Genomic DNA, 72,089 nt, shown 5'->3' with positions numbered 1-72,089 from the left:
AATAAAAAGATGTGGAGAAAAAGGTTGCAATTTTAAAGCATTTGTGCTCCTGTTTTCGCAGTTCTAACATTGAACATTACACATTTCTAGTTTGCATACTTTACTTGGATTTCCTTTATTTTGGGAGACGTTTCTTTATATTACACTCAGAAAATACTAAAGATTATTAACTTTTCCCAATGCAATAAATATATGTAATTATAGATAAGCCTAAAACATTGATTTTTCATATGTGTGTTTCATGCTTATGACTGATATTCTGATGGTTTTGATTTGGTTAATAATGGGCCGATAAATATCGGTGACAGATACATCGGTGCATCCCTAATGTCTGTTGACCGGGCAACAGATATTGAAGTAATTTAGCATTTTAGTTTTAAACACGTAACTCTATTTTTGCATAAAACATATATGCTGGCAAGCCTCTCGTTCATCGGGAAAGGAGGAAACAGGGATTAACAATCAACACAAAACACTCTGTATAACAGTTAAAGGATGGGCAAGGAGGAGGCGAGAACCAGCTTGACGATATAAATCATATTTTAATGAGAAACTTAAAAGAAGACATAAACACACATGACGGACATGTCCGCTAACGATCTCTCTCTCCCGCACGGCCCTCTGCAGTCAGCCTTTAAACCTCACGGAGGCATAATTAGCCTTATACGGGACCGGTGCGCAGGATCACGACCCGGCCCAAAATATTGTCATGCTCTCTGTCACATGAATGGTTGTGCAAACGTTACCTGAAATGTAATGAGTGCCTTTTGGGAAAAAAAAATCATAAAATGTGCTTTTAATTTCACCGTGTAGTCATTAATGACCCAGATGTTTCATTTGGGCTTTTAACACTTTTTCAATCATATATTGACTTGTCATACACAGATGATGCACTACAATAAAATGGGTGAACTATCTCATAGACTTACACTGGAGGAGGGATCCAAGCCAGAATATCATAGAGACTTTTGACTTGGGGCAGTAAGCAACCACCTAGCAACCATGTAGAACACCCTAGCAACCAATGGTTGCACAACATGTGCATGGTAAAATTAATGCACTGTGTGGAGTGGAGGGGGGCGAGGCCGGACTAGAATGTCGCACGCCCGGTCCCCAATCGGCCTGATGGGGCGCGCGAGGGATAAAGGCGGCCGGTGACGACGGTTAGAGAGAGAGAGAATTACATGCATGTCCGTCATGTGTGTGTTTATGTTTGTGTGTTTTGGTTTAAGTTTTCATTAAATTATGATTTATATTGACAAGCCGGTTCTCGCCGCCTCCTTGCCCATCTTAACCCCCTTACATTGGTGCCTAAACCCGGGAGGGAGGAGGGATGCCCGTCGCAGAGTCCTCGACACTGCCGTCCACCCAGGGGAGCGCCGCTGCCATCTGCCGGACCGACCGTTGCCGTCCGCGGGGCGAGTGGGGACTGGATTCCCCGACCTCCTGAAGCGATGGAGCCGCTGCCAGGGGCGGAGGAGTGGCCTGCCGTCCCCTAGAACGTCAGAGGGGTCGAGGGAAGACCGCCGTCTGCGAGGGGAGGAGGGAAGTAACTCCCCGATCGCCTGGAGAGGTAGGGCCACTGCCAGGGGCGGAGGAATGTCCCCAGGTGCCGCCAGAAAAGCGGAGGGGCATTCTGTCCGCTGGGGGTCGGAGGTTTGCGCCCCATCAGGCCGATTGGGGACCGGGCGTGCGACATTACAGCCTGGCCCCGCCCCCCTCCGCTCCACACTGTTATAATCAAGATGAAGCAAACCTGTGAACCAATAGCATTATGTGTGAAGACATAAGTGTGAGAGGCAGGACATTAGCCTCTTTTTAAGGAGCGCTGATTTTATTTTGAGACGACCGTGCGAACAAATCTTGTGATGTCTGACTCCCTCTTGCTGAGTCGGCTGTGTTTCAATCAATTACAGATGGATTCATAATTCGATTGCTCACTTAATACAGAGCCGAGGTCAAATACTTCTGTTAGTGTGCTTCAGAAGACTCTTATCTGCTCTATCATGGACAAATGAGTCTTGTCTGCAGAACTGGAGAGCAGCTGTCAGCTGTTTAAATGAAACCAGATGGTGGATATCTCCAAGGTTGAAGTAAACTCCACTTTGTAGCTGATGGAAGGTGGTTGATTGGTCATATGGGTTGAGTTCCAATTGGCTCATTTACAGTGCATGTCCTCAGTAAGTGTGGTCAGGTTGTTCAATATGGTGCCGTTGAACCGTAACATCAGATTGGAATCTGTTACAGTGCTCATGATTATAGATTTGTGGGTTTATTGCACTTAGAGGGCAAATGCAATGAAAACGGTTCTATGCAGGTGGTATATATTATATATATATATATATATATATATATATATATATATATATATATATATATATATATATAAATTATTTTAACAGTTTTGTACTCAACAATTTTAATAGAAACACAAAATTAAATTAGTTTAATGTATTTTTATTAAGTTAATCTATTCTTGTAACCGTAATGTCATGTGGTGCGTCCGAATTTTCAAATTTAAGAGTGGTAATGCCTTGAACCTGTATCCAGATGTCCTTTGCATGTTGCTGTATGATGTCACTTCTGGTCCTTAAACACTTTTCTTCAAATGGCATTCTCTTGTCGGTTGCACCACATAAAACGACCATTATCAGGCAATGCACATTTATGTATTCTGATGTAAATAATACAAATCCTTTGGAGTTTTGTGTCGTAATACAGAACAGTTATAGAATCATGCAAATTATGTTAACATAACACAAGTTATGGCTGGACGGTCACACCACATGATATTTTAACACTTTAAATGTGCCAAAAATTAAGGTCCCACTTTACATTAAGTGTCTTTAACTACTATGTACTAATATTAAAATACATACAATACAATGCTTTTATTGTGTAACTACATGCTGTTCTGCAAATGCTCACTAGATTCACATTTGCTGCTATTGAGGTTGAGGTACGGGTAGGTTTAAGGTAAGGGTTTGAATTAGGGTTAGTTTAGATTAGGGTTATAGGAGGCGAGCACGCCATCGTCTATAACTTTAACAATCTCTCTTTAGCTGGTCAGGTCTACCCCAAAAACTCTTCCAATTGTCTACAAATCCAATGCTATTCTCTAGACACCACTCAGACATCCAGCCATTCAGTGACACTAATCTACTATAAACCTCGTCACCACGACGAGCAGGGAGCGGGCCTACAGTGTTTGACATCGTTTTTGCAAATTTACACAACTCTTTAACATTATCTTTAGTGATGTCTGACTGGCGAAGCCGGACATCATTAGTACCGATATGAATAACAATTTTAGAAAATCTACATTTAGCATTAGCTAGCACTTCTAAATTTGATTTGATGTCAGACACTCTGGCACCTGAAATGCCTTTAACAATAGTGGCTGGAGTCTCTATTTCCATGTTCCTTACAATAGAATCACCAATAAAAAGGGCTCTTTCAACATCACTGAGTGGGGAGAATCGATTGGAAACCCTAACAGGAATGGGAGAGTGGTATTGCTATGCCGAGCGAGTATGCCACCGAGACGTCACCCAAACGCCCTGCTGCAGGGGCTCTACAGCCGGAACCAGAGTGTGTGTGTTGCTCTCTGTTCTACCTGGATTCGAAACAGTATCTACCAGCTTCTCTTTCTCACTGACCTCCACTAGCGTTCGGATGCATGTCTCTAACTCATTAACCTTCTCAGTCAGCCTGACTAATTCCTTACATTTATCACATGTGAATCCCTCACTGCTGACAGAGGAGGCTATTGTAAACATGTGACATGCAGTGCAGTAAGAAATAACATGAGTGTATGCCATGTCTTACCGCAATTGTTGTTGTTGCTTGTTCCTCAGCGGTGAGGATTTGAGATCAATGTGAATCCCTCATGCAATTGTTGTTATTCTTGATAAGAGGTGCTTTGAGATTGATGTAATAATTTGTGTAACACAGGAGTAAATACGGGTGTGGCCTGTAAAATGCATGCAGTGTAATCGCGATAAGAGAATGAAGTGGAGGAAAACACGATGCGTGCTGAAAAATGGCAGATGTTAAGGATTAAAGGATGAAAACAGATAGATAAGCAATGCTAACAAATCTAGCAGGCTACAAACACGGACTAGAGCAAGGTGCCAGCAGCAACAGGTAAAATACACACTGTGGATCTCTCTGGATCCACTCTCTCTCTCCCACTCGGCACTTGGCTTCCCTTTTAAATGTCTCTCTCCGTATCACTACAGCAAGACACAGGTGTTAGAGATAATTACAAACCAGGTGACAAGCCTTACCGCTCTCTCTCTCTCCCGCAGACCGACACACGACCACGCCCCCCCATGCACATATGATGTAACATATGAAATTAAGAATGTATGAGAATAAAAATAAGCAAAGCTGACGTAACCCGCGCCGTGAAACGAGTGCAAACCTCTCTCGCACCCTACGACCAATGGAAATGAGAACAAGGAGGATGCACAAATTTCAGATATGAACCAGATATCAGAAGACTAAACTCGCTCAAGAGACAGGCTCAACAACAAGGGGGGAAGGAAATGACAACAACACTGGCTGTAGTACAAAAAAAATTAAGATGTGTTTAAAAAACAAAACTATGGAATGATATTCCAGACATTATTCAAAAGGAATTGCAAATTGTATTTGCAATTGCGTTTTCAATTTGTGGACGCATAAAATGTGACATAATCCAAACGCAATTGCAAATCGCGCATTACCGTTTGCATTTTCGTTTAAGCGAACGCACAGTGACTGCCAAATTTCAAATGGAAAAGCAAAGTCCGTTTGCAACTGTGTTTCCCATATCTTACGAGTTTTGGCCCTGTCATATTTAAATAGCAATTTCAATTACCACGTCTGCTTTTTCACTTTCTCAGCGTCGCGTATGTAGCCAGCCAAAACTCAAATGGAATACTAATTCCCTTAGTATTTCCATTTCCGATGCCTTACACGGAAACCTGTCAATCAGGGTCAAGGGTGGGATTATGCTATGGGGCGTGTTTGTCTTGGGAAGTGACATCACTCACAGTCTATCACGATCAATAATTAGCACTGCACTTTATTCATCTATAATCTCACACTGAAATGTCAACATATTCTCCTCAATATACTACTTCATATATATATATATATATATATATATATATATATATATATTTCATATACACCTACTTATTGTATTGTATATTGTGTGTATTGTATACTGTGCATTGTATATAATTATTGTGTTGTGTAAGTATGTGTACATTTGATATGTAAATTGTGTAGTGTAAGTATGTTGTTTATTGTAATTGGTATATGTCTCGTCACTGTCATGACTGTTATGTTGCTCGGAACTGCACACAAGAATTTCACCTACTGTTGCACTTGTGTACATGGTAGTGTGACAATAAAGTGATTTGATTTTATTTGATTTGATAAACCGGCGTCTGTTCAGGGCATCACCTCTTGACCGTCGACTGTGAGTGACGTCACTTCCCAAGACAAACACGCCCCATAGCATAATCCCACCCTTGACCCTGATTGACAGGTTTCCGTGTAAGGCATCGGAAATGGAAATACTAAGGGAATTAGTATTCCATTTGAGTTTTGGCTGGCTACATACGCGACGCTGAGAAAGTGAAAAAGCAGACATGGATTGCTATTTAAATATGACAGGGCCAAAACTCGTAAGATATGGGAAACACAGTTGCAAATGCTTTTCCATTTGAAATTTGGCAGTCACTGTGTGTTCGCTTAAACGAAAATGCAAACGGTAATGCGCGATTTGCAATTGCGTTTGGATTGTCACATTTTATGCGTCCACAAATTGAAAACGCAATTGCAAATACAATTTGCAATTCCTTTTGAATAATGTCCGGAATATCATTCCATACAGAACAGTTAAAACATCACAATACACAAGACAAAAAAATGACTTCTCCCAATTTACACTCTGAAATGTATTCTTACTTGCAATTTATTAATTAGTTCCCCATTTGAATTACTATTGGCTATTTTTTAATTTCTTTTGGCCTATTTATTAATAAATACTAATACATTTATTTATATTCTATCTAGTCATTTAGAAATTAGCTCAGTCCCAATTATAAAAATTACAAAAATAAATCACATTAAATCAAATTGGCATTCAATACCAGTCTCAATATAAATTGAGATAATTCAGTTCAGTGTTAGTGTAATGACACAGCTTCCCCGGAATTCCTTTTCACATACATCAGTTCTTGAACAACACAGTTCATGCGAAAATGCAGAACATTTTCAGATCCTGATCCAAGGTTCAGTCTTTATATGGTTATGGCTCGCCAGTCCCTGCAACGCATTTTGACACCTTTTAGCGTGAGGCAGGGACAATTTGAGTTCAGAATCCTCATTAGAATTCATCAAATACTGAGCAAAATATGATCAGCATCCAACTCCGGTGAAGATAGATTGGGAAGGAAAAAATTTAAAAAAGGGGAAAAAATGGAAAAAAGAAAAAACGACCTTGCAAAAGACAAGGCCAAAAACACAATTAGATACTCAATGCATTATATACATTACAACAATCAACTTGCAAATAAAGTAACATTACACATATTTTACTTCCTTTTTTTCATCTAACATTAACATGCTAAAATCACATTAATATAAAACGACATATATTCAAATGATATATATAGGGCCTCATCACCGCAGCACATTTACATTTACATTTATTCATTTGGCAGACGCTTTTATCCAAAGCGACTTACAAAAGAGGAAGAACATCAGCGAATCATCTTAGGGAGACAGTGGTACAAAAAGTGCCATATTACAAAGTTTCACTATCATCATAATAATATACAAAACAGATTTAAGTGCAACAAGAAATGTAAATATATATATATATATAGTTTTTTTTTTTTTTTTTTTTATTGACCGGTTAAGTGCTTTTGGAAAAGATGTGTTTTTAGCCGCTTTTTGAAGATAGAGAGTGAGTTAGCTTCCCGGATTGAGTTGGGAAGGTCATTCCACCACCGTGGTATGATGAAACTGAAAGTCCGGGAAAGTGTTTTGGTGCCTCTTTGTTTTGGTACGACAAGGCGACGTTCCTTAGCCGACCGCGAGGCTTCTGGTGGGAACGTAGCTCTGCATAAATGTTTTTAGGTATGCTGGAGCAGACCCAGTGACTGTTTTGTATGCCAGCATCAGGGCCTTGAATTTAATACGTGCATGAACCGGCAGCCAGTGGAGAGAGACAAAGAGTGGTGTAACATGTGCTCTCTTAGGTTCATTAAAGACCAGACGTGCTGCTGCATTCTGGATCATTTGGAGAGGTCTAATAGCACATGCAGGAAGGTCTGCAATGAGAGCGTTACAGTAGTCCAGTCTAGTTATGACAAGGGACTGAACGAGCAGTTGTGTGGCATGTACAGAGAGGAAGGGTCTTATCTTCCTGATATTGTAGAGTGTAAATCTACAAGATCTTGCAGTTTTTGAAATGTGGTCTGTGAAATTTAGCTCATCATCAATGGTTACCCCTAGATTTCTGACCGTTTTGGAAGGCGAAACTGTAGTTGGACCCAGCTGCACAGTGATGTTGTGTTCAACAGCAGGGTTGGCTGGAAAGACAAGGAGTTCTGTCTTGGCAGGGTTGAGTTGAAGGTGGTGTTCCTTCATCCAGGCTGAGATGTCTGCCAGACAGGCAGCGATTCGAACGGTCACTGTGGTGTCGTTGGGCTGGAAAGACAAGTAGAGTTAGCGTGTCATCAGCGTAGCAGTGGTAAGAGAAACCATGTGACTGGATGATGGGTCCCAGTGATGTTGTGTATATGGAGAAGAGAAGTGGCCCAAGCACTGATCCCTGAGGTACCCCAGTAAGTAACTGGTGTGGCTTGGATACTTCCCTCTCCATGCTACCTCAAAGGACCTTTCTGAGAGATAAGAGTTGAACCAGTCAAGCACAGTTCCAGTGATACCCAGTTTAGAGAGGGTGGAGAGTAGGATCTGATGGTTGACTGTGTCAAAGGCAGCAGAAAGGTCCAGCAAAATCAGAACGGATGATCTCGATTCAGCTCTCGCCAGTCTCAGCGACTCGATGACAGACAGCAGGGCAGTCTCAGTGGAGTGTCCACTTCTGAAGCCTGACTGATTGTCATCCAGCAGCTTGTTCTGTGAGAGATAGGTGGAGATCTGATTGAAAACTGCCCTTTCAAGTGTTTTTGCCATGAATGGGATGAGAGAGACTGGTCTGTAGTGTTCTATCTGTGTGGGGTTAAGTGCAGGTTTTTTCAGCAGTGGGGTAACTCGAGCCTGCTTAAATGTAGTGGGAAAAGTGCCTGCAAGAAGGGATGTGTTAATTATGTGTGTAAGTGCCGGTAGGATGGACGGAGAGATGGCCTGGAGAAGGTGTGATGGAATGGGGTCAAGGGAACAGGTTGTGGGGTGGTTGGAGAGGAGGAGTTTAGAGACCTCAGTGTCAGTTAAAGGAGAGAACATAGTGAAAGAAGGGTTGCATACAGGAGCCAGGTGTTTGACAGGGTGTGGTGCAGTGAATGTATTGCTGATGGCTGTAACCTTATCAGTAAAAAATGTGGCGAATATATCTGCTGTCAGTGATGTGTCAGGTGGTGGAGGGGGAGGGCAGAGAAGTGTGTTAAATGTTCTAAACAAGCTACGAGTGTCTGTGGTGCTGTTGATTTTGGTCTGGTAATATGAAGTTTTTGCAGTTTTAACGTTATTTTAAAAAGTTGCCAGCAGAAGCTGATATTTACCTAGATCAGCTGGATCTTTAGATTTCCGCAGCACGTGTGCACTGCATGTCGTAACTCAAATACACGTGCAAATACTTGTAATAACACTTATAAACTATTCAAAGTACCTTTCAACTTTTAAATATTACTTTCCTTTCATTATGAAACATTCACATATTATCTTCTCTTTCTTTGAACCCAAAATTGGCTTTTACATATAATTAATTAATTCCTTACATTTATATAGCACTGACTGGTGACCTGTCCAGGGTGTCCCCTGCCTTTCGCCCAATGTTAGCTGGGATAGGCTCCAGCCCCCCGCGACCCTGTACACAGGATAAGCGGTTGACGATGGATAAAAAGCGCTGTTCTAGGAACTCAAAGCGCTTTACATAGCATATGGATGATGATGCAACGGCAGCCATAGTGTGCCAGAACACCCACCAGACATTGGTGGAGAGGAGGGAGTAGAGTGATGCAGCCAATTCAGGGATGGAGATTAATACAAGGCCATGGCAGATAGGGGCCAATTTTTCATGACCACAGAGAGTCAGGACCTCAGTTTAACATCTCATCCAAAGGACAGTGCCTTTTTACAGGGGGGCATTAGGACCCACACAGTCCATAGGGTGAGCACCCCCTGCTGGCCTCCCTAATACCACTTCCAGCAGCAACCTTGGTTTTCCCCAGGAGGTCTCCCATCCAGGTACTGGCCAGGCTCAACCCTGCTTAGCTTTAGTGGGCAACCAGTTAAGAGCTGCAGGGTGATATGACTGCTGCCAAATAACTACAAATAACACAGCAGCATTTAAAATTTAAACAACAATTAACAAGTATTAACTAAGATCTCAATAGATGAGAGAGTTTTAGTTTCACTTACCAAGAGAACTTGATTTAATTGTTAATTAAAGTGTTGTTGAATCCGAGTGAGCCATCACTCACGATCGTTTGACTCAACACTTCTATTTTCAAATCTCTCTCTCTTATTTCTGAAATCCAACTTTTAGTTATGTCATTTCTAATATTTTTTTCTGTTTTAAGGCTTTTTAGGTGGCACAACAGAAGCAGCTTCATCAACCGTGCTGTCACCAGAGGAGCTTCCTCAATATCTCCCGCTGTCTGCAATGACACCGCAGAAACAGGGCGGAGCTAAATTATCATTATTCCAAATTAAACTTATTTCTTAACTTCTTACTTTTTCTTAAACTCTCTTCAGAACAACACTCTCAAACTCAACAGATATTAATAAAATACAATTCAATATACATATTTATGCATACTATAACACTTTCTTTTTATAACTTGGACTTGGACTACTAGTAACCTGGGTTACACCAACAGGCTACAAACACTCGTGCAGGGAGTTTTTTTGTTTTTTTTTGTTTCGTTTTTTGTTGTTGTTGTTGTGGTTAATGAATGCATTTCACAAGAACACATTTTGTTTTTGTTCCCTGCGCATTTTAGCAGCGCGTAGTCAAGCAGCATATTAGCTTTGGGCAACAATAATAACGTTTAAGTTGATTTGTAAACAAAACTTTTGCGATTTTAAATGAAACAGATCAGAACAGCTGAAATCAGTTTCGTACCAATATCACTCCTAAATGTTTGTAGGAATTGTTGGGTGGGATAAACTCAATCAATTATTATTATTTAATGTCATTTATTTGACCATGCTTGTGAGGAGTTTATTTTGTTGCGGAGACCAGACTTGAGTCCAGTTATTATTAAAGAAATTGTTCCAAAAATAAATCCTTACAAAAATAACCGAAGGACTTGAAAAGCTTTAAGAATAGAAACATCATCCAATCTTGACATAATAATGAGATGAAATACATGTCAGAGGTGTTTTGCACTTTGAAATGAAATCTGCACTCATTGATTACAACAATAATCCAAAAATGTAAGATTTTCCTACACATGACTTGACATTGCAACTCTCAATGTGTCCACTAGAAGAAGACAGATAGTCGTTGCAATTTAGAAATGAGTTCACAAGTAATGATGAATGTTATTACAAGAGAAGCTTTAAAAACCATATAATAAGTAAGGAATAATTGACGACGGGCCGTTGAATTATTAGAAAAATAATGCACACCCGGGGTGGTAATGCGGTCACGACGCGAAGCGGAGTTTATACTACAGTTACCACACCTCGAAACATTGTTCAGATGATGTGATTCTAGACGTTTGTCAAGTTTTTGTCATTAAAACGCTCTTGTATGTAGGACTAATTTCTTACGCATCTAATCCCATGCCTCCGTTGCTAATTCCAAAACGTCATTTTAGAGTTAGTAACGGAGGTTTGAGCCACTGACAGCAGACTAATGCAGTTATTAGTGTAGTTATTAGAGAGACAGAGGTTGCAATAATGAGACAGAAAATCATGTGCATCATATTATTTAATTTATTTATTAATTCATACGTTATAATTCATTCGTTAATTCGAACGAATTTATTTATTAAAATTAAACTGCACGTTAAACACATTGACAGCCCAAGCTGTTGTTTTTTGGTGTTTTCTTCATGTTTTTCAGCCTCGAGTCGGTCTAGCTGTTCTTCGCTGATTGTTTTATGTCTTTTGTTGTTGCCGGCTGCCTTTGATGTCCTCTTCCGTTTATTTGTTTTTTCATCTGAGCTATCCAATACTGCGGTCGCCCAGTTGTTAAAATGTTTATGTTCACCATAAATATTAAAATTTACTTCCGGAAAAACAAAATAGTCTGTCATTTTTTTTCCTCTTGAAGTTGAAGTGGATTTGTCGCTGTCACTTCTTCTTATGAATTGTATCCTATTTTCCGTTATTACAGTTGACTACGCGAAGTGATATGGAACTGTAATGCGGTCAAGACCTGCCTGGAACTACTTTAGCCGTGCGTTTCCCTGAAAATAATTGCACACCTTAGAACGTTCTCAACCAATCAGAATCAAGCATTCAACAGCCCTGTAGTATAAAAATAAATAACAATAAATGAGATGGTTGAGTTCTCCCCGGATTGAAGTGCCTTGCTCAAGGACACAATGGTGGTGACTGTGGGGATTGAACCAGCAACCTCCTGATTACCAGTTTAACAAATCTTTTAACAAATAAAAACTTTTAAACAAATTTTTTGTGCATCCACAACTCCATTGATAGATGCTGTGACTGTCTGATATTTAAAGAAGTTGCAAGTCGTGCTTACTGCAGCTCAGTCTGCCAAAAATGAACTTGTGAACAAAGATAAGGAAGCAGACGAATGTTGAGTAATAACCCACAGCTTTCCTTAGAACTACTGATCCACAGCCAAGAAAACATGACCAATGGAAGTGAAGGAGCAGCTCATTATAATAACCACAGCCGATTATGTCTGATGTAAACAAGTGGTAGAATTTGAAAGTGTGCAATTTTACAATTCTGGGGAAAGGGGCGGAACTTCCTCATACCCTTATGAATATATATAACGACTACTTGAACTCCAAAGCCATTGTAGAAGTTGCAGCAGAGGAATTCTTGTCCTGTAAATTGATCACCGTTACAGTCTTCAGTGTTCAAACTTTAAACTAAGGTATGTTTTTCCTATACTATACAAGCACAGTGAAAACTATGATAATGTAAGACTTTATTTTCAGTTGGTCATCCTACATGGACGTACAAGTTGATAGGATTTGGTTTAGTACTGTATATTTGCCTTAAGTTTTTTGATTCTTTCTAGGCCATGAAGTTTGGAGACCTCATTTCATTCTCTCGTCCTTTGGGTACAAACACTGGGGAGTGTACAATGGGAAAGAAAATGGAAAAGATACAGTTGTGGAGTTTTCTGGTACAGTGATTCTCTGTGGAAACTTCAAATCATGGTTTCCTATCTCTGACTAGCCTCTGTCTTATTAAAAATGCTTCTTAATTACTTTTTAAAAACTTTACAAGAACACTGATACACTCATTCTGCACATCTGTTAACGTCTATGATTCAGCTACTTTTTTATGCAGTAAAGGATGAAAAAACACTTTAATAGTCAATATTTGACAGACCCAGAATGATTGGGGGTCATTTATCTTATTTTCAGCCACTATAGAGGTCTCAAAAGCTTTGTTAAAAATGTGAATTGCAATAGTACAACAGTACCTAGCAACATATTTTGAACATGAGTACATATGGCAGTAACATGCATTTTATTAAGGATTTAAAATGCATTTAAACAAGACATGATTCATTGCATGTTGTGTAATAGTTCTTCAACATTCTCTGATCTAGATTACAGTAAACTGTGCAGGATGTGCTTGTCTCTTGTATATTTTGTTTATTATCCAGACCTAGTCAGGTCACTTTTAATTGTTAGATATGTCACATTAATATTTTTACATACAATTATGCAGTTGGGTTTGTACTGAATAAATCTGGGTATGGGGGAAACAGTTTGACTTTGACAGTTAAATATTTCCTTTAGGTGAAAGTGGATTAGACAGTAAAGCAAACGCCACTGTGAAGAAAAGTGTGCTCGAACCTGGTGCCAAAGCCAAAGTCGACAATCAATTGGATTATAAATATAAACCAAAATCTGAATCAGAAATGAAAGCAACTATTGAAAGCCTTTTGAATGATGGTGCCGGAAAATACAACGTACTCGAAAACAACTGTGAGCATGTAGCCACACTTATTCGCTACGGAAAGAAAGAATCATTACAGGTAAGTTTAAAATCATATTCTATATAACTCTGATTATAAACAGAACCTGATGCAGGCCTGAAAACACCACAATACTATATAATAAGGTATCCTGCACTGAGAACATCAGTTTCTAATTGTCTTATATTGCTCTTTTCTCTTTTGTGCAGGCAGAACGCGTTCTTGATACTCAACCAATCTTAAACAACCAAATGGCAGAAACCTTCGGTGCATCTTTCCTTCCTAGATCTTAAATCATTTCTTCAATCTGCATTCCCCCTCCACTGCACTCAAATGTCATTTTATGTGTAATTCAATTTTTTTTCTCAATCATTAAAGTTGATTTTGGCTGCACTGTGTCTTGATTGTACAAAAATATCTTCAATTTAACAGGAAATATGCAACTTTTAGAACAGTTTTTTGTCACTTTGAGAGGTGTTTTACATGCAGCCCAGTAGGCCCATCACAGAATGCACATTAAAGCTACCGATACTACTTACACGACGAGATGTAACTTCTCCCATGGACATGCCCAAAGCCTACTACAGAAGCAATACAGCAGAATAAATAGGTTGCTTTCCCATACTATACCTATATATACTATATATAGGTATGTATATATATATATATATATTATTTTACAATAGGGATAACAACAGCCATCCATCCATCCATCTTCAACCGCTTATCCGAGGTCGGGTAGCGGGGGCAGCTGCTCCAGCAGGGGGCCTCAAACTTCCCTATCCTGAGCCACATTAACCAGCTCTGACTGGGGGACCCCGAGGTGATCCCAGGCCAGTGTGGAGATGTAACCTCTCCACCTAATCCTGGGTCTTCCCCGAGGCCTCCTCCCAGCAATAGCCATCTCAATGCAAAAGTAAATCATTCAGAGATTTTAAGTTAGAAATAAATACTTAAAAACATATTTATGAGCAGCATACCTGTGAGAAATATGAAATTGTACATGCTGTTCTGCTCTGTGTGTTTTTGCTTTCTATGTGTGCTCAGTTGACCCCAGATGCATGCTGCATGCCTTAGGGTGTGCGTGGTATTGAGTCAATATATTTAGCTTTGTAAAACGCTGACTGTTTCTCTTTTCTCTCTTCCTCTTTATGATGTTCTGTATTCCACGAAGCATACTTATTTTTGTGAGTTGAATAGATCATACTTGTCTTTGTGAACAGGGTCAGCCATATGGCGTAATGTCTGGGGCATCTGTATATGGTCCTGTTCCTGTATCACTCCGGTGTACCCAGTTTCTCTTGATCATATAAGCCTTGTTGTTGCTTTACTATTGGCTGTTCATTGTCTCATGAAGAATATAAATAACATGCTTGCTGTAATAAAAGTTGTGTAGATGAATACAGACAAACTGTGTGTTGTGGTTCTTTATACTTCCTTCACGAAGTCTTCAGAGACTCAGACTCACGACTGCACCTCACTGGGCACGAACATAGAAAGACGGGACACTTGGAGGTGTATGAAGTTGCAGTGCGGTATATCTGCATAATGTAATTTAGGCCATCAGGTTTGGAGACCTCATAGTTACAATGGAGATTCATTGAATATGACAGAGGACATTAGGAACCCTGTTTCTCCATACACGGATCAAACAAGAAACGCAATACAGCACATCATTTCCATTATTATACTTTTTTATCATGACCAGTCATAGATGACCACACCTTGTTACAGTTTTAATTTAAATATAAAAGGTCAATTACATATCTAGATTGAATTGTTTATGAAGAGACAGGTTAGTTAGGGAGGTTAACTGCCCTACAGGTACAGGTGACAATCTGTCTTCAGTGAGGTCCTTGATTAGTATAGTAAAACCATCGCTCTCCTCAATCAGTGATTCACCCAAGCATTCTCACCTATATATATATATCTCACAGGAAGTGTAATGAATGGAAAAATTTAATCAAGTCTTTCTCCTCAACTGTGGCTCCATTGTCTGTGGAACAGGTCCAACAAAGTATTCATCTTTGTCTAGATTTAAATCAGATTTAAAACCGTATTTAGACTATTTTTCCATGTAAAAGGGCATTTTACATGAGTGGTGGTGGGGTAGGGGTCTAAAGCACATAACCGGTAATCAGAAGGTTGCTGGTTCGAGCCCCACAGCCACCACCATTGTGTCCTTGAGTAAGACACTTAACTCCAGGTTGCTCCGGGGGGATTGTGCCTGTAATAAGTGCACTGTAAGCTGCTTTGGATAAAAGCGTCTGCCAAATGCATAAATGTAAATGTAAAATGTACAACATTGATCCAGTTATATGACCAATGTAATTATCATGAAAGATTTCAAATGATGTGTAATGTCCTATTTGGTAGACTTTGTATTCTTCACTGGTACTAGGATGCTTCTGTAGCTGATAAAATAAATATTTTGAACTTGCAATTTACTACAACGTGTGACCTTGTTCAGGATCAGTGCAAAAAAATAAATAAAAAATGCAGCAAGGCAATTATTGTGCAATGCTTAAAACAGCTTAAAACCAGTGCCAATGACTATCAGTAAGTAGCCAACATATGCAAAGTTCTAACATTGTTCACATTTAAATGTTGCTCAGAGAATTTCTTTGCTGTTGGACAATAATCTCAGTACATGTAAAAAGGCTTGAAGTATAGGTACTGTTGTGCCTCTGAACACGACTGCTAAATAACCCGATACAAGGTGTCACTCGTTATCATAACTGTGGTTCTGTGATAAGGCAGGCAAGGAATTAGGATCCACACGCAGCTTTATTTACCTGAAAAATAAACAAGCTAACTCAGAGTAAAAGGAATCTGATTTAGAATCAGCAATTCTAAATTCAAAAATATCAGATTGTTTTAACACCTTGTCTCAACCAGACCCTAGGGACTATAGCTAAGTCCCATGAAGGAATCCTGGTCCTAGCAGGAGGTCTCAATCGCATGGCTCCACGGCGGAAGCGAGCGAGCAGAGGATGTTTCCCCAATGGCATCCCGTCAATCAAGGCATGGCGGCCGATAGAATGGCCACGTAAACCCTGAGAGTGGCGGGGCATGTGCCTGCTGATATCTTTCCCTGCAGAAAGTCAGAACTGAAGCAATCTGGCAGCTAAATGAATCTGCATTATATGCACTGCACCATCCTTCAAAGACATGGAGTGGTGGTGGCATAGTGGGCTAAAGGACATAACTGTTAATCAGAAGGCCGCTAGTTTGATCCCCACAGCCACCACCATTGTGTCCTTGAGCAAGGCACTTAACTCCAGGTTGTTCCAGGGGATTGTCCCTGTAATAAGTGCACTGTAAGTCGCTTTGGATAAAAGCATCTGCCAAATGCATAAATGTAAATGTAGACACCCCATTCTTACGCTGGAAGCTGAGAGTGAAGCCAAACAGACCTGTCTTTTCAGTGGAAACACCTCTCATCTCTCACCAGGTGAATCAGTTTCCCTCATTTCTTCTTCCCATTTTGCAGATTAATAATCAAGACAAAATCTCCTTACAGTTGCTGTTCTTCAATTGCAATCATAAATATAGCTATAAGCAGTGATACCAGGGTCAAGCCAATTATTGACACCATGAGAAACAAAAGAAGCTTTGTGTCGTGTTTTTGGTTAGAGTCTGATGTGTTCATCAAAAGTGTATGAGGAGTTAGAAAAAGTAAACTTTCAATCATAAAAAAAAAACATTTATTTTTAAAATAAGTGCACTGTCAGTCGCTTTGGATAAAAGTGTCTGCCAAAATGCATAAATGCACCACTCACGTCATTGCTCAAGGGAAAACCCAAAAAGGTCCCATGGAATGACGCTGCATACCGTCTCCACTGACGTGCGGTCTGGGTAGGCAAACTAGGCACTGCCTACCCTGCCAAAATTCAAAAATAAAATGTTTATTAAATAATAAACTTGTGTATGTATTTTTACTTTTTATTCTTGTGATTTATATATGCAATATGTGTGTTATTCCAGTTGTTTAGACGTTATGATGACAAATGTAGCAGTAGCGCATAATCAACTAAAAACAAATGGTAGAATAAGCAGTGCTTTTACGGTCCATTCATTGCAGACGAGAAGCGGAAAACCCATGTTGCGCATGCGCACTTCGATCCCGTATTCTTTAACATGTACGGCAAAAAGCACAAATCTGCTGTGCCTTTTGACGTAAATATGTTATGCCCGTAATCATCTCCGTTACGTATCAGACATGGACCAATTAAAATCGAGATATTCCTGGACATTTGCGTAGCTAACGTCATTACACCACAGCTAGCGTTCATGCCTAATCCCCGCCAAATTCAAAATCAAAATGACAGCAGCGGCCGTAATCACGGAATTAAGAAATTTTTCCAAGCTCGATTTTAATTCCAAATATGAGTTAATTGCAAGAGGGAGGTCTACGCCAGCCTTAGATGGACTAGTACAGCAAAAGGGCACAAAAATTATCCGATCATTTCAAACTTGGTATGTAAGAAAAGATTGGCTCTGCTAATCAGCGACATTATTTAATTAGTAATTAGTATCCAGCTCTTTACATTAAATTAGTTGAGTTACCAATTAGTTAATGAACTAATAAAACAATAAAACAAATATTAAATTAAGATGCTAACTATATATTTCTATATAGCATTGCTTGTTCCACCACCACGCAATGACTGTTTTTAAGGTGACAATCTGTTACACATTTGAAGATTTACTGTATCTTGAAGATTGTTGTATTGTATCTTCTGTTATAAAGATGAAGATTGCACATAAAAAAATAAGCACATAATGTTGTAAAAAATAAACAACTTATGTTCTGTTATATGTTCTGTGTTTTGACTACTGAATTTTGTATAATAATATCTAATGAAGATATATTAACAAAATCGTATATATTATATATAAAACGTATATAAAATACATATACATTTCTTGATATGTACACGATATACATCCTGATTTGTAAATTTCTTGATATGCCGTGCTTGTGCGTAACGTTCACTGTTATTACGTATTATTAGCTTAAACAATAAATCAGGTAATCTGGCTTTCATAACTCAGTGCCTAGCCTCTTTAAGACATCACCGCACGTCACTGACCGTCTCCCTCAAGTCAAGCTTCCCGACAGCTCCTATACTGACACACCCCGATGCTTATCTTCCTTTCATCGTTCATTCCTTAAGTAGATGCCTCTAATTGTGGGATTGGAGCGGTCCTGTCACAATGTCACAAAACCCCAGGCAAGCTTTACCCTTGTGCAGTTTCTCTAGAAAGTTAAATTCTGCTGAACGAAACTGTGATGTGGGGAACAAGGAGTTACTTTCCATGAAGGCAGCACTCGAAGAGTGGCATCGCTGGTTAGAGGGGCTGTCCACCCGTTCCAAGTTATCACTCATCATAAGAACCTTGAAAACATCAAGGCAGCCAAAAGACTGAATCCACGTCAAGCCCGATGGACATTGTTCTTCACCAGGTTAAACTTTACTGTCACTTACCTCCCTGGCAACAAGAATGGCAAAGCAGATGCACTTTCACTCAGGCATGATCCACCCCACATCCAACCTCATTCTGGATCAATCCTATCACCATCTGTCATCATTGCACCGATTGGTTGGGATATCATAGAAGAAATACAATGTACACAACAGCATGAACCGTCACCACCTGATTGCCCCCCAACCAAGCACTTTGTACCACAAGCTCTGTGTCTGAGAACTATCCATTGGGTCCACAATTCATTGAGCACAAGACACCCTGACATCCAATGAACAATCATTCTGGTACGTAATTCCTTCTGGTGACCATCTGTAATTCGTGATGTTACTAACTATGTGAAGTCTTGTCAAGTGTGTGTACAATCTAAGACCCCCAGGGAACTGCCCACAGCATTACACCAACCACTGCCAATACCCCAAAGACCATGGTCCCACCTGTCCATTGATTTCGTCACTGACATGCCAAACTCCAATGGATACACCTACACTACTGGTAATTATCGACCGATTTTCTAAATCACGTAGACTTGTCCCTCTCAAGGGTTTACCCATGGCTATGGAAACTGCTAATCCTCTATTCCACCAAGTATTTAGAGTCTATGGATTACCAGAAGATATTGTGTCTGATCGAGGTTCACAGTTCACGTCCCGAGATTGGCAGGCATTCTGTAAGCAACTGGACATCAATGTGAGTCTCACCTCAGGATATCACCCCAAGCCAACAGACAGGTAGAATGTTTAAACCAGGAGATTGGCAGATATCTTTGGAGCTACTGTAGCCATGAATGGGAGAAGTGACTTCTTGCCCTGGGCTGAATACGCACATATTCATGAGTTCCCTCACTCAAACCTCTACGGGGCTAACCCCCTTTCAATGTTCCCTTGGTCAGGAGAACCATCTACGGTGCCAGCAGCGGACGATTGGATTAGGTGGAGCGAGAGTGTGGGACACCGCACATGTAAGGCTGCAGTGAGCGGTCCGAGGGTCTGGTTATTCACAAGAGATTTCAAGCTGAGGCTACCATGCAGGAAGCTTAGTCCAAGGTATATATGTCCATTCAGAATTATCCATCAATAAACCCAGTTATTTACCGATTAGAGCTTCTATTTTAGAACTGCCACCTACCTGGAGTGTCCAGAAGTACAAGGTGTCAAGTGCTCAGAGACATGGCCAAGGTCAAGAAGGCTAAAACACAACCACAACTGAATAAGATTCACAAGTTGAAGTGTCAAGATTGGCCAAAGAAATACATGAAGACAGATTTTTCAAAGGTTAGATGGACAGATAAAATGAGAGTGACTCTTGATGGACCAGATGGACGGGCCTGTGGCTGTATCACTAATGGACACAGGGCACCACTTCATGTAAGGCACCAGTTAGATGGAGGAGGGGTAATGGAATGGGCTACTATCATTAAGGATGAGGTAGTTGGACCTTTTTGAGTTGACTGGACTGAAATCCCAAACCTACTGCCAGTTTCTGGAAAGTACTTTCTTCAAGCAGTGGTACAGAAAGAAGTCCTCAGCATTCAAGAAGGCCGTGATCTTTATACAGGACAATGCTCCATCACATGAATCCAAGTTCTCAACTGCTTGGCTAACCAGCAAGGGCCTCAAAGATGCCCAAATAATGACTTGGCCCCTTCCTCCCTGACTTAAGTACTATTGAGAACTTGTGAGCCCTCCTCAAACATAAAGGAAGACTAAAGTTGATTAGTTGAAGGTGTTTAATAAAGGAACAGTGAGTTTTGTCTTTCTCAGGGTAATTTATAATTGTGCACATTTATATATTCCACTGAGAAAGACAAAACACACTGTTCCTTTGTTAAATATTCAGGTTTGAGGTTCAATAACATTTTGGATTGACTGAGAGCATTGTGCTTGTTCAACAATAACATTAATCCTGAGGAATACAATTTGCCTAATAATTGGGCATGCGGTGTATAGGCATGCGGTTCCATTGTTCATTGCGAGGTATTGCCAATTTACCCTGCCTTACAGAGCATTTTCCCATAGCCGTTGTTTCTTGATACATGTGATGACCATTGCCTGTTTTTATGGATTGACTGCTTTTTGGATTACTCTTTGTTTTGTTTGCCTGATTGGACTGTCTATTTGGTTTAAACTCGTGTCTCTTTTAATAAACTTCCTGCACATGGATCCTCTTTACAAAGCTGCCATTGAAATGAACTGTTAAATGGATTTGTTGTTTACCAGGGGCAGATTAATTTGCCACTTAATTTGCATATACCGTCAATTTTAACTTAAGCTCTTTTCCATGTGCAAATTTTCTCATCCCGTAGAACATGAGTCACATAATTTCACATCTGCACCACTTGAACAAACAAACCTGCTTTCAAGTGTGAGTTTCTAGTTCCTGTTCGCTGTTTTATTTGCATCTCAATTTCAAACCTAGAAAGCTATTGTTAATTTAGTGTAGTCTTGCCCAGTCTATGTTCATACCATTCTCATTCTGATACTCTAAACATGATTATGTACATACATGTTATGAAGCAAGCAGATGAAGTGTTTTATTATTGTAATGTTGTTAAACATTACACAATTAAATGTAAAGTTTGTAAGTTTGAGTGTAAGCTTCATCTTTACAAAGGAAATGGTATTTTAGTTGACTATTTCCTCTTAATCTCATAAGCCCATATGCTGGTCATAATTTTAGACAGTGGTTTGATGCTTCTTTAATTCTCAAAAGCCACATGCTTCTGTTTTGTCACTATGAACAGCAATAACTCTTCTCTGCTGTTAAAGAAATAAATATGTAATGACGTAGATTATTGTCATGTCTAGTTGTGTTTTTGGTCACGTTTTGATTTCTGGTCTTTTATTCTGTAACATATTGTAACTGGCAGGACACAGGAGCAGATGAAGACGAAGTGTGATGATCAAAAGTGCAGTTTTATTTGAAGACATGCAAAACCAAAAACCCTAACTATACATGTGAACATGAACTTGACACATAAACTAAACTAGACATAAAACTGAAACTTGACTATGAACTGTAAACATGACAATGACCCGACATGACACATGACAATGACCCATGACCCGACATGACATTGACCCATGGCCCGACATGACCATGCCATTACAATGACCCATGACCCGACATTGACCCATGACCCGACATGACACATGACAATGACCCATGACCCAACATGACATTGACCCGACATGACATTAACCCATGGCCCGACATGACCATGCCATGACAATGACCCATGACCCGACATGACACATGACATTGACCCATGACCCGACATGATATGACCCATGACAATGACCCGACATGACATTGACCCATGACCCGACATGACACATGACAATGACCCATGACCCGACATGACACATGACATTGACCCATGACCCGACATGATATGACCCATGACAATGACCCGACATGACATTGACCCATGACCCGACATGACACATGACAATGACCCATGACCCGACATGACACATGACATTGACCCATGACTCGACATGATATGACCCATGACAATGACCCGACATGACATTGACCCATGACCCGACATGACATTGACCCATGACCCGACATGACACATGATAATGACCCATGACCCGACATGACACATGACAACGACCCATGATCTGACATAAATAACCCGGAAATAACTTTGCACCAGTCTTCTGCTGTCCAATCCTTGTACTTCCTGCAGAATTTCAGTCTGTCCTTGATGTTTGTCTTGGAGAGAAGTGGCTTCTTTGCTGCCCTTCTTGACACCAGGCCATTGTCCAAAAGTCTTCGCCTCACTGTGGGTGCAGATGCACTCACACCAACCTGCTGCTGATATTGAGCTCTGCACTGGTGGTGACACGATTCCATAGCGGAGTCCTCAGGAAGAGACGGTCCTGGCACCTGCTGGACACTCTGGGACGTCCTGAAGCCTTCTTCACTGCAGTTGAACCTCTCTCCTTGAAGTTCTTGATGATCCGGTAAATGGTTCTTTCAGGTGCAATATTCTTTGCAGCAATTTCCTTGCATGTGAGGCCATTTTGATGCAAATCGATGATGGCTGCACATATTTCTTTAGAGGTAACCATTGCGAATAAGAACCCAATGATTGGAAGCACATCTTCCCTCCTTTTATAGCAATCAGTCTGCTCTTATCATCCAATCAGAATGATAGAGTGATGTCACCTGACTAGTACTCGTTCACACTTTACCAGGTGCTGCTGATATGATTAGTGAAATTATGTAAGCTGGTCATTTTGTGCCAGGGCCAAAAAACAGTAACATTTGGGTTTTTGTGATAAAGTTAATTTCTTTGGCCAATTAAGCTTTTTGCAATTATTTCAAATGCATCTGATCACAATTTGCCAAACACAAAATTTATGTCACTGCCAATACTTTTGGCCACGGCTGTAGTGGAGTGAAAAGTTTAATATCTGTCTTTCAAATGTAGTGAATTTAATGTCACAAGTTTCCAGAAAAAACAATACTCAACTAAAGTACTGATACTCAAACAGTGTACTTAAGTCCAGTACTCAAGTAAAAGTATTTAGTTACTGTCCACCTTTGCTTTTAATGATGTTTTATTGCATAAAGTCTTTGAAAATTTGGTTAATTTGTAATAAAGTTCGTAACGGAAAATGGTTTGAATATGTGCATGGGAACATTCTCACAACTTCTTTTGTATTCCTAAAAAGAAAGAAAATCATATGCGTTGAACAAAATGAGGGTGAGTAAACAATAGCAGAAGTTTTACTTTTGGGTGAACTGACCCACTATGCAACACCACTTTGCATTCCTTGATTTATTTCCATAGTTTTTAGTCTAGCCCTAAACTTAGTAATGTTGCGTAAAACACTACGGTAGTTTTTCGTTTACGAATGGCGGTGCAGCTCTTCAGTTTGTCAAGTCAAAACCTTTGTGTGGTATAAATCTGTAAGTACATTCACCAGTCCCAAGGATTTGGCCATTTTGCATGACCATTTCTCACTGATTTTCTTTCTTCCACATTCTCCTGAGAAAGAGTAACACATTTGAGGCGCTATCTCGTCCCGTTCTGCTCGCGAAGCAGTAGAGGAGCGGATCGGCCAGACAATTGAGCGTCGAGAACATGACGCTGAGCTTATTGCAGATTAAGAACCAGTTTGGAAACTGACACTGCTCCAGTAAAACTCTTAAAACCATCATGATGTGCACAGGGCCATAACAGAGGTAGAGCGTCAGAAGAACACTTACTAAAAGTTTAAACACACGGCAACGTTCAGTCACCCCAAGAGTTTGATTTCTCCTTACGTCAAGGCAGATTTGCCAATAACAGAAGCTCACTACCAGTGCAGGGATGAAGAAACCCACAACAAATCGAGCAATGTTGATCAAGCGTTGCGTTTTTTGCAAAGGATATATGTCCAAGCAAACTGAATATTTTTCATCATAGACGCTGCTTGGCGTTACAGTGATTGCATTGAATATAATGATACAAATCCAAGCGGCAATGCTAACAATGACTGCAGTCTGACGTTTCCTGAAGTTGCAAAACTTGAGCGGGTGAACCACAGCTAAATAGCGATCCACAGCAATGCAGCTCAGCAGTAAGGCAGTCATGTAGAAGTTTGTGAAAATCAGGAAGACGCAGGCAGTGCACACGGTACTGCCGTAAAGCCATTCATTGTAGAGCGCAGACTGAATCCACACGGGCAAACACACGATGAATAGGAGATCCGAGAGGGCCAAATTAAACAAATAGACGCCCAGTTCATTCTTTTTGCGGATGTGCTGGCAGGACACATACAGGAAGAAAAGGTTGGACGGGATGCCGATCAGAATCACTGTCAGCTGTAGTGCTACGAAAAGCTTGTTTTCTAGATGTGCAGACGGGTAGCAATCCTCGGGATCATCCGTGCTGGGGGTAGTCGTCCATGCTGTAGTTACGTTCATCTTGAGGCAGCTAGTTCTTACAAGAGGGGATAAATATCAGTGTTTATGGTGCGCTATTCCTCTCAGTTTTAGCTTTCAAATTTAATAGTAAAATAGGAAGAGTGTAGTTGACACAAAAAATGTATTATGTCAACATTGACCAACCTGTGACTTTCTATCTACCATGGAACCCAAAAGGATATGTTTAGCATTGCACTTTTTCATTCAACGGAAGTAAACGGATGCTGCGATTTAAAGATTGTAAATATATATATATATTCTTTCAGAGTCCAAACTGACTAAAATCCCAAATGCAGTTTTTTGTTCAACCAAAATTCCAATAATAACCAGAAAAAACTAAGATTTGGTACATAACATGGGACTTTTAAGTATGAACAAGCCTGAAACACAGCGGGGACTTTTATTTTGAAATGTGGAAATGATGAAAAAACTATCAGCAACTATCAACATAATTTTTGCCGATAACTGATACTTCCAAGAAGCAACTATCGACACTGATTAATTGGTAAAACCGATATATCGGACTAGCAAGACTTGTGCAATACATTCAATGTTTTTTTAAAGCCATTTGATAGCTTTGTTTGACAAACAAGCTGAAATGTAAGTTATATTCGCTTAAACTGATACTTTACGAGTTTGTGCATAAATCGAATTTGCGTTTTCACACATTCAAACCTGCTGTCCCAGATAGGACACGTACATCTCTGTTTGAGATCTTTTCATCTGGAAAGCATCACAATCGAATTAACATCTGATAAAAATCATAAATGTCTCAAAAGCATCTGCTGAATGTCTTATTGACATCAGATAAGAAACATCTGGCTGTCAATCGATAACATTTTTAGCTAATTAATTATATGATATGCCGAATAATTAATCTAATTAATCACAATTAATTGCATATATAAATATTTGCTGAGAAAGCCTCTAAAGTAACAATAATTCAATATATAATGTTATATTAAATTCTAATTAGTTACAAATAATTATTTAAACGAAAGTCCTAATGGACACTTTTGGAGCATCTCACTTTGGTTCTGTCATGTCATAAACATACAATTTTTAGGTCGCTGTCAAGTTAAACAAAGTTTAATACTTAGAAAAACATATCTTGAGATCCCTAAATTTGGATTTGCACTCCATCAAGCTGTGTTTTGAACGCAAGGATGCTTCGTGTTGCGCTGTCTGCTGAAACACACTAGGTCTGCCCCCTGATAGTCAGCCAAACTTTAGTCGATGAGAAGAGTCTTGGTCGAGCAAGTCGATTAGTCAGTTGGACGCAGAAAAACTCAGCAGGAAAACGACGAACACCGGTATTACCACTGGTTGGACGCTAGTTGGTACCATGGAGTGGTACATGGTGGTACATGGAGTGTTGGTGGCGTAGTGGGCTAAAGCACATAACTGGTCATCAGAAGTTTGCTGGTTTGATCCCCACAGCCATCACCATTGTGTCCTTGAGTGAGACACTTAACTCCAGGTTGCTCCGGGGGGATTGTCCCTGTAATAAGTGCACTGTAAGTCACTTTGGATAAAAGCGTCTGCCAAATGCATAAATGTAAATGTACTATGGGGTAATTTTCATTAAGGTTAGAGTTAAGCAGGGCTGGACTGGGAAGAGAAATTGGCCAAAAAGTTGAGCGGGGGATGTTAGTTGGCCTTTTCTGCATAACGCACCGGCTCATTTTAGCTTATCGCGGCACATTCGGCCCGTTTCGTCCGCCCCTATTGGCCCCAAAGTGCGATGGCCCACCGGTAAAATGCCCGGTATGCCAGATTACCAGTCCAGCCCTGGGGTTAAGCCTACACAATAAAGCAAGACACCTTGATTTCAAAGTTTAAACTTATTTTTTATTTATTTTAACAAAAAAATTGGAATGAAACTGGAAAGTGCAATTAAAATGTGTGTTGTTCTCTTTGGAAACTTCATCTGTGTATTCTCTTCTGGTCGGGTATTTCGTTATCTTGTGTGTGAATAAATTTATTTTGTTCCTCCTCCACGTATATATATATATATATATATATATATATATATATATATATATATATTGCAATATCCAATTTCATCGGGCTGAGGGATCGGTGAATTTTCTTACTTTAATGATATTGCATTGAAAATTAATTTAATTAATTAAACAAACAAAAGACTTAAATCAAATACATTTCTAAATTCAAATTGCACTCCAAACTAAATGAAAAAGCAATTGCAATAATGAAGTGATCAAAAAATATATATCTATTATAGAAATAAAGGGAACTCAAAGCACTCCTGAGCGGAGATGTCTGAGGTCATCTGCAGCACTATTAGACAAAAAAAATGACAAATAACAAATAAATCGGAAGACGATCGGAAGAGTGAGAACCTTTTACATGCATCCATGAGATTGCACGCCTACGAGCCGAATTCTCTTCCCAGTCCGCCCCTGTCTTGATGCACCATATTTAAACATATGTGAACACAAATGAGATTTGAAAGCAGCAGATGTCTTTGAGTCGTCTATGAACGTTTTTTTAAATCTGGTCTTTTTAAGATGTTTAGCAGATGTTAAGTAGATTGTGATGCTTTCCAGATGAAACGCTCTTAAACAGACGTCTCTGAGATGTACATGTGCTGTCTGGGTGGTCACTTTCATCGTATGGAGAAGCATTAACATTGCATTTTAACACGAGGGTGAGCAAATGATGACAGAATTTTTTAATTTGTAAGAAATGAGCAAGAAAAGAAACATTTTAATGCATAAAAGTCCACATGCTATAGATGAAAAGTCTGTGATGAAATTCGAACTTACCATAAGATCAGATGATGTAGAACCTGTTTATATGACAAATGATCAACTCTGATCAATACAGCAGCACTGTAAATGAAGGAACTGCTCATTGCGACTCCTCCTTCTTTGTCTGCCTTGATGTACACCTCAGTGAATATAGATCAGAAGAACTTGTGAAACATACTGCACATGTTGGCACAATGCCACTACGAGGATGCATTCAGTCGTATAATGCGGTTTATTTTCACAGAGAAACACAGCTTGTGATGATGCTCAGGTAACAGGTTTGGCAAGCTCATTATAGCACAACAGATAATAATTATAAGACAATCATTAGAATTAATCTACGGTAACTCTTTCCATCTGTGTAAAAAAGAAATACGAACATAGACACATTGCCAGTCAAACGTTTGGATATGCATACCAGCAAAATCATCAAACCTATTAAATAAATGACACAAACGGAAGTATGGGAAGAATATAAAGGCTCTCATCCACACTGGATTTGCATTGAATAAGTCTCGGTTACTGTAGTAACCTCCGTCCCCTGACGGAGGGAACGAGACGTTGTGTCGATGTAGTGACACTAGGGGTCACTCTCGAGCACCCGAGTCACCTTCAGATCTTTGAGAAAAGTCCAATGAGAATTGGTGAGTTAAATTTGCCTTCCACTCCCCACGACATACTGGTCTGGGTAGCCAGACCACCTGGCAGAATCGCCCGGCACTCCCTTCCTGAGCCTGTAGGACGACGTCGTCTCTGGCGACTAAAGCCTACAGCGCTGCCGGTCAGGCCTCTGGGGTCTTTAAATGGAGGCCAAACCCTGCCCTGATGGGGAGGGTAAAAAAGTGGTGAATAAGTCATATGGACCTAAGGGCGCACATGGAAGAGGCGTGGCGGTAGGTCCTGCCCTTTGTAGGGGAGGAGCTCTACAAATGCAGCGACCAAGTCAGAGAGGAATCTGCCAAGGGAGACGTGGGTCTACTGAAAAAAGGGAGACCGTACCACGGAAGATACATCACAGGAGGTCACCGGGGTAACCGAGACCTGTGGAGCACTTACCCCAGCACAGGACCTTGGGACTCGGGTCTGGAGCCAGTGCTGTAGCGGTCTCATATGCATCAGCCCAATGGTGTGACTGGCGCTGAGGACGCCATATGCTTCAGCAGCCTCTGAAAGTACTTCAGTGGGACCGACATTTCCCACCTGGGTAAGTTCAAACAGTTCAGCACCGACTGCACGTGGTCGCATGTGAGGCGCACTATCATTGACACTGAGTCTAACTCCATGCCAAGAGAAGAGATGCTCTGAACCGGGGAGAGCTTGCTCTTTTCCCAGTTAACCCAAAGCCCTAAATGGCTGAGGTGCATGAACACCAGGTCCCTGTGTGCACACAGTATCTATAGAATGTGCTAGAATCAGCCAGTCATCAAGGTAATTGAGTATGCGAACGCCCACTTCCCTTAGTGGGGCAAGGGCTGCCTCTGCAATCTTCGTGAATACGCGAGGGGACAGGGACAAGCCGAAGGAGAGGACCTTGTACTGATACGCCCGACCGTCGAACGTGAACTGTAGGAAGTATCTGTGTCAAGGTAAAATCGAGACGTGAATGCACACTTCCTTCAGGTCTACCGCCACGAACCAATCTTGATGCCCGATGCACGTCAGAATGTGCTTTTGCGTCAGCATCTTGAATGGGAGTCTCTGCAAGGTCCGGTTTAGGACTCGCAGGTCCAAGATTGGCCACAACCCACCGCCCTTCTTGGGAACGATGAAGTAAGGGCTGTAAAACCCCTGTCTCACCTCGGCTGGAGGGACAGGCTCTATCACGCACTTCCATAGGAGGACCGCAATCTCGGCATCATTTAGGAGCACACATCTGATGTGAGCCTTGCTCAAGGACACAATGGTGGTGGCTGTGGGGATCGAACCAGCAACCTTCTGACTAACAGTTATGTGCGTTAGCCCACTATGCCACCACCACTCCACTAATGTTGTCAATACTGGAAAATATCAAGTTGTCTTTATTAAACAGTACTTGAAATGTCAAGTTTTGGGCTCAAATCTCAAATATCCATGTTCAACTTACATTTCTTAATAATCCATAGACTTAAGATTTTAATTGCTAATAACTCAAATTATTGAGTAAAACATTGAGGCTATGGGGATGCCTGGCACTGGAAGTATTTGCTGTAATTATATTTTCTTGGTCAAATGGAACATATGGGGGCATTTAAATAGCAGTTATTAAGAATTGAGGTTTTAGGTCTTTTGTTGAATTATTTATGTTGATTTGTTGCAGTTCTTTGGTGTGATGTCACCGTTAGGGTGATCTGTGTCTCCTTTGGTCAAGTTGAACCCAATTAAAACTATCTCAGTTCTCCTTTTGCATGTGCAACTGAAGGACAGGTGTCTATGCATTTTTGTGGCGAAATGAGTTTATATAATAATATAATAATATGTATCATTATTTAAGCTGTGTTATTGTATGATCTAAATTTGAGTCATTCCAATTAGAGTTATTAAGTAGAAACAACTAAATGTAAATAGCAGATCTGAGTTAAGACTACTTGCATCTAGTTACCTTAACTTAAATAGTTAAGTTCATTCTATATGATCACCAAGTTAGGTGAACATAAGTACACAAGTTTTGGAGACATCATTACTCAATTTATTAGGTATTTCTGTGTATTTGAAAGCCTTTTTGCTTCTTTAATATTCTATCTGGAAGACTCGCAGACTTGAGTGGAAGTTGACATTTATTGGATGAATATAAAACAGAAAAGTAATGTCTCCTCGTGTAGGCCCCGTCTGGCGGTCCGAGGTTGTACTGGGAACTGTCATATCCTGCCGGAGATGGGAGGCAGGGGCGAGGATACTACCCCCTCAACTCGTAGAGGTTGCCATGTTAGGACACTGAAACAGCAATTGTAAATGGTCGGCACTTATATAGCACCTTTTTTACCAAGGTGCTAGCCTGCCATTGGGAGCAACTTGGGGTTTAGTGTCTTACCCAAGGACACTTCGGCATGTGGAATCGTGTGGGCTGGGAACTGAACCACCAACCCTGTGATTAGCGGCCGACCCGCTCTACCAGCTGAGCCACAGCCACCCCATGTGATTACATGTGATTGGCTAGGAGTTACCCAGCTAATGGTGCGATGATGTACAGCTGCTAGTCTTCCCGCTAGAACTACGCTGCGCTTACATTGACATAACTCTGAGTGAAACTCAGAAAGTCATATTGATTTTATCCATCATGAATTGATTGGACCGTAATAAGTGGGTGATCTAAACATGAGTTTGCAGTGGATTGCGGAGGTCAACTCCATTCTTGAAAAACCACTGGTACACAAATTTGACTAAAGGTCAAGTTCACCCTCCAGAGCATGAACATGTATATAGTGGTGGTGGTGTAGTGGGCTAAAGCACATAACTGGTAATCAGAAGGTTGCTGGTTTGATCCCCACAGCCACCACCATTGTGTCCTTGAGCAAGACACTTAACTCCAGGTTGTTCCGGGGGGATTGTCCCTGTAATAAGTGCACTGTAAGTCACTTTGGATAAAAGCGTCTGCCAAATGCATAAATGTAAATGTATCCTAATAATAATAATGCTTGTTTTTCAAATCTATCAGTATTTGCTATTGTTGCCATAACCTTCATTATATTAATGTTAACCTACGATACATAGTAGCTTAAAACAGTGACTAAATAGCCATCGGTTAACGGCCTAGCTGTCAGTCAAACAGATACTATATTAGTTATAATATTTTGACAAGAGATTACAAAAGCTAACTTTTTCTTCTTTGGAATAACATGCACTGATGAATCATTCACAAAACGTAAACGATAAATGAAGTTTATGAAGACAATAAAGTAAACATTGTCAATTTTAAATTCATGCTGACATTGACCACATTTGGGAGTTTTTCAAAATCAGCTCGTTTTATCTCTCCAAGCAAATTCCTTTGAGGCTGATGAACCGCAGGCGTAGAAGTGTTATCATACCACGCATACTGTACGTTTACACACATCTGGATTAACTGCAGATAGCAGCAACATCTTCTGAAATGAGAATGGCGTGGAGAGTTTCCATGCAAAATTGGATATACAGTGATGTGCAAAAGTTTTAGGCACTTGGGAATAATGTTGCATAGTGTTCTTCAAAAATAATGCCATAAATAGTTTTCATTTATCACTTAATGTCATGCAAAGTCCAGTAAATATATAAATAGCTAAATTAATATGTGGGTGTGGCCACCTTTGCCCTTAAAACAGCCCGATTCTCCTACATACACCTGGACACATTTTGTCTTGGTTATTGGCTGATAGGATGTTTCAAGCTTCTAACATTTATATTTCCTATTGACACATTAAAGCTTATTTTTAAACGTGACTAAGACTTTTGCACAGTACTGTACAATAATTGCTATTCCTGAGAGTAGCTGCCATTTTTGTAGTTGTTCTTAGTCGTTGCATTAACCCTAGTTGTGGGGTCAAAAATGACCCCTTTTGAACTTTGCTTCTTTTAAAAACGGGGTTTCCTGCATCTCAGTAGCATGAGAATTGGTGACTTTTCCTACATTTTCGATCTGTACACACACACACACACACACACACACACACACACACACACACACACACACACACACACACAGATACACACAGATACACACACACACACACACACACACACACACACACACACACACACACACACACAAAATTGGGCTGGATTCTGGTCACGTGTTGTGTTCAGTGTCAAAGTTTACCCCACATAGGAAATTAATGGGTGAGACTATAAAACCATTTGACACACTCACACAGACACACACAAGCACGCACACACACACACACACACACACAGACGCACGCACATGCACACAGAAGCACATACACACGCACACACACTCACACAGACACAAGCACGCATGCATGCACACACACACACACTCACACACACATACACACCCACATATACACACACACACACACACAGAAGCACACACACACGCACACGCACACACACAGACGCACGCACACACATACACACACTCACACACACTATAGTGATATTTTATTTTCCAGCAGATGGCAGCAGATGCCCCTAATGCATGACACATTTTCCACATGATTATGATACAAAATTACACGTATATTGTTTGGAGTCAAATTTGCCCAAATACCACCTGCAATGAATGTTGCACAAGGGTTAAAGCTGGCCACATCTCAATTCCCAAACAAATACTGTGCATTGAAAGTGTTTCTTCCCTGGTCGTGGGAAAGAGAATGAACAAAAATGAACAAAGAATCTTGCCACCACAAGTAAGCATCAGCATCCTGCTAAAATGCATTATTTATTAAATTTGAAATGCTAAATATATAGTAATATTAAAGCACAAAAAGCATGCATGGATGCATACTACACAAATCCACCAGGAATGGTTCACTATATGTGAAGTGGGGTGCAGTCACTGTTATTTAAATCAATGCACGTAAATGAAATGCATTTTGGAAACTATGTGGGATGATAGACTTGATGATATTCCACACTGGACATGTTCTGTGCAGAAATGAGAACTCTACCAGCTCCACAGCTTGTGTGTTTGATTTAGTGTAAATATTAGGTTTGAGAGTTTTTCTTTGCCATATAAGGTTTAGTTGTGCAGTTAATCTTGCCTGTGGAGAGCTGCTTCAATAAACTTTACATGAACGTATAAACTATAAGCATGAACTGTGCTGGTCTGACATTGCACGTGCAAATTACTTCCATACAAGTACAGAATGTGCACATTAAAGCTTTTAACGTGTTTAGATCTAACGATATTCTTCAAGTACAAATTATATTTAAATACAGGAAAAGTATTTATCATTGCTAAAATTGCATATGCATGGTTGAAAATACTTTTCAGCTTAACCATGTCATATATTTAGCTATAGGATCTTAGTAGCTGCTCAGTGTTTATGTGAAACTGAGGCAGACGTGTTGATACAGGCGCTATACATAAATGACATTTAACACTGAACAGCACGACATATAAATCAAAACTGTGGGGATAGAGTACGAGTACAGGAGAGATTCAATTAATACCACAAACACATTTGACACATATAAGATACATAGAAGCAGGGCTGGACTGGGAAGAGAAATGGGCCCGTGATTTTACATAGTAACTGGCCCAAAACGTATTGAGGACAGGGGGTGTTCGCTGTCCTTTTCTGCATAACACGGCAGCTTTCTGCTTATTGTGGCCCATTCGGAACGTTTCGTGGCCCGCCAGTCTGCCCCTGATCGGCCCCAAACTGCGGGAAAACACCCGGTATGCCAGATTACCAGGCCAGCCCTGCATACAAGGGCTCTGTTAGTAAGTTGCCTAACTTGCCGACCTAGACAGTGTTTTAAGGAAGGGGTTTTCAAGCCAGGGGGGCCACAAGGGGGCAATAGGGGGGTCAGCGGAAAATGTAACCTCGTGCGACCCTGCGTCCACATGCGTGGACGTTGTGTTTTGGCTTTGCTATACTCAACGCATAATTTCAATGAATTTAAACCGACTGAATACTGTTCACAAGACTCTACATCAGGGGCCGGGAACCTTTTTTTAACTTAGGAGCCAAATTTTTTGGTTGATGCATTTTTTCGAAAGAGCCAAAAAGAGATTTCAAAAATAATGTTTTTCAATAAAATAAAATGTTATTATTGCACATAGACTACTCAAAAACAAACAAATATGCAAATATTAATAGGTAACATGTTGCATTATGTAATTGAGTACACGTGTTTGTGCGGGGCTCCATAAAAATACTTCATTTTACAATTGTTCATGAAAATATTTACCGCTTTTGGGCTTGACGATATGTAAAAAATATTTGAATGATAATCGCATTTAAAATATCGTGATATCCGATATTATTTATTTATATTTAATACATCTGCTTGATTGATTTTGCTTTAAAAATTAAATTAATTTATTGAAACACCAAAAACTTAAACAAAAAGTCATTTCTAAATTCAAATTGCACTTTAAATAAATAAATAATAATAATAAAAAAAAATGTAAATAATGAAGTGATAAAAACATCCTCTATATAACCACCCTCCCCAAATCCAAACATTTACTGTCTCTGCTGCATTTGCCATCACGCAAGTATCCGTACGCAGCAACAGGTGCAAATTAAGGACTAAAGACAATTATAAATGTAAAGATAAATATAATAATCATCATAATAAATAAGCCTAAAACAATATTGTGTTCCCAAAAAATGCTGCCAAATGTGTGTGCTTATGGAAAGTGTTTGTGTTGCGTTTGTTAATACAGTTTATGCAGCCTAAAGAAAATAAAAACTCAATTTTAGGTTCAAGATGGACGTGTCCAGTATTACTTTATGATTTAATCACTTTGTTTCTTTAATACAAAGATTCCTGTATATATGACTGAACCTGCAGAGCTGCGTTCACAATGTGTAAGAGTGAACTAAACTCGCAGCACCTCACGAGATGATCGGAGATCATGTGCAGCATTCTCATAGACGACTTTATTCTTGCAAACAGTTTTCAGTCGAATGAAACACAGAAAAAGGAGTGAAAACTCTTTACATGTGCTTGTTTCACGAGACAGGGTTCCGTTACACGCCTCAGTGCATCAGACACGAGCACTGACGGCTTTTCTTTTGTCTGTTATTAGAAATATAATAAAGTGTGTTTCTTCAAACAGCATTTCTTGTCATGTGTCACCCCGAGACACCTTTTGCATATAGATGAGGAAATTACTCGTGCATGAAATGCATATGGAGAGGCGCTCGCGAACAGGATTGAGTCTTGTCGTATTTTGCGGGTGCTATTTCACACCCTGGTTGCACATAAAAATAACGAACGTTCATAAAATCGCTCGTAGAAAATGCTCTTGACAGCTAAGATCAATAGTTATTGGGAAACGAGTCCCAGATCTCTATGTGTGTTGGAGAAGCGCTTTCATTGCAGAGCTCACCGCGCGCACATCAAATCAGACGCGCATCAGCGGCTTTTCTTTCGTCTGTTCTTCAAAATATAATCACGTTTCGTCAAATGCACGTCTTTGGGTCTAATTCCTTGTAATAAATCACTCTGACAAGTCTTTCAGGTCACCTTCCACAATGGCTGGTACATCAGCAAAATACTGCCGGGTGTTCATTCCAAACCTTGTTCACCAGGAGTAGGCTGTCAAATTCGGGAGAAAGGAAACCAAAACAGTGTCATTGACTTCAAGCTTTGTAATCGCACCCACACTTTCCGTTGGAAAAGAGTCTCTAGAAAGATTTAAACGTTCGGTGTTGGTGTATGGTGAGAGACCCGGCGAGCCACTTGTGGCGAACCCTGCTCTAGACTGTCACTTAAAGGTTAAACTTCTGGTGCAACGAATCATGTGACACAACAACATGCCGTTGATTTCCTTCAAGGGCTTCTACGGGCGCAGAGACAACAAAAGTGCCTCTGGTTAGAAATCTCTTTCAGTTTTGTCATTGAAACCTGTTTGGGTGTAAAGAGGAGAGTCTCTAGTTTCGTTTGATGTGCCGCTTTAAAAAAATGCATTTGTTTTGTGCGTATCAGCGTGCTGATAAACATGGCGTCCACGTATGTGGATTTTTGGACATTATTCCCTCAAAAGTTGAAAAAAAAAACAATCTGTTAGTTGTTTTGAATAACTTTCAATATTAACACATCTGTGGGTCATTTCGCTACATTTTAATGTACATTTTGTTATGTTTTATTTTGTTATCACTGTACAATACGCTTCTGTTCATTAACATTAATAAATACATTTCTATATACTTACTATCCATTATCACATTGAGAATCGTAACAATGTAACAATGTGTCTTTCAGAGGCTTTATATGGAGTTAGGATGAAAATAAGGTGCATTTCAAACTGTTCTGAGACCAGTGCAGACAGACAAGTAATAAGTAATAAGTCATGCACTAAATAGGGAGCAAGGGAGCATCCTATAGTTCTCTATGCAGTTAAGTGTGTTCACTCCTAAAATCGGATCATAAGTTCAGTTTCAGGCTGCAGATGATGTTTGGACACTGAATGATCATCGGTACATAGATCATTTTATTTGAACATGGTTGACAGTGATTGGATGATGCCGGACATGACTTTAAATCTGAATAAATTATGCTAATTTCTGATGTAATGTCTGTAACATCTCAAAAACATGAATAATCAACATTCCTGGACACATATTAAACTATTTGATAAAAAAAAAAAAAAAACAGACTTTCTATAGCTTGATGCTATTAAACATTTCACAACTTAGTCTCGATGTCCACATATGCAAAACATTTGCTCTAGAATATATATATATATATATATATATATATATATATATATATATATATATATATATATATATAATCAGGAACAATAATTGAGAATAATTCAGATTAATAATATAGCATATTTTATTCCATTGATAAGTTTTGAACCACACTAATTAAAAATGACTGTACTGGAAAAAAAGTTCCATTCCGGAATGCAAAACGTCACATTGTAACATTTCCCTGACGCGTTCACACATATGAGCCCTTGTTTGTAAGCACACTATGCAATGAGGCGAATGAAATGCATTCTCATATGAATCAGAAGAAAGTCAGATTAATTTTAGTGAACTAGTTTGTTTGATGTTTGTTTTAAACTTGAGTCTACTTACTATTCTACTATATACTACTAACATGTCCATAAAAGAAAAGTCCTTCCTTTTACTGTAAGAGCTCTTGGGTTTATAATGCAAACGTAATAAGTGCATAAAAACATTTTAAACATTGTTTGTCCAAACAATGGAAGTAAACGTGTCCCATTAGTCTTCTGGCTGTTTGATGGTCCAAACGTCACATTTAGGCAGCATAAAAGTAATCCACGACTCCAGTCGATCAGTGAATGTCTTCTGAAGCAAACCGGTAATTTAAACGTTTTTACTTTAAATCATGTCTGCCGGGCAGTTTGAAATGACCCGACTCTCACGTGACGTACGTGCACGCTTCTAATTTCTCGCGTGAACGCACCATTGCGCCATTGCTTACATCACATGATGCGTCGACTGCTGGAAGGAAGTGATGTTTTTAAGTATATAACGTTTTAATTATCGATTTATTTTTTAAACAAACCAATCGTTTTGCTTCAGAAGACATTAATTGATCATCTGGATTACTTTTAAGCTGCTTAAATATGATTTTTTGACCGTCAAATAGCCGGTAGACTGATGGCACCCATTTACTCCCATTGTTTGGACAAACAGAGCTGAAATGTGTTTATAGTGCCAGAATAAGTAAATAATATACATATGTAGAAATATATATTTTTTTTGACACATTTCAATACAAAATTCCATCAAATTGAATTGAATATTTTACATTTTATTTAATAATTAATTTTAACATAATTTTATAATGAAATTGAAATGCGCATCTTAAAAATAGGTGTAGGAGTGTATTGATGTTATTATTTGAATGCATTTTATTTTTATGCCATATATGTGGTCATTTCATACCAAACAAGGAGTAAACAATCAGGCATAATATATCTTGTCGTGATGTTTGTGCCTCGTTTCAAATCAGTCACTTATGCTTAACAACTGTTTTCTTTTTGAGCTAAAATAAGCAATAATTGCATTTCTTTACTTATTGCATGCATGCAAAAAAAATAAAATACTGTGCATTTACTTAAAATATACAGTGCATGCTCATGCTATAATCTTGCCTAATGCTGTTTTCCTTCTATGCAATTCTTCAATACAAGTAACTATGTAGACAGCTTTAAACAGCCGCCAAAATTTTCTGTGATGGTTGCAGAGAGACAATGGCTGTTTATCAATACAACACTATTTTTTCTGGTATAGCACAACAGGCTTGATTTGATTAGTGGTTGTCGTGGATGTTAAAGTCGTCCGCTGGAGAGCCGTCACGTCTGAGGAGCGTTTTCTTCTTTTGTAAATGCTGCTCACTTTCCTCCTGAAATAGTGTCCCGAGCAAACATACAACACTGGATTCAGGCAGCTGTTTGAAAAGGCCATGTATGTGGAAAACTGATCTCCAATACTCAGGACATGGGACCACTTATGCCCATCCAAAACACTGAAATCGCAGAGTATGTCCAGCAAAGTGAAGATGTGGAACGGCCCCCAACAGATTAAGAACAACAGCGTAACAGCGATCACAAGGACTGTAGCCTTCCTGTCGTTCCTATCTTCACAGTAACCGTTGTCTCGCTTTTGCTTCAGGGCCCAAACGATATTAAAGCAGCAGAATGTGATAACCAGGAGGGGTAGAGCAAAACCCAACAGGTTTAGTTGGATATGATGGGCCAGTTTCCAGGAATTGTTGGGGTAATCAATGATGCATTCTACTGCTTGATGGCCCGGAATGTCCTGCAACATCCGGAAAGCCGCCGTTGGAACACCCATTCCAAAACCAAAGAGCCACAGAGTAACGCAAATGACTTTGGCGTAGCGTTTACGTCGCAGCCATCTCGCCTTCATAGTCAACACAAGTGCGAGGTAGCGGTCTACATTCACCATCACTAGCATGTATATGCTGGTGTACATGTTTACAAGGATCGAGAGACTGACGACCTTGCACATGAATTCTCCATAAGGCCACATGAAGTAGTTCAGAATATTCATGGCCCAGAATGGAAGACAGACTAGTAGGATGAGGTCGGCCAGCGCCAGGTTACCCAGGTAGATCTCCGGAACAGTCCATCGGCTTCCCTGCAACGCGAACACTAGCAGTACAAAAGAGTTGCCTAGAATTCCCGCCAAACAGACGATGAAGATGTACGGTGGAATAATGGAATATACTAGCTTCCAGTCGGAGGAGTTGAAATGATCCATATATGATGGCTCAACAGTCGCATTTAGAGGCTGAAGTGTCGCCAAAGACGCAAGATCTTCTAGTTGCATCCTACGAGAGAAAAGAGGAACTGTTTGGCCATATCCACACCAATCCATTTTCATTTGAATAAGTATGCGGTGACGGAGCGCGTTTTCCAAGCGCTCCATATTCGGTGGATGAAAACAACGTTTCAGTGCGGATGAGAGGCGTAAGCGGTGAAATCAATGCATTTTTGAACTAAAACTAATCAGCCCACATCCACACTAAAACTATTATTTTGAAAACGCAATGATTTTGCTGTTACTTCCTCTCGTCCACATTAAAACAGCGCTTTCCTCCACTGAAAATTGAGACTTTTATAAATGCTCTCCGTAGCCGCATACTTCAGTAAACAATGACCGAACACAACTCCCATTGTCACACCTGACAACGAATATCATTTGAAACATGTAAGTGTTATCCATCCATCCATCCATCGTCAACCGCTTATCCTGTGTACAGGGTCGCGGGGGGCTGGAGCCTATCCCAGCTAACATTGGGCGAAAGGCGGGGGACACCCTGGACAGGTCGCCAGTATATAAGTGTTATATAAAATATTAATTTAATTGTGGGATTTAATGTATTAGTGGACTGTCCAACACCGTCCAATTTCTTTCCTTGACTAAAATTTGCAAAACATTCTTGTTAGTGTATTGTACAACTGTATCGCACGCTAATTGTTCGCTAGTAAGCAAAAAACTAATTTTCTCATATGTCTCTTGCCAATTGTTTGTTTTGCGAGACACAAAACATTTTTAGAAAAAACTATTTAAAAAAACATTTAGAGTGAAAAAAAATGTTTTAGCCAGATTTTTTTGGAGCGAGAGAGATAGATAGAGAGAGAGAGAGAAAGAGACAGAGTGAGAGAGAGAGAGAGTGAGAGAGAGACAGAGTGAGAGAGAGAGAGAGAGAGTGAGAGAGAGACAGAGAGAGAGAGAGAGAGAGAGAGTGAGAGAGAGACAGAGAGAGAGACAGAGAGAGAGTGAGAGACAGAAAGAGAGAGAGAGAGAGAGAGAGAGAGAGAGAATTAGAGAGAAAAAACATTTTTAGAGATTAATTTGTTTAGAGAGAAAAATAGAGTGGAGAGAATTTAGAAAATAAAATTCACTATATATATATATATATGTGTGTGTGTGTGTGTGTGTGTGTCTTTTTTTCTCTTTTTTTTTCCTCAAAATTTTCTAAACAAAAGTAACAAAATTTCTGGAATGTAAGTTGTGAATGATTTATATATATATATATATATATATTTCTTTTTTTCTTTTTTGGGGAGAGTGGCACTAAGACACCCTTAAAAAAAAAAAAATAATAAAATAAAAAAATAAAAAATATATATATATATATATATATATATATATATATATATATATATGTATGTATTATTTTAGGGTGTCTTAGTGCCACCCTCCCAAAAATAAATAAATAAATAAATAAATAATAATAAAAAAAAAAAAAATAAAAAAATAAAAAAATATATATATACACACACACATATACATATATACATAATTCATACATTACATTACAGTAAAAAATATTTTTAGAAAAAATATGTTTTAACCAGATTAGCCAGAGAGAGAGAAAAAAATCATATTTTTAGAGATTCATTTGTTTACAGAAAAAAAAAGAATTCACTATATATATTTATATATTTTTTGGGTCTTAGTGTCTTAGTATATATATATATATATATAAACATATATATGTGAAAAACAAATTCACTAGTTGAATATGTATATATATATATATATTTATATATATTTTATATATTATTGTTATTATTATTATTAATCATATATATTTTTATATATTTTTTTTTGTGGGTGTCTTAGTTTCATCTATAAATATATATATACATATTCAACTAGATAATTGTTTTTCACAGTGCTGTTCAGGGCTTCCGTACGCATGCATAGGTATGACTTTTCTTTTACTCAAACAGTCAACAGAGTTTTTATCAATCCATTACAGGCATCACATTTGAACTAACCTCTCATTCATCCATTAGAAGACACCAGCTGATTAAAAGTGTCCCTATACTTCATCGACTAATGCTATTTCCAAAGAGAATAAACATGTTCTTACCTGATTCAGCAGACTGATATTCCTCACCTCGAAATGTGCTTGAACTTCTACAAATGACCTTCAGTAAAAGACTGTGAACGGTTGAGTCCACATCCCCACATTCGTCCACACACACCCAGCGGCCAGTGAATTATGATTTATTTATCTTTCAGACTTGTAATATTATATTGGGTTGTAAACACCAGACTTGTGTCAATTTAATAGAAGCTTTTGGTTACTTGAATAAACAATTGATGCAGTGTTTTACATCATATATGTAAATGATATTCCCAAAGATATCGTCAACAAACGAAGGAGGATCTTCGCCAGGTTTCTAATGCCTTTAGAAATAGATGAACAGTAAGGTTAATGCAAGGTTGTTATATACAGCAATAATGATAATAATCATCCAAATGTGAGCTCACAGTTTAGTAAATCACGTTAGATGAACCAAAGACATGTTGCTTGTAACTGTATGAAGGTTTGTAAATGTAAACATATGAAGTACATTCACTTGTATATAGTCTCATTTACCAGCAGAGGGTGATCTGAGCCAGTGAAGTCTGATGAGCTTCCAGCGTCCCTCTCTTAATTACAGGAGAGACACTGAGGTTTGCCCTCCATACCGTCTTCTCAAATACACTTTTAGCTCTTTGCTGAAAGTGTCTGCCAACTCTCACATACTGAAATGGGTTTTATGAGCTGTTGTTGTAACTAATAATGTGGATAATTGATTGCTGGTGTCAAAGCAGGAAGAAACCCACCACACAAATTGCCCAACGGGACAGGATTTGGCTAGTCTCAGACTCAGACGGCACACCCACAGAACAGCCGCAGTCCTGTGCACTAACCGTCTGATTCATATTGCACACAAAACTGAATCCAGTGAAATCCAGTGAAAGCACACGAGTTGATACAACGAGCACTTTTGAGGACGACATAATCACTGGATCTGCCAAAGTTAGCCCGGTTAGCAGAAATCTTAGATATTCAGAGTTTCGTTTGAGGCACGTAGTAAGTCATGCGGATATCCACAATCTTTTATTATGGTATAATATATCTCAGGTAGCCCCGCCCCTAAAATCTCCAATACAATCCTTTGTCATTTTAGTCCAAGATAGTATTATTGTGTAATATAATATAATATAATATCATATAAATGTTGTGTATTATAATATATTAGGCCTATATATATTAATATATCTCAGGTAGCCCCGCCCCTAAAGGCACATAATGACAAAACCGACTGTGATTGGTCACTTTACATGTCAGTTTGATCTCTATTATACCAATTTAATCAGCAATACTGTTCTTTGTCATTTTAGTCCAAAAAAAAAAATATAATATATTATAAATAGTCTATAATATATATTTATATTTATATAATATATATATATTTTTGGCTTCAATATCTCAGAAAAGATGAATCTTTCCCGTAGCGTAAGCTAGCTTACGCAATACGAGAGAACCTCTCGTAAGAGAACAATATTTTAATATATTATATTACACATTAATAAACAATGCATTATAATATATTACCATTCTATAATATGTAATATATCTGCGATATAATATATCTCAGGTAGCCCCGCCCCTAAACGGCACATAACGACTGTGATTGGCCGCTTTACAGGTCAGTTAGATGGGTCATCCTGTCTATTATACCAATTTAATCTCCGATACAGTCGACGCAAAATTCTGGAGGTCACAGTGGAATAACGATTTGTGGTTTGCTCATGGTTCTGAGAGATCTGCAGGGGTAGCAACATTAAAGAACACTTTTTCTGGAAATGTTTTGGAGGCATTTTCAGACCCTTTTGGTCAATGACAAACTTTTTGAGTCTTTAGAAGATTTTAGAGGAATTTCGTTTTATGCAAAAATACAATCTGATTGATATTTAGTCCGAATATTTATACCTGGAGCAGTAAAAATGGCTCGAGGCAGTCTGGCATAGACTTTTGGTTGGTTGCAGGTAGCTTTCCAAAGGAGAATGTTTAAGTAAATATTCTTGTTACTCTAAATATAATATTAGATTCTCCTCTTTTGTAGAGCCACATCGTAGTTCTTAAAATAAACATTACTTACTTAAGGTATGATTTAATTCCATTAGAACTTAAAAATGTATTTATTTAGTTTGAGATTTGGCACAAAAGAAAGGAGCATTTGGTAGATATTTGGGAACTTTTAAATTATGAAGTTGGTAAATATCTAAGGTCCTATGGTGGTCTGCATTCTAAACTGGGAGTGGTGGTGTAGTGGTCTAAGCACATAACTGGTAATCTGGTAATCAGAAGGTCGCTGGTTAGATCCCCACAGCCACCACCATTGTGTCCTTGAGCAAGGCACTTAACTCCAGGTTGCTCCGGGGGGATTGTCTCTGTAATAAGTGCACTGTAAGTCACTTTGGATAAAAACGTCTGCCAAATGCAGAAATGTAAACTCAAGAGAATTTCAAAGGAGCTAACTGTGTCTGAAATATGGTATCTCCTGACAGTCTCTCATCTGAAGAGAGATTGCATCTGATTGGTCTACATTGTAAATTAGATGAGATTTATGAACGTAAAGCAAAAGGGGCCTTTGCAGGTTGAGAGTTAAGTGGTTAGAAAAAGGTGAACAAAATTCCTAATTTTTTCAGTCTTGAAAGACAGCAAGGTGGATGTAACACAATTCACCACTTGAGCAGTAATGGTCATGTTCCTGATGATTATCAAACTATTTCTCACTTCTGTCATAACTTCATTGCTAATCTTTATAATTCAAACTATTGTGCTGATCCTGCCACTTCCTTTTTAGATTCCTTTGAAAGTGTAAATTCAAGTAATACTATAGAAAAAGATTTTTGTGATCAGGATATACGCTTGTCACCTGGCAATGATGGCATTACAGCAGAATTCAATAAACAATTCTCAGATATTCTTGCCCCTTTTCTTTTGAAAGTATTTATTCAATGCATTAAAAACCACAAACTTCCTCCCAGTATGACTCAAGGAATAATTTTCCTCTTTCCTAAACAGAACAAAGATGAGATTTTTTTTTTATTGAGAATTGGCGCCCAATACGTTTATTAAATAATGATTATAAGATTTTGGCTCACATACATTTCAAAAGAAATAAAAATGTGCTTGATTCTATAATAGATGAGGCTCAATCTGGATTCATTAATAATAGACATATTTCATATAATATTCTTCTAGTTTTAGATGTTTGAGATTATTCTAGTCTTGTTTCTGAAGATGGTTTTCTTCTTTTTTGGGATTGTTTAAAGATTTCGACACTTTGGAGCATACATTTATTTATCAGTGTCTTGAAAGGTTTGGATTTGGAGATTTCTTCTGTAGCGCCATAAAAACTTTATACACGAATGGCAGTAGTTCTGTTGTCCTAATACATGGTGCAACCCACCATTTTGAAATTTCAAGGGGAATTAGGCAGGGCTTAATTTAACCTAACCTTTTCCTTCTTGCTGCTCAGCTTCATAGTACTCACATAAAAACTAGCAATCTGAAAGGAGTAGCTATTGCTGAAGAAGAGGTGATCATCAGTCAGCTTGTTGATGAAACCACCCTTTCTTAGGGATGCTATGCAGATCCCTTTGGCAATAAATTTGATTGAGTATTTCTCCAAAGCCTCGGGCCTGTATTTAAATATTCAAAAAGGTGAGCTTTTGAATCAAAATCGTTTTATTATATTACTATATTATAAATAATATATAATATTATATTACATTTTATTATTATTATACTATGTATTATAATATTTTATTATTATATATAATACAATATGTTATGTAATATATCATGGTATAATATATCTCAGGTAGCCCCGACCCTAAAGGCACATAACAAAAAAACAGACTGTGATTGGTCACTTTACATGTCACTTACAGTAGATGGGCCATCCTGTATAATTGGGCAATTCTTTGCCAATTTGAGCTGCAATCAGAGACGTTGCAACAGGGTAGGCAAACCAGGCAATTGCCTGGGGCCCCGAGCAGGAAGGGGGCCCCCTCAAAGAAGGCTGGTTACATTGGACCACAGAACCCCCTTAAATGCTTTGATGGTACAAGACACTGCAATGACACGTCCAGAACCCCCCTAAAGGGGCCCCCGTGCTATGAGCTTGCTGTCAAACGTTTCATAGTTTCAGAGCAGCAATTAAATGAGAGGAAGAGGAAAAGATAATAAGTTAGGATAACTGATAATAATAATTGCGTAATACAGTATACCATGAAACCGTGATATTTTCTGTAAGAGTTATCGTACTTTGAAAATGATTAATGTGCATTATGGGGGCTCCACATATACATATATATATATATATATATATATATATATATATATATATAGGTATATATCATATATATATATTAGGATTTCAATTAACGTTAATTCAGTGCGATTAATTTAACAAAAAATAATGCGTTAACAATTACGCAATTAATATATATATATTATATATAAATTTTTAATATTTAAAGATAACTATGTATAATAATATATTGATATAAATATGTATAATCATTATATAATCATTATATATTGAATCATTGTTATATGAGGGGCTTTCTCAGCAAATATCGTATATGCGATTAATCACGATTAATTAATCGGACACCATGCAATTAATCCGATTACAATTTTTTATCGATTGACAGCCCTAATATATATATATATATATATATATATATATATATATATATATATATATATATATATATATATATATATATAATATTATATTATTATATAATATATCACAATATATATTATATACATTAATATACTGTACATAATATTATATGTTATTATATATAATCTAATATATAATATTGTTATTTATTTATTTTAATATGTTATTATACATAATAATTGGAGACCATTCAAAGTAGCCATGCATTCTGACATTTATATTTATTTATTTATTTATTTATTTTGCAAGCAACATATAAATCTCAAATATTTCACATGTACCTGTTCCCTCTGGATACGTCAACGCTAATGCATTTTCGATTGAAAACATTTTCTGTTCACAAACATTAGCGTTTTCCAAAGTACTAGAAAATGTGTTTTCGAAAATCTCCAGTGTGGCTGAGAGCCGTAAATGTAGCAGAATCAGTGCGTTTTCAACCGAAAAAGAATTGGTGTGGACGTGGCCTCTTATTCTCTATCAAAAAGGCAAATAAGACTTCCAGCCTTAGCTGAATTACTGTGTGTGTATACATGCTTACAAGCACTGAAAATACTGCCAAGAGACATTATTCATGAGGAGATTTTGTTTAAAAGACTATGATGAATTTAAAGGCTACCCCTCATTTGGGAAAATATATGCTTTATTTGAGGGAATAGTGACAGATTACATTTAGCCACCCACACACAATCATAAAAGTGCCACTTATTGGCCGTCTGTCTGTGTTACCGACCACAGTCTTCATGAAAAACACGTCTCGCCGTCGAGGTATCACTGAGAAAACACAATTTAGGAGGTTTTTATTCATAACCACACAAAGGGAACGGGCAGCAGAGTTACTCCTGGAAAGTCTGTGACACATTCTGTCATTTGACCGACTAGTAATTTTCTCGCACTGGAAAATCTCTAAAAGAAACAGTCAGCAGACTCATGTCTTGAGGGTCTGTCTGGTGGCAGGTTTTCTTGGTCTGTTGACATTAAAAGATTCATTATAGAAACATTTCAAGTAAACAAAACATTGGACATGCGTTTGCAACACTATCAGACTGACCTAGCCTGTTATACTCACACTTTTATTGAAGAGTTAAAATCGATATTCTCATGGTAAACCGTCAACACTGTCAAAAGTTGCTGGGAGCATGTCCAAAAATGAGAAAAGCATAATAAAAGTCATCCTATATTTGTGCGATAATTGTATTTAATTATCAATGTCTCAATCAGCCATTACAGTCTGATCCCGACTAGCACGTGGACTTCTGTAGAAAAATGTGGAGATGTAGAATGGCATGGGGGTCATTTCATATTTGTTTGTAAAGCAATACCTGATTTGTTAGGGTTGGGCAGTTGAAGTAAACGGGTGCCGGCACTTTGACGGTCCAAAAGTCACATTTAGGCAGCATAAAAGTAATCCACACGACTCCAGTTGATCAATGAATGTCTTCTGAAGCGAGTCGATTATTAAAACGATATTCACTTTTATAAAGCGCTTCCTGCCAGCAGCCTAAGTGAAGCGTGACGTAAACACATCGGCGAGTACACGTGAGAATTCGGAGGCGCCGCTTATTTACAACAGAAGAACGAACGTCACGCGAGACTTCGGCCAGTTCAAACGGCATCAGAGCCCTGGACGGAAGCGACCCATTTACTTCTATTATAAGGACCTGACAGAGCTCTATCTTCTTCTAAAAATCTTTATTTGTGCTCTGCTGAAGAGAGACAGTCATGCACATCTGGGATGGCATCAGGGGAAGTCAATAATGAAATGAGAAAATTTAACTTTTTGGGTGAACTATTCCTTTAAAGCTTAAGTTTCAATCACTTAAAGTGCTTTTCTAATGAATGCAAATGACTCTTCCTGTGCCATCCTACGTTTCGTAAATGAAACGTTCAAAAATTGCCGCCTCGACAGCTTTGACGTCAATGATGTCAAATGCATTTGGCTCGCGCGTGTCTTGTGACCAATGGCAACATTCTAATGTTTGGATGTACATTCTTGAATGAGATGGGACGGTCTTCAGGGAGTGCCTAAATCCCATTACTGTGCATGTGACAAATTGCCATTCCATGTACGGTCTGAAACGCAATTGTTTACGCGTTCCGTCGTCCGACAACAATGCTGAGTAAACTTCCCTTCGCCTTTGAAATAACGCAATGGTGTGGTTGTACAAAGTAACATTTATCTTTAACAACACTATCAAAGTGAATAGCAACAACACTGCTAAAACATGGGCCGCCATCTTCCTTGTCCACACTGCAACGCGAAGACGGCGTATTCATATTTATCCACTTGGGAGAGTGCTTTCGAAAAGCTCAATTATCACGGTGTACAATTCCTCACACAAAGCTATCGAATGGATTCGGACGACTTTAAATTAGGCATTTGGAATACTTTTGTAGTGCTTTTTTGAATAAGGTATTGTGACCGTACATGGAAGCGCAGCATAGTTCAAGCGGGAAGACTAGCAGCTGTACATCATCGCACCATTAGCTGGGTAACTCCTAGCCAATCGCATGTAAGCCATTGCTTTATAAGTCTGCTCACAATCTATCACATTGCTGTTTCAGTGTGCTAACACGGCAACCTCCACCACCCCACCACCACCTGTTGAGTCCCGTCCTGCACAGGGGTAGGCTCCTCGCCCCTGCCTCCTATCTCCGGCAGGATATGATGGTTCCGAGTACAACTCACTCGGACCGCCAGACAGGGCCTACGCCAAAGAGAGACATTACATTTCTGTTTTACATTCATCAAATAAATGGCATCTTAAACCTCACTCAAGCCTGCATGTCTTCCCGATAGAAATGTATCTGCTTGTTATGTCTTCTATATTGTTGAAAATTTTTTAGGTTCAGGAATAAAGTTGGGGATTAGGCACTCAAATATAGGCATACAGTAGTTTAATGTTACTAAAATGATTGTGATTGTCGGTTTAACGTCTTAGGCCATGTCCACACTAATACGTTTTTGTTTGAAATGCATCGGAAACGTTTTTGACAGAAAAACATTGAGCTTTTCGTAAATGCTTTCCCAAGTGGTTGGTAAATGGTCTGCATTATATAGCGCCTTAGCGGTATTCAAAGCGCTTTACACTGTGACTCGTTCACCCATTCATACACACTCAAACACCAATGGCAGCAGAGCTGCCATGCAAGGTGCTAGCCTGCCATTGGGAGCAACTTGGGGTTCAGTGTCTTGCCCAAGGACACTTCGGCATGTGGAGTCGTGTGGGCCGGGAATCGAACCACCAACCCTGCGATTAGCGGCCGACCCGCTCTACCACCTCATAGTTACAGCCGGCCCATGGATACGTTTGAAAATGCTGTCTTTGTGTAGTACTGTTGACAAGGAAAATGGAAATATCTGAAAATTATGATGAATTTTTTGCCATGTGACAAAGTCAAGTGATGCATTCAACCCCCCAAATAATCAAGATGGCGGCCCGTGTTGTAGTGATGTTGTTGTGCCAGCTGAAAAAGATAAATGTTACTTTGTACAACCATCACATTGCAATCCTTCAAAGGTGAAAGGAAGTTTACTCAGAATTGCTGTCCGACGACAGAACAGTTGCATTTCAGACATTTCATGAAACAACGATTTTTCGGATGCACAGTAAATTAAATCCCCTGATTTAAGTGTTTTCTTATGTGTAGTGTTGAAGAGCAACTTATGAAAAAATGCTTGAAAATGGCAGAGTGGATGGAGAGCGTTTAAAAAAATGAAAACGCCCTTTTCAATTGTATCCGGATTAATGTAGACGTATCCTTATATTGTTGATAAGTGGTTAGGCTTAGGAATGGGGTTGAGTAAGGGTATCTAAAATATTGATATGCTAGTATATTGTAACTAAACCAATGTATATTGTAGTATGATAAAACATTGGGGTTAAAAAGATACAGTAATATACAAAGTAAAATGTTGCTACAATGACACCTGACTTATGAAAAGTACAAATATAATACAAATACAAAAATGTATATGAACAAATATGTTACATAATTATACCAAAACATGCATCACATGAACATGTCCAGCATATAGCAAAGACATCATTCTTATGTCGCAATTATAATTTCAGTATGTGCCATTTATGTGCCATGTACCCATCCGTCTTGTTTAGTCATGTCTTAATATGTTGTGAGAGTCTTTAACGTTGACAGTTGCGACCTCGTAGAACCACTTGCGTCTTTTCTCCCTTTTTTAAGTTGTTTTATTAGCTCACTAACTTTCTTCCTGAAGTTCTTGCCAACAATCACATAGAGAATCGGGTTCAACACGCTGTTGCTCAAAGCCAAGTAGGTGCATATCTGGTTGGAAACATCAAGACCTGTTTGTGCATCACATCCACTGATGGCTCCAAACCGCATCAGAATATCCAGTAGAGTTATCAGGTGGAACGGGACCCAACATAGTAGAAACGCTGATAGAACAACCAGCACCAGAACCGTGGCCTTCCGTTCAGTGTTCTCCGCATTGAATCGATCCATAACCTGCTCATGCAACGCTCGAATGATCTGATACGTGCAATAGGAAATGACCAATAGTGGAATGATAAAGCCAAGCAGGATAAGTAGAATGTCACAACCAAGTCCGATCTCAGGACTCGGGTAGTTTAAAATGCAAGCCGTAACTTGGAGTTCTTCGATGTATTGGATGTCTCGGAAATAAAGCGTTGGGATATTGAGGACTAAACCGAAACACCAGACCGTGATGCAACCGAGCTTGGCGTACCGAGGTCGTCTCATTCGACTGCTCGACACGGCATGGACCAGGGCTATGTAGCGGTCAGCGCTAACCAATACAAGAAAATAAATACTGCAAAACATGTTCATTCTAATGCCGGAATTGACCAGACGACACATTAGCGAGCCAAACTGCCAATTAAAACCACTGCCTATGTTGATGGCCCAGAATGGAAGACACAAGACCAATAAGAGGTCAGCGGCTGCCAGATTTCCCAGGTAGATTTCAGCCACCGTGCACTCTTTCTTGTGGAGCCCGAACACCAGCAGGACAAAGACATTTCCGATGATTCCCAAAACACATATGACAATCATATAAGATGGCTGCATAATGTACAACCAGTCCCATATTTCATAATGGGGACACTCTGTGTTGTTGGTGAGGTTGTTGCTGGAGACGGTCGTAAGAAATCCTGATGATGTCGTTACTTGAATGCCTTGCTCCATATTCTCCTAATATCTGTGAAGAAAGAGAAGTCATTCAGTGTCATTTTTAAAATTAACCCATTATACTCTGGTGCATTTTTGGGCTGCCGTCTGCAATTTTTAACACTCACATTTAAAAGCTCACCATTCACACATACTGTGGACTAATTGCAAAAAATTTGTCTAAATGGTCTAATGGTCAGACGTTTAAACTCTACCTCACTTTGAAAAGTCTTGTTTTATTCCACTAGGTGGCAGTAAGCACTAGAAACATATATATTTTTCTTTAGCACATTCAATCACAATATACAGATCTGAAATGTAGGTGGTGCTCTAACATATTATAGCCCTCACAGATGTGCTCGTCCATAGACATTCAGTCTAATTTTCCGTTCAAGCACCACCCTCATTATTTCATTGAATATCTCGGCCTCTGAGTGGACTAGAAGCTCGATCTAAGTGTCTTTAAAGAATCATCTTTCATCAAAATATCACCCTGCAGCTCTTGCCTGGTTGCCCACTAAAGCTAAGCAAGGTTGAGCCTGGCCAGTACCTGGATGGGAGACCTCCTGGGGAAAACCAAGTTTGCTGCTGGAAGTGGTATTAGGAAGGCCAGCAGGGGGTGCTCATCCTACAGTCTGTGTGGGTCCTAATGCCCCAGTATAGTGACGGGGACACTATACTGTAAAAAGGCACCGTCCTTCGGATGAGATGTTAAACCGAGGTCCTGACTCTCTGTGGTCATTAAAAATCCCAGGACACTTCTCGTATAGAGTAGGGGTGAAACCCCGGTGTCCTGGCCAAATTCCCCCCATTGGCCCCTATCTACCATGGCCTCGTATTAATCTCCATCCCTGAATTGGCTACATCACTCTACTCTCTCCTCCCCACCAATAGCTGGTGTCTGGTGGGCGTTCTGGCGCACTATGGCTGCTGTCGCATCATCCATATGCTATGTAAAGCGCTTTGAGTGCCTAGAAAAGTGCTATATAAATGTAAGGAATTATTATTATCATCGATAGTCAAAAACATGTTTTTCTGATGAATTGTTTTGCATGCCTTTCCTTCAGGGTGGCATATTTTTTTCTGGACATCTAAGATTTAACATTGGATAAAAGAGCCAGATGAGTAAAAAAATGGCAAATGTTTTAGAGAACTTCCTAAGGCAAAAGAAGATGGCTATTTGTGGCTATTTGAGGCTTACAGCAGAAGTTATCAGAGCATAAAAGAGACATTAGTATTTGATGACCTTCAGAAATCATATTTCACTTTGTGATTCTTCTGAAAATCTTTCAAACTGTGGTATTAGGGCATCAGAATAAACTATACAGTCACATTTGTGAGAATGAGAGCTTTCATTGGATATATGACATGTCCATTTATGTGCTGTGTTAAAGACTTTTATATAAATATTTAGACCTAATTTTCAATGTGAATGTTTTGAGGTTTTATTTTGTTATTTTAAGTAACATAAATGTAGAAGTTATTATCACAGTTATCTCTGAAAAGTTCAGATTCTAAGCTTTGAAATGATACCTCATATGCCTGACTTACAGTATGTATACAGAGACTTTAACATTTTAACTGTAAACGTTTTTCACAATATAGTAGTGCCCACCTTTGGACCCGCCGGTGGGTCCATAGAGTCAAGCAGCTTTATGTCACTTTTCCGCTGCACGTTACGGTTCGACTCACCTCAACTCTGCTCGCTTTGCTTTTCTGAGCTTGCATTTCCACTGCAGTTTAGTGCCCATCAATGTGAGTGGATTTATAGGATGATCGTCATAGTCACGCCGCCTCTACTGCCGTGACATCATCTTAAACGTGACACAAACTGACCAAAATAATAACACGACCGCTAGCTGTTAGCTACTAGCTAATTGTGCTGCATAAAGCAGTTGTTGTACGGTGATTTTACACATGTATAATCGTTAAATTGGCCTGGTTGTAAATAAAGTGAAGCTTTCAAGCAGAGTATAGAGTTAACGCAACAAAACGTACCATCCTCCATCGTGGACTCCAACAACGCCAGTTCAGGGCACTCTCCCTCCCATTGCTCGCCGGTTTTGATAGCGTCCATTTGGTCGAACCACTTCCACTTTTCCAGAGATGTTTCTGTCGTCACTTTTATGTTTTTTTTTACTTTTCCCAACACTGTTGGTAAGTCCGTTGGTAGCTGTGTACCGCCAACAGTTGAGACACTTCCTGAGAGACTTTATCGTTTCGCTCATCGCTAACGAGAGGAACGCCTGCACCTCGTTTATTGACCATGGTGTAGTTTTGCGCACTGCCATTTCTTTTTACAAGTCGAAAGTCACGTGAACAAATGATACTGCTATCGCTGTTGCTAACTTTAAAACTAGCGGGTTGATGTCGCGCGTCGGAAATCCAGTGACGATTAGTGACGATTCTCTCTGACCAATCAGTGATCTGCAGGGATTTGACGTCACAATTAGTATCGGCTCGGCACTCTTGGAACCTCGACCAAGGTGGTACTAAAACAGTATCGGGTACCAGGTACTATCCACAGTGGAAAACCCCAAAAAAAGCGTATAGCAGAGTCGATTTGAGTTGTACCAAGCAGTGGAAAAGCCCCATTAGTTGCACAATATGAGAACATTTCCAGTGTGTATCGGGGAAATTGTCTGGCTGGCTGCTAATTAGTTGGAAAATTGCTGGGGAAAGAAATAGCAGTCTGACTGCAATGGCCAGTTGTTAGAAGATGGCATCAGACTTGTCGGTCTATTTATAAGATGCATCTTGATAATTATCAACAAGTGTAGTAAAAAATAAACATACGATAAATGCATCATTGCAAACATAATGACTGCATTGAAATTGGTTTCCCCAACAATTTTGGTTGTGCAAAAGGAACTTTTCAAAGCCGCCCCCCACTGAAAGTCATTGCATAATTTGCATGTTGTTTTTACATTGTCCACATTTCTTATCCTAGTAAAACAGAGAAAACTTGAATCAATATGAAAAAGCTTTCAGCACAGCATTTTCTCACATCCATGCGCTCTTATTTCTAACACAATAACCAGATTTAAACCTACCATATATATAAAGTAGTGTAGAACTGATATCAGTAGAAAATTCTACATCTTCTCTTTTATTTTCCCTTCTGTTCTTCTCTTTCTTGTAGGACGTTACTGTGCTGTTGACACTTTATGATTTATTAAATCCCCATCTGCAGTGCTGAGACATTTTGTTGTTTCATGACTTTCCTTCAAGCAAAGTTCCATGTTTCACAAATGTAAATTCCTACAAAATCACTTTATCTTATCTTAATCCACCAGTGAAGACACAGTTTTGTTTGAATGTATATTTAGCTTCAAATCACACATGAGCTACATATGGTTTCCTATCTGAAACAGGAGTGCAGTACATACCTCTCTTACTGTGGACTTCAAAAAACCAAATCTGCGTTGTCTCTCCTCCAGATGTGATTTAGTAAGTGCTCAGTACGGCTTGTGTCTTAAACGATAGGGAGCTCAACATGACAGTGATGTCATTCCAAAGAGATACACCCTCTCCTGATCTCCACCCTTTCTGCTTTTCTCCTTGTTTCTTTGTTTAAATGGAAATTTCAGAAATAGCTGTCTGGATTTAACTACATGGCCACAAAACGTATTTAGACACTAAACCCTGTAAAGCCTGACATGTGAAAGAATTGCCCGAAAATTCTCATTTTTTGACATGAATCTGTTTTGAGTACCATTAGACAAACTATAACTTTTTATTTTTGATGTACTGTATCATATTTGATACACAAGTCTTTAAAGGTCATTATCCTCCAGAGGTCCAGCAATTCATTCATGTGTAGGACATTTGCTATTGAGGTTTTTCTTAGCCCATACATGATACAGGGGTAAATCTTGGGGTATTATCAGAGGAGTCTCTGGGCTTTTCAGAGATACCAAATGTTTGACAGTTTGACCGTGACAACTTCCTCTCTGTAGCTTATAAATATGGATTGAAATGCATCACAGTTCACTTCAGCACATCAAATACAATATGAATAAAATTGTCTTTTTTTCTTCTCATTAAACAGTTTTTATCATATGTATTTAATGCATCAAACACTATATTTACATATTAAAAAGGGGAATTATAAAACTTATGAACTGATGGTAAGATGACATCATAATAGCTTGTAATGTAAAATAATGAGATCTTTATAATGACAGAGCAGACTGCATATATGAAAATACACTGAAATATTAGTTCACACATTAAATATGTCTTATAAAATGTATATGTCAGATTATTTTGTGGTGGGCATGAATGTAATGTAATGGTGATTGAGTGATATTCCTCAAAAGCCTGTTGTATCATATTTGATAAATGGATTTCAAGCGGGGTTTTAAATAAAATAATATTAAAACTTTAATCAAGCACACGTTGCTTATATTCGGCGAATACTCATTTTAATATATCAGTAACTTTATAATCATTACTGTCACTTTTACTTTATTAAAATAAGCTGTCATTTATCCCAACATAAGAGTAAAATCCTCTTTTAATCCGCCATTTTAACCCGTTGATGAACGCCCCCTTTTTGAGCACAAACCATGAAAATGACACACCTGAACTTAAATGGTTGTATTTACGGGACCCTTTGGAGTTTGGACACAGTTGTGGTATCTTTTGAAAGAGACACTTTGGGCTTTATTTCTCAAGTTTCAGAATTAATATATGTTGTTATTTTTTAAAGTTAGAGAAGCTGAAGTTTATAGTAATGGAAATATTTTGTGCTGAACATGTTTTTATCATCTAAAGAAACAATAATAAAAGTGCAAGACAACCCAGAAATACAAAGTTCTCAAAGTCACGAGTCTAAAGAAGTTACGTTTCTAATTTTAAGATGATTTAATAATAAATGAGTTCCTGCAGCTTTAATCTCTGTAAAATCTCTGGAAGCATTCAGAGTAAAATTAAGCTCCGCCTCTCAAGACGACACTAAATCTGACGGCACTGCTCGACTATTATGAATAAAACTACGTCACATTTGTATAAATAGACTTTGGAGACGGGCTGGTTTTGTTTATGAGACTCTAATATATCAGATCATAAACAGTTTTACAACATGAATGCTGCTCAGATTGCAGTTTGTTGAAGAACGATGACGAAGGCGAGATCTCATGTAAACAATGGAGAATATATCAATATTTCTCACATTTCTCACTTTTATGGACAAAAAGTGCGATTGGATGTTTATCAATGAACGCTTGTCATGGACGATTGACTCAAGTGCATTGAACTGGATTCATCTGGCGATCGTGTTTTCATAATAAAAGTCCCGTTTTGATATTGCATGTTTTCATAATAAAAGTCCCGTTTTGATATTGCATGTTTTCATTTGTACTCCTGCACTAATAACTCAATTACTGTTTCTGGAGGATTGCTATCATGAAACAGAGATCGGATATCAATGTTGAACCCTTTGACCTTTGAAAAGATGTATAATGGTAACATTAATTACATATATAGACAGTAAATTATATATTAAACATAAGCAGAGTGACGTCACCATCACGTGCGGGGGAATTGCGTATCAACAGGTTAAATAGAACGATATAAACATTGAAACCACTTTTTCCCTCCAATAACCACTAAATGGTGCCATAAACGTGTGAAACTTACATACCATAATTTGTAAGGCCTTTCCAAATCATGTCCAATCTATTGAATTTGCCGCAGGTGCACTCAATGTGCAGAAACATCTCTGTGGGATGCACTAAAGCATTTTAACAAGGCTGCAACATAACAACATGTGAAAGTAATGAAGGGGACTCAGTACATTCTGAATGCACTGTAGATAATTGCAGATATACGTTAATGTCCTGAATACCACCTGTGGGTACTCTCCTAGGACACCTGTGTGAACCTGAGGGGAACTGACATCATACATCCATGTCAGATCATCAAGGCACCAACTGATTAAAAGTCTTTGAGCCCTTTGACCAAATAAATTGTTCAAAAGTTTGTTTTGAGAAGAGCTCCAGCAGCATTTGAGCACAGACGACTCTTGCTTTGATATTTTAATGTCTAATTCAATTATATTTAGACGTCTTAAGTGTGGCTTAAGTGTCCAAATACTATTAGGGGCCAGTGTAGGTCTAGAGTAGCTTCTCCATACTTGCTCAGATAAGAGAGTCCACGGTATCTGTGGTCACACACGTTCTGTAATGTTCATTTGTGGGTTTAATACTTTGAATCATAGTGAAATGATGGCACGACTTACTGAAAGTATGTTTACACTTCCACTAACACCCCAGCTGTTGTTTACATCGCGTTGTTAGTGACATTTTTAGACTGACTAACAATGCCAGTAGTTGCTTCACTTTTTGATTTTGTGCTGTCATTAAGATTGTCTTTTTATTTTACACTCTTTAAACACAGGTCAAAAAAATCCCATAGACATGCATGAAGGAGGGAACCGAGCCATATCTAGAGACCATATCATTGAGACTTTTCACTTGGTCCTGTAAGCAACCATGCAGATTACCCTTGCAACCACTTAGCAACATCTTAGCAACCTCTTGGAACCACCTAGCAACCACCAAAACACCACAGATAGCACATAGCAACATCCTAGCAACCACATAGAACACCCTGAACAGCATAGAAACATCCTAGCATCCCTTGAATCCCTGATCCTGCCGGGCACTTCTCACGCACCTTACAGTCTAGCTGATCCCACAAAAGCACAATGGGGTGAAGATCCGTAACACTCTTTTCCAATTATCTGTTGTCCAATGTCTGTGTTTCTTTGCCCACTCAAACCTTTTCTTTCTGTTTTTCTGTTTCAAAAGTGTCTTTTTCGTTGCAGTTCTTCCCATAAGTCCTCCTGAGTCTTCTCTTTACTGTTGTACATGAAACTGGTGTTGAGCAGGTAGAATTCAATGAAGCTGTCAGCGGAGGACATGTGAGGCGTCTATTTCACAAACTAGAGACTCTGTGTAACAGGGTTTCGTTGGCAAGGAGGAGCCGAGAACCGGACGAACCATCAAAATAATGTTTAATGGAGATTTTAAAAGACTTAAACAAATACACACACGGCAGCTGCGTGTGGCTCGCTCTCTCTCACTCTCTTGAACTGCAGCATCCTGTTCGGCTTTATCCCTCTCCTTAGCTGATTAGCCCGATTGGGAGCCAGCTGTGCGCACTCATGGCCTGGTCCCGCCCTCCTCCTGGTCACACTCCTCCCTCCTTTGCAACAAGACAGGGGATCCCCGGCCTGAGTCCTCCGACCCCTAGTGGATGGAACACCCCTCCATGTTCTGGCGACTGCTATTTATAATTATTTCATCATTATATATTGAATTATCCTTATATGAGGGGTTTTCTCAGCAAATATTTATATATGTGATTAATTTGATTAATTTATCGGCACACCATGTAATTAATTAGATAAAACAATTATTGATTGACAGCCCTATTTAAATAAATAAATACATAAATAAATAATACTTAACATCCCCAACACTACACTGCTGCCTACCTCTGGTTTGTCCAGCTTGTCATTGTTTAATAAATCAATAATTATTTTGTTTCACAATTTTTTTATATATATATACACACACACACACACACACACACACACACATACACGACGCACGCACACACACGCACGCACGCACACACACACACACACACACGCACGCACACACACATACGCATGCATGCACACACACACACACACAATTACGCGCACACACACACACACTTACACACACACACTTACACACACACACACACACACTTACGCCACACACACACACACACACACACTTACGCACGCACACACACACACACTTACGCGCACACACACACACACACACTTACGCACACACACACACACAAACTTACACACACACACTTACGCGCGCACACACACACACAAACTTACACACACACACACACAAACTTACACACACACACACACAAACTTACACACACTTACGTGCGCACACACACACTTACGCGCGCACACACACACAAACACTCACTCACTCACTCACTCACTCACAAAACATCTGTCCCACTGCCAACTTGCTGAATGTTTCATAAGTTCAATTGGTAATAGCTAAATTATTTGTTCAATGAACAAAAAAAACATATGTTGGTTTTTAAACACTGCACCTTTAAAGAATTGCTGTAGCTCTTCAAGCCAATTCTTTTCCTATGTAAATTTAATGTCTTATGTAATTAATGACATCATAATGTGATTTAGCTACATTTCAGTGAGCCTTTATGGCAACTTCCCATGAGAAATAGTTCTGCTCAGAACCCACAGGCAACTACCTGTATGCCACCCTAACATCATGACATCATGACATCATGACAGCGAGTTCTGCACAGGGCAATCACAACTCACATTTTCTTCAGAAAATCTATCATTTGAATATGAGCCAAGACATTCCCATTTAAATACCGGAATAAAAGAAAGCGGATGCCGAAAAATCCATTATTAAGAGAGTCGTGGGACCACAACATAAGATTCACATTGCAAAACAAGTGTTTCACAGGCCCACAATAAAAGGGCCATTTCAGCACTTAGCAGGATATTAGAGGATGTATTGATCTGTTATGGATATTAATCGTACAAACGCAAAAGCCCAGAGCCCAATGATTTAAATGAGCTGACACTATTTGGAATTCACAACCAAACGATTGTGGGCAGAAGAAAGGCAAAGTTTATTCAAAAATAAGCATTCTGACTTCTTTACTCAGATCTCATTCAGAGCACTAGCGCTTTATACATACATTGCCTTGATTGGCTTAAAAACACAAATCACTCACTAGTCACCAAACATGATATTAAAATACAACATGAAGTTCGAAACATGAAGTGATGTTAAAATGAAAATGTTTCATTATGTAGGAAATTCCAAGATGTTTCCCTCATAAGTAAATATCCTGTTGCATCATGAGTCATGTGCACACAAGTGTGTTATCACGCCAACCGTGTCAGAGCAAATTCCATTAATTGTGCATAACTGAACAGTTATATAATGCAGATTAAATTTAGCATTGTCCAGTGTCTTTTGAAAGACTGTGATGCTACATCTGATCAATAAAAATAAATAAATAATTAAGTATATAAAACACGACTCATCCTGAGCAAACAAGTGAAAAATAGAAATCTTTAACACTGTGTTTCCATTTCATCTATCGACAGGTTGTCTTAATGAATATCATTTTAAAGTGTGGTTTGAAAACAACAACATAATTGACGTACATTACGCACATTACCACTAAAATGTCACAAATGTCGACATAATATTTACCGTTTAACTCAAGCGCATAAACTCTATTTCGATACATCAAATGTCACAAATAAATAGTTTGGAAACACTTTTTGTCAATAAAATTTGCATTAACATAAAAATGTAGTGTCACATGACAGAGTTTGCCCCAATCGTTAGCCTGTGTTACCATGACGACAGCCAGGGCTGGACTGGTAATCTGGCATACCGGGCATTTTCCCGGTTGGCCGACGCACTTTGGGCCGAATGGGCCGTGATAAGCTAAAATGAGCCGCCGCGTTATGCAGAACGAACCACAAAACGGCGGACTCTATTTATTTATTTTTATTGATCATATGTAGCATGACAGTCTTTCAAAAGACACTGGACTATGCTACATGATAACACACTTGTGTGCAAATGACTCTCGTTTTTTTGCATGATGCAACAGGATGTTTACTTATGAGGAAAACATCTTGGATATATACAATATGCAGGAAAGGACAGCGAACACCCACCACTCAACTTTTGGGCCAGTTGCTATGTAAAATCCTGTGCCGATTTCACTTCCCAGTCCAGCCCCGATGACAGTATTGAAAGCCAATTTATTGTACGTGATTATGGATTGATCTTTACGGCATATAGACTGCAATCGTGACACTTCCTGGAGTGCCAACACAAATATCTCGTGCACGTTGAACAAATGAATGGCCACTGTTTGCGATTAATTTAATCACAGTATCCATCCGTTTATTTATTAAAGTTGCTTTTCCACACCATTCAAAATAATAGACGGGAGTCACGGAATTACCCCACAGTACAAAAACATATCATTTCTGTGCATCAAGATGTTTTAAATGAAGAATAAATTCACAATACTAGGAGAAAAGCATCAGCGTGCAACACTTTCAGCCCAATTCTATAAAAAAAAAATTATTTTACTTTTGAAGAAATGCCGGCAAAATCCACTGCTGGAGAAATATATGGGACATAATGCAGTTGTCATGGCGATGCTTTAGATTAGATGAATGTTTAAATTATTGAATATCAGGAATGTATCATATGTCAACACTGATATTACACGCATCATTTATTTTCTTTGATAGCTCTGCACACAGCACATACACATCGATTGATGGTCCTTATACTGAGACTGAAAGTTTCCACCAGTACTTGTGGAGTGTTGGTGGCGTAGTGGGCTAAAGCACATAACTGGTACTCAGAAGGTTGCTGGTTTGATCCCCACAGTCACCACCATTGTGTCCTTGAGTAAGGCACTTAACTCCAGGTTGCTCCGGGGGGATTGTCCCTGTAATAAGTGCTCTGTATAATACATTGGTACTCAGAAGGTTGCTGGTTCGATCCCCACAGTCACCACCATTGTGTCCTTGAGCAAGACACTTAACTCCAGGTTGATCCGGGGGGATTGTCCCTGTAATAAGTGCACTGTAAGTCGCTTTGTATAAAAGCGTCTGCCAAATGCATAAATGGTGCAGGTTGCCAGCTTGAACAGAGCCATGACGATCCGCTTTTGGGTCGGAACCGGTGCCAACCTGCGATAGGTGCAACATCAGGACCAATATTACAGTCCTATCAGAAGGGCAACTGCTCCCTATTGATTGCAATTCCTCCTCTTCTGATTGCTTTTATTTGTGAATTTAAAATGACAGTAAACAGACTAATTTTAATAAATTGTCTCAATAATCTCCCCATTTTACCCAAACTTCGGAGGAAAAAAATGTGGGACATCTGTGAGGCGAATTAGCGATAAACACATTTCTGAATGGAAACGGCTTCAGGGCAGATTTATTTGGCGCCAAACCAAAACTTATGCGACAAAGTATTTTTTTAGGCATGACGTCATCACACACAACCTTTTTATCGATAATAGGCCATTTGAATGGAAACGGGCAGAAGGCGGCAAATGTCACAATTTTCACTTTGCCGATAACAAAATAGCGCGAAAGGTGGATGAAAACTAGGCTATTAATAATCTCGAGCTGTGGAATGTTTAAGGGGACACCATGACTTTTGAAACTCATACATGTTGGCATCTTAGGCCCAAAATATCCACTTGATCCACTCTATCTCACTTTGAAAAGTCTTGTTTCATTCCACTAGGTGGCAGTAAGCACTAGAAAAAAAAAATGTCTCTATCACATTCCATCACAATATACTGATCTGAAATGTAGGTGGCGCTCCAATGCATTTTACCCCTCACAGATGTGAACTGTAGGTGGCGCTCTAACGCATTTTACCCCTCACAGATTTGCTCGTCCATAGACATTCAGTCTAATGTTCAGTTCAAGCACCACCCTCATTATTTCATTGAATATCTCGGCCTCTGAGTGGACTACAAGCTCAATCTAGGTGTCATTAGAAAGCTGAGATCCTCCCCTTTGTGATGATAAATAGCATTTAATCATCAATGGTCGATAACAGTTTTCTGTTCATTTGTTTATTATGCTTTTCCTGCTGGATGGCATATTTTATTCTGGACATCTAATATATAACATTGGATTATTCACACAAGCAAACTCACAGACAAGAAAAGAATGGCTCTTTTTTTATACCACTTCCTAAGGTAAAAACAGATATATAGTTTTTGGTTACTTGGGGCTTACAGCAGCAAGGATCTGCACATTAATGAGATGTTTGTATTTTACGACCTTCAGAAATCATATTTCACTTTGTGATTATTTTGAAAATCTTTTGAACTGTGGTATTAGGGCAAATAAATAAGCTTTAAAGTTATATTCCTGAGAATGAGAGCTTTCATTTGATATATGACATGACCATTTACTTTCATAGAAATATTTCTACCCCCTTACCTCTAGGGGGCGGTAATTGTTAAGTAGCATAAATGAAGAAGTGAGGGTTATCTCTGAAAAGCCTCACATGCCTGATTTATGTATACAAATGGTAAATGGTCTGCACTTATATAGCGCCTTTTTAACCTTAACGGTATTCAAAACGCTTTACACTGTGATACATTCACCCATTCCTACACCGATGGCGGTAGAGCTGCCATGCAAGGCACTAGCATGCCATTGGGAGCAACTTGGGGTTCAGTGTCTTGCCCAAGGACACTTCAGCATGTGGAGTCGTGTGGGCCGGGAATCAAACTGCCAACCCAGCGATTAGTGGCCGACCCGCTCTACCACCTGAGCCACAGCCGCCATACGAAGACTTTTACGTTTTAAGCTTATACTTTTTTCGCGATATAGCGCCCCCCTTTGGACCCGTATGGTATATCTTCAAATTGTATCAGTAAAAACCTGTGTATGTGATGTAACCATTGTAAGGATGCCTAAACATACGTATGTAATATGCTCAGCCAACATACAGAGGAAGCAGATGCTCATTATGTGTAATGCAGTCATTAAGAAAAAGATAATTATGGCTAATTACATGAAGGCCTCTATGTTATTGTATTATCTTGCTTTACACATGTATGTTTTCCAGAATTTTTTATTTATTTTTTATTATAAGAAAGGTCGCTAGGTTTCCACCAAAAGAAAAAAATCATTGACCCCTGAGAAATAATGGTGGAGAGCTGAAGTGATGTAAGAAGCTAGCCCAATGGCCGAAGATAACCAATTTGAGCGATTTATGAACTCAGAAGAGATGACATGTATATATATAAAGCTAGAGGGAAGGAACTAAGAAGTTGGAATGCACAGCTGGCCTTCGCAGGTTTATTGGTTGCTCAATAAACTTTCATCTTTGATATCTGGAACCCCTGAGAGTTTTCTTGCAAGGAGGGAAAGGATCTTCGACCATTTTTCCACAACACCCGCCGGCGAGTCCATAGAGTTTAAACAAACACTGCCTGGAAAACAAGTATTGTACACTCAAACAGGTGGCATACAGTGAAAATTGTCTCTAAAAATACGAAAATACATCCACCATTTCAACGGTGAACATGTCAAATCTAGACAAAAGAAACAGTAACTTGAGCTGCTCAATTGTCCCAACAGTTTTCTGAAAAGCATAAAGCACCAAAACCCACAAACTCTTATTCAAGTCCAAGAACATGTCTGAAATGCATTATGACCAATGGAATTGCTCATGTCTGGATGTCATGGAGACATCTCAGTCTTATTGCTTCTACATAATGTTTTATAACAGCTGTATCTGACTGAACTGACATTAACACTGTAAAACTGGTAGCTGGTAAGGCCTCACCCACTGTGCCACCACAACCTCTGGAGACAGAGAAGTTTTCCACTCTACACTGAAATTCCCTTTGTGAAGGAAAAACTCAGTACCACATACCACGTTTTAATGCCAGTAAAAACGAACAATAATAATGATGTACCCAAAAGTATTTATGGACATTTATTATGGCTTTACCATGTTTAAAATATATATATATATATTATGTGGTAACATGGTAATTGTTTTTTTTTATGTGGTATTATGGTAAAACCTTGTATTTTTAATGATAAAATCATGTTTTTGTCATTGTACTGTGGTATTACCAAGTTTTTGGACAAGCAGCATTGCATAACCATATTTTTAGACATGTTTCATAATAATACCATGTTTTTTTTTACATGGTACGATGGTATTACTATGTTTCTTGGATATGATCTCATTGTAAAACTGTGTTTTTTATGAAGTACCATGGTAATACCATGTTTTTGGACAAGCAGCATGATAAAACCATCTTTTTGGACATGCTACCATGGTAATAACATTTGTTTGGACAAGCAGCATGGTAAAACCATGTTTTTGGACATGTTACCGTGGTAATACAATTTTTTTGGACAAGCAGCAGGGTAATACCATGTTTTTGGACATGTTACCATGGTAATACCATTTTTTTGGACAAGCAGCAGGGTAATACCATGTTTTTGGACATGTTACCATGGTAATGCCATGTTTTCTGGACAAGTAGCATAGTAAAAACATGTTTTTGGACATGTTACCATGGTAATACCATTTTTTTGGACAAGCAGCAGGGTAAAACCATGTTTTTGGTCAAGCAGCATGGTAAAACCATGTTTTTGGACATGTTACCATGGTAATACTATTTTTTTGGACAAGCAGCATGGTAAAACCATGTTTTTGGACATGTTACCATGGTAATACTATTTTTTTGGACAAGCAGCATGGTAAAACCATGTTTTTGGACAAGAAGCATGGTAAAACCATGTTTTTGGACATGTTACCATGGTAATACTATTTTTTTGGACAAGCAGCATGGTAAAACCATGTTTTTGGACATGTTACCATGGTAATACCATTTTTTTGGACAAGCAGCAGGGTAAAACCATGTTTTTGGACAAGCAGCATGGTAAAACCATGTTTTTGGACATGTTACCATGGTAATACTATTTTTTTGGACAAGCAGCATGGTAAAACCATGTTTTTGGACTTGTTACCATGGTAATACTATTTGTTTGGACAAGTAGCAGGGTAAAACCATGTTTTTGGACAAGCAGCATGGTAAAACCATGTTTTTGGACATGATACCATGGTAATACTATTTTTTTGGACAAGCAGCATGGTACAACCATGTTTTTGGACATGTTACCATGGTAATACCATGTTTTTGGACATGTTACCATGGTAATACCATTTTTTTGGACAAGCAGCAGGGTAATACCATGTTTTTGGACATGTTACCATGGTAATGCCATGTTTTCTGGACAAGTAGCATAGTAAAAACATGTTTTTGGACATGTTACCATGGTAATACCATTTTTTTGGACAAGCAGCAGGGTAAAACCATGTTTTTGGACAAGCAGCATGGTAAAACCATGTTTTTGGACATGTTACCATGGTAATACTATTTTTTTGGACAAGTAGCAGGGTAAAACCATGTTTTTGGACAAGTAGCAGGGTAAAACCATGTTTTTGGACATGATACCATGGTAATACTATTTTTTTGGACAAGCAGCATGGTACAACCATGTTTTTGGACATGTTACCATGGTAATACCATGTTTTTGGACATGATACCATGGTAATACCATCTTTTTGGACAAGTAGCATAGTAAAACCATGTTTTTGGACATGTTACCATGGTAATACCATGTTTTTGGACAAGCAGCATGGTAAAACCATGTTTTTGGACATGTTACCATGGTAATACCATGTTTTTGGACATGTTTCATAATAACACAATGCTTTTTTTGTTGTTGTTTTTTTGGACATGCACCAAGGTAAAACCATGTTTTTATGTGGTACTATGCTAAAACCTATTAGCATGGTAAAACAAAGTTTTTGGCTCATGGTACCATAGAATTACCATGTTTTTTATGTGTTTAGTTTTGTTTTTGGTAAAAACATGATTTTTAGACGTAGGTCTGTGGTCGCCTTTGAAGCACCTATGTCTTATGTAAATACCAATGCTGGTATTTCACAGCTGATTTTATTTTTGATCATCTCCAGAAGTGTTTATGGTCATAACGACATAATAGTTTACAAAGATGTGCTCGCTCATCACACTCAAGCGCACAGTTATGTAAGAGGATATAAACACATGATCTAATGTAACCACGGAATGATGGAAAACAGCAAAAAAAAAGTATATACATAACAAAATAGCAGTAAACAAGTTTAGAATAACTTAAGGGTGAATGATGTTATATTTTTGGTGAGCTATTCCTTTAAATGCTTCATGTAACTTCATTAATGTATGTTTTTGTTGTTTGTTTGTTTGTTTTAACTTTATTGTCTGTTCAGATTTACTGGACAGAAATTCATCTTTGACACTGGCTTCAACAACATTCTACAACCACATTAAACACATAAAACACATAATAATTGATAAATACATGATTCGATAAAAAACAGTATACATAATTCACAATAACAACCCTAATTGAGAATTTGGTTTAAAACAGTCACTGCCATTGGGACAAATTATTTTTTCAAAATATTCTTTCTAGCATACGGTGTAACGTAGCCTAGCGACTCGAAGGGAGGACTTCAAAGCAGGAGTGAAGAGGATGGGTCTGATCTGAAAACACAACTAAGCCTTTTTCTCCATAAAATTTAAGAATAGTTCTTGCAATGTACTCTGTTTATGGCCGATAATCTTGTTTGCTTCGTTAATTACTCGTGTTAATTTATTCTTTAATTTCATTGTTAAATTTCCATACCATGATACAATATTATAGGTTAAAATGCTTTCAATCATCGATCTATATACAATGGTTAAGATCCTCCTTTCGATGTCAAGGTTTTGCAACTTTCTAAGTAGGCTTAAACGCTGTCTTGATTTCTTATGTACATAGTTCACATTATCCAAAAACGAAAGTTTGTCATCAATGATTGTGCCTAAATATTTAAAATTTTGAACTTGCTCAATCTTTACACCTTTTATAGTTACTTCTTCATATAGAAGGTCAACTGTACATTTCTTATTCTGATTCCCACAGCATAATTCCTTTGTCTTCTCAATGTTCAACCGTAGATGACTATTGTCGCACCATTGTACAAGACTTTCAATATACTCAAAGTAGGTGGGACAGTTCTTGTCTATTTGGCACGAAATTAAAACCAAATCATCTGCATATTTAATCAACGTAAGATCATCACTGTTACACTTAAGTTCATTAGTATAAACAGAAAAGAGCAAAGGGGATAATACACATCCCTGAGGTAATCCAGAATGTAAGACTATACGCTCAGATAAGATTCCGTTAACACGGACTCTTTGTGGCCTGTTGCTTAAAAAATTCGCAATCCATAAAATTAACCAGCTATGTACCCCTAAATCTCAGTAACCTTTCTATTAAAATTTGTGGCTGTACAGTATTAAATGCTGATGTAAAGTCCATAAAAAACATTCTGACATGAGCATTTGTTTTATCTAAGTGATGCTGTGCTTTATGAAGTAAGGTCAGGCAGGCATCAGAGGTGCTCCGATTGGGCTTATAAGCAAATTGTAATGGGTCAACAGATCCGTTAATTTGTGCTAGAAGTTCCTTGCTCACTATGCGCTCCATGCACTTGCACAGAACAGATGTGAGAGCAATAGGGCGGAGATCCTTCGGGTCTCTTGCATAAGTGGTTTTAGGTACTGGAATAACAGTAGTGTTTTTCCATGCTACCGGCACAAAGCCATCGTCTAAAAAGATCTGAAACAGCCTAGTACATACATGCCCAAGTTGTACTGCACACTCTTTAAGAACAATACCCTTAAGGCCATCTGGACCACTAGCCTTCTTTGGTTTAATCCCACGGAGCACCTTGATAACCTCCCCTACCTCTATTCTCATAGGTTCAGATTCTATCAGAGTAACATTATGCTCAGTATCTGCATGATTGTATCATGTGTATCATAGTAGAATTATGCCTTTATATTCAAAGATTAGTAGCCTGCTCTTCAAACCTCTGTCAGTTTACTGTATTTCATTGGGTAAACCCTTAAACATTAGCAACATCTGCTGGATAACAGCATGATTACATATAAAACATATTTACATCTGTGCAAGTGTTATGAAGCAAAATCCATATAATGCTTATATACAGTTTTTACAGTCATTTTCACACATTTCTCACTACTGAGAACATATTTAAAACATCTTTACACAGTCATCTCTACTGACATTTATACTAGCACAACAGTTCATCTTTAATCCAAAATGCCCTACAACCATCACAACACTTCATACGTCTCTCAAAATGTCTGTAATTCATTTCACTGAAACTCCGGCAAACTGTTTCTCCCAGTATAAATATTTTGTCACTAAAAACACATGACCTAATAAACACAAAAAACAGGAACCATTAGAAAATGCTTAATTTTGGCATCGGGTATGATTGATTTTTTAAAATATGTAAAGCAATATTCTGTTACAAAGCAAGAGAGGCTCTTCACTTTGTAGAATGTTCTCCATTCTACACTAACAGTATAGAATTACAGATGTTTTACAATTGATAACATGCATTGGTCACATTGTCAAAACTCTTCAAACAGTCAGCGAAACAGATGTGTATATAGACCAAACTGCAGTGGCGGAGCTAGGGGGTGGCCCCGTGACCCCTTTGGCCACCATTCTCGCAATTTCTGTTTTAGTCATCTTTTTGTCATTCTTTGGCACAATTAATTTATTTAGAGGTGAAATCATCTCTGTACAAACTTAACATGTGTGCACTCCATTCCGGGTGTCATTGTATCCACTCAACCCCATACCAACCCCCCACACAGCGGCTGCATGTGGCTCTCTCTCTCTCTCTCTCTCTCTCTCTCTCAAACTGGTGAAACCTCCGGCCGGGGAAACCTCCAGCATGATGTACTCCCATCCCTTCCTGGAGGAGGGGTGTTGCCCTTCTGGCCATCCCTATCAGCAGGTCTTCCCCGCCTTTCTAGAGCCCAGGGAGAGACAAGGGGAGGGAAGAGGGAAAGAGCAAGGCGGAGTGACAGAGAGAGAGAGAGAGAGAAAACTGCTTGCCGGTCCCCGGACAAGCCGTCTCCTGGTCCTCAGCCACCCTCTGGTGGATGACGGCAGCGAGTCCTCCGACCCCTGGCAGACGGATTGGCTCCTCCCCTTCCTGGTGGATTGCCTACGACTTCAGGCAGCCGGCAGCGACTTCTCCATCCCTCGGCAGATGGCCGCGGCTCCTCCCCTGGTAGAAAGCAGCGGCAAGGACTCCACAACAGTGCATCCCTACTCCCTCCTGGGTTTCGGCACCAGTGTAACAGGTAAGGATGGGCAAGGAGGAGGCTGGAACCGGCTGAGCAGTCAACATAACTTTAATGACATAAAAGAACTGAACATAACATAAAACACATAGATGCACAGCAGCTGCGTGTGTCTCTCTCTCTCGTACTGGCACCCCCAGCTCGTCTTTATCCCTCTCTCGGCTGATTAGGTGACTCAGGACCGGCCATGCCCTCCTCCTCGTCACACTCCTTCAGGCCAAGGAAACCTCTGGCATGACATACTCCCCTCCCGTCCTTCCGCCGTCAGGTCTTCCCCGCCTCTCTTGAGCCCTGGGAAAGATGAGGGGAGGGGGAGAGGAGAGGGAAAGACCGAAGGGGAGAGACAGGGAGAGAGAGAAAAAAACTTGCATGTCGGTCCTCAGCCACTCCTTCGCCCTTTGGAGGACTACAGCCGCTCCTGTCCGCCTGGCAGATGGACTTTGCTCCTCCCCTGGCGGACGGCAGCAGCGAGTACCCCACGACAGTGCATCCCTCCTCCTTCCCGGGTTACGGCACCAATGTAACGAGTAAAGGATGGGCAAGGAGGAGGCGGGAACCGGCAGAACAGTCAATATAAACTTTACACAGGTGTCCTGCTTTAGTCTCATTACCATGTTTTAGTAAAAGGGGATAGCTTGGAACTGATTTTATTTGGAAATATGGATCATAGAAGACAGGTTGGTGGGGAAAGAGGAGTGGTACAGAGAGGGAGAGGAAGAACAGTTGCAGTGATCTCTGATGCGATAAGGGCACGTCTCTTTTTGAGGGAGGCTGGTCTAAGGGTGCAACCAAATCTGCACCGTTCAACAGTTACATCAATAGTACGAATTTGACATAGTAGGTGGCATGAGCATCCTTTGATGATAACCGAACTGCATATTACAGTACAATACAATATGTCTACATTTTTACATGTACTGACATTTTGAAACCTATGACAATATAGTAACTGTTGTGTTTTAGGATCCAAAGGTTGCCTCCGAGAGGAGGGAGAGGCAGAATATTTTCAGATGTGCAGGAAATTGCCATTGCTGACATGATAATTGCCAAGAATGCAATAAAACTGTGGGAAATTCGGGACAGCGTGCCGGCAGACAATTGCACTTTTGGAAATGTGAATATGCTCAGCACAACGACAATTGCCAGAGTCCTAGAGAAACATAAAATAAGGATGAAGCAATTGTACACTGTACCCTTTGAGAGAAACAGTGAACCTGTAAAAGATCTCCGGTATCAGTATGTCCAGGTAAGATGTCTGTTCAGTAACCAAACAGGGTACATAGACAATTATGCATAATGTAAACTACTATAAAACTGTGTAATTTAGAGGGTAATGGAGATGGAAGCCAGCCGAACTCAACATACTTTTATCTTTGTGGATGAAGCTGGATTCAACCTGGCAAAAACACACCGCAAGGGAAGAAATGTGATCGGACTGAGAGCAACCGTGGATGTCCCAGGCCAGAGAGGAGCTAACATCACGATGTGTGCAATGTTGCCCAATGATGGTTTGCTGTTACACAAACCAATCATTAGCCCCTACAATACAGAGAGGTCTATTTCTTTTCTGGATGACCTGCATAATGGACTTGTGCCAGCAGAGGACCTTCGTTGTTGTGTGGGATAATGTGGCATTCCAGCACTCCGCTGCAGTCACAGACTGGTTTGCTGCACATCCCAGGATGTCAGTATTATTACTGGCTCCATACTCCCCTATCTTAAACCCCATAGAGGAGTTTTTCTCTGCATGAAGGTGGAAGGTTTATGACCACCATCCACATGACCAGATGACTTTAAAGGAGGCAATGAATGCGGGGTGTGGAGACATTTCTCCTGA

The 72,089-nt window shown here is 39.1% G+C and overlaps 3 protein-coding genes and 1 long non-coding RNA gene across 5 annotated transcripts; 1 reads left to right on the top strand and 3 right to left on the bottom strand.

The window, feature by feature from the left end:
• The first annotated feature begins 12,029 nt into the window (after positions 1-12,029).
• LOC127657426 (uncharacterized) lies at positions 12,030-13,186 on the top strand. Its single transcript, XR_007972277.1, has 3 exons — positions 12,030-12,268; positions 12,416-12,523; positions 13,149-13,186. It is a non-coding gene; the product is annotated as an uncharacterized LOC127657426 (long non-coding RNA).
• A 10,608-nt stretch (positions 13,187-23,794) lies between these two features.
• On the bottom strand, positions 23,795-24,742 carry LOC127656789 (psychosine receptor-like). Its single transcript, XM_052145249.1, has one exon. It carries the CDS (start codon positions 24,740-24,742, stop codon positions 23,795-23,797), a length of 948 nt encoding a protein of 315 aa, XP_052001209.1.
• A 12,216-nt stretch (positions 24,743-36,958) lies between these two features.
• Positions 36,959-41,553, bottom strand: bdkrb1 (bradykinin receptor B1). The gene is made up of 2 exons (XM_052146175.1): positions 41,503-41,553; positions 36,959-39,447 (listed from the first exon to the last, which is right to left on the bottom strand). The coding sequence occupies exon 2, from the start codon at positions 39,444-39,446 to the stop codon at positions 38,367-38,369; it is 1,080 nt and encodes a 359-aa protein (XP_052002135.1). The 5' UTR covers position 39,447; positions 41,503-41,553; the 3' UTR covers positions 36,959-38,366.
• A 4,820-nt stretch (positions 41,554-46,373) lies between these two features.
• On the bottom strand, positions 46,374-54,818 carry bdkrb2 (bradykinin receptor B2). 2 transcript variants are annotated; one of them, XM_052146176.1, is made up of 2 exons: positions 54,727-54,818; positions 46,374-51,368 (listed from the first exon to the last, which is right to left on the bottom strand). In XM_052146176.1, exon 2 carries the CDS (start codon positions 51,353-51,355, stop codon positions 50,294-50,296), a length of 1,062 nt encoding a protein of 353 aa, XP_052002136.1. In that variant the 5' UTR covers positions 51,356-51,368; positions 54,727-54,818; the 3' UTR covers positions 46,374-50,293. The 2 variants fall into 2 exon arrangements, with proteins under 2 accessions (XP_052002136.1, XP_052002137.1); XM_052146177.1 differs by lacking the exon at positions 54,727-54,818 and adding an exon at positions 54,391-54,448.
• Between the last annotated feature and the right edge of the window lie 17,271 nt (positions 54,819-72,089).

This window comes from Xyrauchen texanus, chromosome 16 (assembly GCF_025860055.1).
Source record: "Xyrauchen texanus isolate HMW12.3.18 chromosome 16, RBS_HiC_50CHRs, whole genome shotgun sequence".
NCBI classification, from domain to species: Eukaryota; Metazoa; Chordata; class Actinopteri; order Cypriniformes; family Catostomidae; genus Xyrauchen; species Xyrauchen texanus.
This window is presented reverse-complemented; position numbering and strand designations above follow the sequence as displayed.

Bases quoted from the DNA above. Each gene is read 5' to 3' on its own strand.
- LOC127656789 (XM_052145249.1), bottom strand. From the start codon at position 24,742: ATGAACGTAACTACAGCATGGACGACTACCCCCAGCACGGATGATCCC.
- bdkrb1 (XM_052146175.1), bottom strand. From the start codon at position 39,446: ATGCAACTAGAAGATCTTGCGTCTTTGGCGACACTTCAGCCTCTAAAT.
- bdkrb2 (XM_052146176.1), bottom strand. From the start codon at position 51,355: ATGGAGCAAGGCATTCAAGTAACGACATCATCAGGATTTCTTACGACC.